This window comes from Arvicola amphibius, chromosome 2 (genome assembly GCF_903992535.2).
Source record: "Arvicola amphibius chromosome 2, mArvAmp1.2, whole genome shotgun sequence".
Classification (NCBI taxonomy): domain Eukaryota; kingdom Metazoa; phylum Chordata; class Mammalia; order Rodentia; family Cricetidae; genus Arvicola; species Arvicola amphibius.
Window position 1 is genome coordinate 26,078,482 of NC_052048.2, and position 70,486 is coordinate 26,148,967.

The 70,486-nt window shown below is 44.5% G+C and overlaps 3 protein-coding genes across 6 annotated transcripts in view; 2 read left to right on the top strand and 1 right to left on the bottom strand.

The window, feature by feature from the left end:
* Positions 1–9,516: 9,516 nt before the first annotated feature.
* On the top strand, positions 9,517–30,770 carry Phc1 (polyhomeotic homolog 1). 4 transcript variants are annotated; one of them, XM_038318619.1, is made up of 15 exons: positions 9,517–9,578; positions 12,056–12,213; positions 13,864–13,974; positions 14,725–14,805; positions 15,406–15,555; positions 16,206–16,361; positions 21,901–22,393; positions 24,368–25,140; positions 25,705–25,849; positions 26,113–26,324; positions 27,100–27,214; positions 27,898–28,006; positions 28,176–28,326; positions 28,723–28,954; positions 29,843–30,770. In XM_038318619.1, exons 2-15 carry the CDS (start codon positions 12,100–12,102, stop codon positions 29,995–29,997), a joined length of 2,997 nt encoding a protein of 998 aa, XP_038174547.1. In that variant the 5' UTR covers positions 9,517–9,578; positions 12,056–12,099; the 3' UTR covers positions 29,998–30,770. The 4 variants fall into 4 exon arrangements, with proteins under 4 accessions (XP_038174547.1, XP_038174546.1, XP_038174549.1 ...); XM_038318618.1 differs by having other exon boundaries at positions 9,555–9,674; XM_038318620.1 differs by lacking the exon at positions 9,517–9,578 and adding an exon at positions 9,897–10,109.
* Positions 30,771–30,836: 66 nt separating this feature from the next.
* On the bottom strand, positions 30,837–39,728 carry M6pr (mannose-6-phosphate receptor, cation dependent). Its single transcript, XM_038318622.1, has 7 exons — positions 39,538–39,728; positions 36,048–36,227; positions 35,357–35,523; positions 33,490–33,599; positions 33,028–33,158; positions 32,381–32,507; positions 30,837–32,242 (listed from the first exon to the last, which is right to left on the bottom strand). The coding sequence occupies exons 2-7, from the start codon at positions 36,224–36,226 to the stop codon at positions 32,120–32,122; spliced, it is 837 nt and encodes a 278-aa protein (XP_038174550.1). The 5' UTR covers position 36,227; positions 39,538–39,728; the 3' UTR covers positions 30,837–32,119.
* A 27,226-nt stretch (positions 39,729–66,954) lies between these two features.
* Positions 66,955–70,486, top strand: part of Klrg1 (killer cell lectin like receptor G1) — a 12,314-nt gene continuing 8,782 nt past the window's right edge. Inside the window, exons 1-2 of the mRNA XM_038320058.1 lie at positions 66,955–67,109; positions 70,169–70,273. Coding sequence (XP_038175986.1) covers positions 67,028–67,109; positions 70,169–70,273 — 187 coding nt within the window. The 5' untranslated portion in view covers positions 66,955–67,027. The remainder of the gene's footprint in view (positions 67,110–70,168; positions 70,274–70,486) is intronic.

Below are 70,486 nucleotides of genomic sequence, written 5' to 3' on the forward strand. Positions count from 1 at the left end.
GTGATGTCTGGATGAAAGACCAAGGGTTCCTACCTAGGCAAGTGGGATTGTCATTTCCTAAGGGGCAGTGTGAGCCGGAAGCAAGAAAACACTGATAACCTGTCACCCCTGAGCTTCGGCAGGTGAGTGCTGCTGCTGCACCTGCTGTAGTTGCTGCACCTGATGAGGTTATCGCTGCTGCCGTTGCTGCTGCTGCGCCTGATGAAGTTATTGCTGCTGCGGTTGCTGCTGCTGTGGTTGCTGCTGCAGCTGCGCCTGATGCAGTTGCTGTGCTGCGGTTGCTGCTCCTGCGCCTGATGCAGTTGTTGCTGCTGTGGCTGCTGTTGCAGCTGTGGTTGCTGCTGTGGCTGCACCTATTTATTTTCTCTGATTCTGGAAACTTTAACAATCACTGGAATTTCTACTTGCTAAAATATTACCTGAAAGTCGAAACCAGAAGGGAGAAGTTGCTCTCCAGAGGCTCTGGGCTTCATCTTCGGCTGGTTTCTTACGGATGCCGTTACTTTATAACAAGGAACGGGGAGAGGCTATTTTATAGATAGCAGTGGTTCTTGTCTTCAGAGTCCTGTCTAGTGTGAAAACATAATCCTGAAGCTTATGGTTCATGTAGGTCGCTAACCAGTTGTGTCTAGACCAGCATTTATCGTCTTACTGACGATAAATGATAAACGCACAAGCTTCGCAAATGTACTTGGGCACACTTTAATATGACTTTGTGCATAACTAACAAACAGTATAAAGTCTTTGATCTTCATTTTAAATTTGCATGACTTAAGAGTCTACCTTCTTGAAAATAATAATTATTTTCACAAAACTGAAAGCTACCAGAGAGATGATTCCTGAGTACTTATTGATCGATACAAACTTAGGGTTCATGGAGCGCCTTTGTGGTTGCAGAACAAACGCAAAATTCGGTTGCCTATTATTTATTTTTTGCAGTCCAGGGGGTTATCAAACCCACCGCCTTGTTAAGCAAGCACTCCACCCCTGAGTGGCACCTAGCCCTAACTGCTGCTTGTAAAAATAAAGCATGGGTCTCTTATCCATAGGAACATGCTCTCTGACATTTCATATTTGTCTGAAACAAACTGCAGATAATATAGAACCCTATTTACACTGTTTTTTTTTCTGGTACATACCTAATATGATAAAGTTTCATGTACTGACACAATAAGAGATTAATCATTATAAAATAGGACAATTATAACCACACAGGGCAAGAAAAGTTATGCAAATACGTTCTGACATGATTACTATGCTCACCTGTTTTGGAAGATGATGGGAGACAATACAATAACATGGGGTGGGGTAAGTCTTAGGCTCTGAGCCGCTGTTAGGTCAGTATGCAGTGACTGCTTGAAGATAGTTACTGGGGCTGGAGAGATGGCTCAGCGGTTAAGAGCATTGCCTACTCTTCCAAAGGTCCTGAGTTCAATTTCCCGCAACCACATGGTGGCTTACAACCATCTGTAATGAGCTCTGGTGCCTTCTTCTGGACTGCAGGCATACACACAGACAGAATATTGTATACATAATAAATAAATATTTTTTTTAAAAAAGTACAATTACTGTAAGTAAGGGTGGGTACAGGGCAATGGTACTGGTCAGGGAGGTTCTGCTCTTAGCCTGGTCCAGAAGCTAAGAATGCCCTTGGCTCCTCATGGCTGGAGACCAAACACCAGAAGGAGCTCTGGCTTCTGTTGTCCCTCTCTTTTCCTAAATGGACATCACAGCTGTCTATAAGCTGTGATGGGGCTGACGAGCCAGTTCAGACAGTGCCACCCCTTTCAGTGAACAGCTTTGAAATGGGAGCTCCGGATTTTCACGGTGAAAATTGGTTATACCTATCCTCCAATTTCAGCTCATCTTTTAAATGACTTTATGCTGTGGGGCAATGGTCTTTTATCCTGTCACTTGTATTCTTTTTAATAAAATGCTGATTGGCCAGTAGCCAGGTAGGAGGTAGAGGCGTGGCAACAAGAATTCTGGGAAGAGGAAGTTTGATTCTGCAGTTGTGACCTAGATGCAGTAGACACAAGATGTGACTGCCCTGCTAAAAAAGGTACCAAGCCACATGGCTAACACATTCAAGAATTATGGGCTAATATAAGTTATAAGAGTTAATAAGAAGCCTAAGATACTAGGCCAATCAATTTATAGTTAATTTAGACCTCTGTGTGATTTCTTGGTACTTAACAACTGTGGGAACCGGGTAGGACAAAAAACTCAGTAGTCAACAACTTTAGGGTCTCAGTTCTTGAAAGCAGAATGCTGGGTATCTAGATAGGGATTAATAACCCTGGAGGTTATTGAAGAGACACTCCCTCATGATCTGCTTTAGATTCCACCTCCCATTTCTCTAGTCATCCTAGAAAGAAAACATCACAAATTATCTTCTTTAGGCCCCATTCTTTGAGAGAGAGAGAGAGAGAGAGAGAGAGAGAGAGAGAGAGAGAGAGAGAGAGAGAGAGAGAGAGAGAGAGAGAGAAAAGAAAGGAATACTTCTGGCCTCTTAAGAGTTAATCAATATGTCCATTCCACCCCCCCCACCACACACACACACACACACACACACACACACACACACACGGTTGTGTTTGCCTTTAATCCCAGTATTTGGAAGGCAGAAGCAGGTGGATCTCCGTGAGTTCCAGGCCAGCTAGGGCTACACAGCAGGTTCTAGGCCAGGGATATATAATAAGACCCTATCTCAAAAAACAAAAAGCAGCAAAAAGGTTAATCCAGCAGGATCTGTCAATCACTTGGCTAGAAGTCTACCTGCCAGGAAAGCTGATTCACTTGTGAAGATGGAATAATTATCCCCTTAATGAGATAATGTGTTTATTATATTTGCCAAAAGCCCTTGCCCAGTGCAATAGATTTTGGATGGATGAGTCCTCACTGCTAATCACTGCTAAACCTGCCTCTCTTGTTTTTGTTCTTTGTCCTTTTGTTTGTTTGCTTGTTCTGAGACAGGGTTTGTCCATGTGGCCCTGGCTATCCTGGAACTCACTCTATAGTCATGGCTGACCTCAGACTCAGAGATTCGTCTGCCTCTGTCTCTGCTTGCCAGACTTTTGAGTTGTAAATTTAAAAGCACATTTTTTTCCTTCTCTGACTTTCCTCAAAAGCCTAAGTATGGTTTCCCTGTTCTGCCTGACTTTTCCTGAAAGTCTGGGCTTCTCACTGAGTCTCTGCAATTCCCTACCTTCCTACTGGGCAGCTGCTTACCAACCTCCACAGCTGGCTTTCTAGAACCCTAAGCCAGCAGACAAGACTGACTCTTCTCCTCTGCCTCCTCCAGCAGCCACAGAGATTTACAGCTTGCCTGCCTTGTTTTTCTTCCAAACTCTAATAAAACGGTCCTTGAGCTTCCTTTTGAGACTGTTTAAAATTCTTTCATTAAAAAGACTAATAAGTCATGAAAGGGAGGCTTGAAGTCTTTGGTAAAAACCATGACCTAGAGACAATTTGCTGAGTGAGGTAACTTAAGTGACTGACAGGTGGGTTGTACACTTTGGTACACCTGACGGATGATTCATGTCCAGGGCGGGATGGAGCAGATCACTAATGGCACGACTGCATCATGCTACTCAGAATGCCACACAATTGAAAGCTTATGATTGATTTGTGGAATACATTTTTGATGACATATTTTTGAGCAATGGGTTACTTTAGTAACTGAAAACATGGAGAGCAAAATCTCGGATAAGGGAGGCTTATCACACCAGAAAAAGAGCATTCTTGAAATATCTTTATGTATTATTGTATTTGTGCGCATAGCACAGTACATGCATAGAAGAGGATAACCTCATGGAATCAGTTCCTGCTTCCTATCTTCACCTAGGTGTGCTCTGCGAATCGAACACAGGCTGGCACACTTTCATGGAAAGCACCTTTGCCTTCTGAATCAACTCACTGGCCCATTTCTTGAGACTTGATACTGTAATGGACATATATAAACTTACTAAGAGAATCCCCACTTCTACTAGTTTTTCTCAATACATTTTCTAGTCACCGCACCATAGAGCAAAAGCCCCGTGGCCTTTCTTATGCCTGTGATTTGTCCTTCTTTGAGTAAGGCGGACCGTTTTTTGGGCCTAACCACCTCTTTGGGTCCTCATTTCCCTGCTAAAGATTCCTGCAAATATGTAAAACGATTACACATATTTATCCTGTTAGTCTGTTTGTTTCATGTTGCTTTCATTCTTAAGGGAGTCAGAAACCCTAAGAGAACAGAAGGGAAATTTTCTTCCCCGCGTTAGCTTGAGTGCTGCGGTAATATTCGGTTACAAGTTTCCTGGCTTAAATCGACACAAATGTGGGGCTGGAGAAATGGCTCAGTGGTTAAGAGCACTGACTGCTCTTCCAGAGGACACTGGTTCAATTCCCAGCACCCACATGGCAGCGCACAACTGTCTGAAAATCCAGTTACAGGGGATCTGACACCTTCACACCAATGCACATAAAATAAAGGTAAATAAATCATAAGAAAATTTTAAAAAATCGACACAAATGTATTCCTGTACAGTTCTGTAGGTTAGAAATTTGACATGCATTTCACTGGGTGAACGTCAACCTGTTAGGAAGCCTGTGTTCTTTTTCGTGAGATCTTGGGGAGTGTTATGCCCAAATCCATGAAGTCCTCCAAAAGCCAACAAGGAGACTGAGTCCTGTACGCAAAACCAAAGAGCCTTTATTTTATGCAAGTTTGCAAACTTGATCCCTCTAGATGTCCAGCATATTGGAATAAACGGAGAGCCTCAAGCTCGGTTAGAGTAGGGTTTTTATAGTAGTAAAGTTGGGGGCGATGGATTTCTAAGGTTCAGGACCCCTGTTTGGCTGACATTTGTCTAGGGGTGTCCTGGTGAGTGTGTGCTGGCAGGTGATCCTATCTACAGTGGTTGGAATGTTAGTCATTTCCTTTGGATGGTCTGTTCTTGGGTGGTGCTCAGGTAATCTCAGTCTGTAGTCCTTCCTGCAACCAGGTATTGCTTCAGGGTAAACTACTGAGACTCAGGCCTTCATTAAATTCACTGATGGTTGAGTCCTACTCTGATGGGTGATAATGGTTGGAAGTAAAGAAACTTCCTTCGGGTGGTCTATTTATATTTAGCTTATCATGGCTGGCTCCTACAGGGAGAATTCATTTAATTATATTTTTTCTAGTTTCCAGAGGAGTGGTTCTCAACCTTCCTAATGCTGAGACCCTTTTATACAGTTCCTCAGGTTGTGGTGACCCCAATCATAAAATGATTCCATTGCTACTTTATAACGGTAATTTTGCTACTGTTATGAATTGTCTATCTGAAACACCACCCCTCTGGGGTTGCAACTCATAGACTGAGAACCGCTGTTCTGGAGACTTCCCATATTGCGTGGCTCCTTGCTGCCTGGCGTCTTCAGAGCCAGCAATGACAGGTTGAGTACCTCTCAGGTAGGTCATGACGATCACTCTGGGTCTTCTGTCCCTCCTTCTGCTTTCAGACATATCCTCGATGACACTGGAGTTGCCCCAATAATGCACGCTAATCTCCTGTTATTTAAAGGACAGTTAACAACATTACTTCCCCTTTGCTATGTAACATCTCACAACCGGAATAAATTTAGGCTCCTTCATTGTAATCCCAGTTTACAAGTATACAATGTAGAACATAAAATTTAGGGAGATTCTGTGCACATTATTTCTCATTCTCATTTGCTAAGACATCCCCCCAGTTCTTACCCACAAAGTGTCTTTTGAACCTATACCTGGTGGTGATATTAGCTAAGTCAGAATGGACCCTTCATTGCAGACTTTTCTTTCTTTCTTTCTTTCTTCTTTCCTTCCTTCCTTCCTTCCTTCCTTCCTTCCTTCCTTCCTTTCTTTCTTTTCTTTTTTTTTTTCGGCAAATGCCAAGCTTCTCTGCAAACATTCAGAGCTAAGCACTTGAATAGGGTTTTCACACTTTCATGCTGGGCCTGAAGATAGCTCTGAGCTGTGGCGTCACACAGACTTGAATTGAAATTCTTACTCCAGAGCTTAAGGCCCATGAACCTTGAACAACTTAACTTGTGCAAGCTTTAGTTCTTCCTCTGAAGACATTACCATCGGCCCAGAACAATTGTCTGGAGGGCGAGAAGCTGCGGTGGAGACTCAGGATCATTTTCAGTTGTTTTCCCTTATACTTCTTCCTGATGCTCAGCTTTCTTGCCCGGGGACATAACCCTACAAGAGTATAAATCTGGTGTTGGATCTCATCCTGAGTGTGTATCCTAACTTCTGAAATAGTGACCAGAGAAGCATATTTGAAGCCGTATAAATAAATCTAGGGCCCATGATAAGTTCATTAATTAAACTCATTGATCCATAAACTTGTTTATGAAATTATGACTAAGTAGGGATGTAAGATAAATAAATCATAAAGAATGGTCGAGATACATTGGAGAATAACAAAGATTTATTGGGTTAGCTCCAGCCCCGAAATGTCTTTTTCTCTGCTGAAAACCAGCTGAGTTGGCTAGTATTTTGCTTTAAATCTCAGAATCTCAAAATGCTCTCAATGTTCATCGTCCTTTCCTCCAGCTAGACCTTAAGAAGCGCGGCCACTGGATGGGATGGGAAGCGGATTGGGTGATGTGATACATTTAGAATATAGGCAGCCACTGACTTGTTTCTTTACACTCTCCCCGTATTTGCATGAGAATGTGGTCCCTCATTTTCACTTGGGTAGTAGCTAAAACCGTTTGCCAAGTAAGAACTTAACTACCTCCTCACAGGTCAGCTTAAAAACACACTCAGTGCTCAGTGGCCAGGAAAGGCCCTTTATCTTACTCTTTGTTTTCGTTGCTGCCAAATCACCTTCCAAATCCCCGCGCTTCTTGAGGCCGCTAAGTTTGCAGGAGGCCTCAGATCTCCACAAAACAGGTAGAATGCATTTCCTTTTCACCTGCTTAGGCTAAAGACCTCCAGTGTTATGTAGAGCAAAGAAATCCAGCCTCCATTGACTTGAACTGTTTGTTTTGAAAGAGAATAGACTAATTCCAGTAGAATCATTAAATGAAAATGAGAATTGTTTAGGGGGAAAAAAGCAGTCAGCTGAAGAGTCTCTAGGGAACAAACTTGTTGACTTGTTTAGGTGGAGATGAACTGTTCTCAAGATAATTCAGGATATAAAAATGCTTTTTTGTGGATGAAGATTTTCCTGTAAATTCGACTTGTTGCTGACACTTCTTTCCCCTAAGTTAAATTTATTTTGGTGGAAATAACTTAGCCCTATGACCTGGAAAAGTGACCTGTCTTGGGGACCTTTACGTGAGAATTGAACTTTTGGCCCATAATCAATGAAGCATGGGCTGCAATAGATTATTCCTAGGCTAAAGTCGAATCAGAAGTTCAACAAAATTATGTCACTTTTTAATCCCCTAGTGTCATTTAGTAAATGAAGAAGGCAATGATCCTGGATTGCAAAAATAAAGAAAAAAATCTCGAGGTGGAATGTATCTCTACGCAGCAGTAGCAATTCTTCACTGTCAAGGGGCGGGGCTGAAACAATGAGAAAGGGCTATGATAATCTATCTACATCCTACAGGTCATCGGGAAAATAAGGATGTAACTTCTGGCATTTGGATTCTCCTAGGAACACAGTATAGGCCATGTCCAGACTCGATAGTGGTGACGGTTTTCCACAGGAGTCGTGTTTCTTGTCCTGAAAGGGCATTTTCTGAAAACCATCTCTAGATTGCTCTCCAGTGGTGTGAAACACAGGCGAAGCTCAATAAGTCATTCCCAAGCCTCTGCGAGGAAGCTTTAGCCTTCTCTGAGGCTCCGAAGATCTAGATGTGAAATAAGGGGTAATGACTTCAGCAGCTTTCAAACCACTCAGTCTTCCTGCCAGAACGTTTCCATTCATCCCTGGCCAACGCCCATCTTTCGCGGCCTGGCAGCAAACCCGCTCACCTCTCCACACCTGTGCTTCTGCCTCTCTAGTCCTTTGGCTGCCCTTTGGGGTTCGCATACTTGTTTAACTGGTTCCTAGACGCCTAGTATGGATCTTACCTTACATAATTCTGGCTATAACAAATTAAGAGTGGGAGTCAATACAAACACAAATGGATTTAATTTATAATGAGAATGCTTCAATTTTTTTTCTCTCTACAAATTACACATGGGCTTTCAAAGGAGAGAATGAAGAGTGGGCTTGAGAAAACAGCTAATTAAGGCTGAGGTTGGCAAAAGACTATGAGAGCAACAGATAAAGCACAAATCGCAGTTATTATCACAGGGCAACACCGTTCGGCAAAGGCTAAGGAGAGCAGTTATCTTTGTTATCTGTGCACCGATAAGATTCAAGCTTCCCAGAGTGACCGGCACACAGTAGGTGTCCCAAGAACACCACCGAAAGACTGGGCTTATGGAAATCCTGATAAATTAGTGTTACAAATAAAACGAGCCTCCCCCACCATATGCTCAGGCGTTGCAAAGGCAGCACCATTGTTCATCTCGTTGCACCCCGCCTTTTCCATTGTTTTGGGCGTTCTAATTCTTTCACACGTGCCTGTGACTTTAGAGATCACAAGCACACAATCAACCCAGAAACCACCGACTTAAATGTTATTCAAAGCAAGGTGCCCCCAGGTTCCTGCTTTTAAATGAATTGCAGCTTCTAACGGGTTCAGTTTCTGGGCAGCGTTCTTTCCCGCCTTCTTGGAGTTGAGGCGAGGGATAAAACAATCAGCATTCTCTCGCCGTTCCCTCAACCTCGAAGTTTCTCTTTCCTCCTCTTCCCTTCCCTCGGCTCCATTTCCTTTCACAGACCGTCGTTTCTCAAGGGTCTTTGCCCCGCTTCCTCCCTCTCTGCCTGCCAGTCCCTTTGATCCTTTCTTTTGAGCCCCTATTCCCAGAAGCTGCAGAAAATACCTTCTTTTCCCCCCCCTTCACGTCACTTCCCTCCCCTCTCCCTTCTCCCTCTCTTCTCGGAGGTGAGTCCCTCTAGAGGCCAGCGCTTTCTTAGCTCCGTCCTTTCCGACGGCGAGCGGAATTCGGAGAGAAAGAAAGGGGGAAGAAAGGAGGAGAAAGAGAACCAGAGCCAGGGGAGGAAAACAACAACAACAACAACAACAACAAAAAACCCAAAAACAAAACCCAAACCCCCAAACCACTCCGGCCTAGAGCGCGGAGGCCCGGGAGCGGCGTCGCCATGGCAACGGGCGCCGGCAGGAAGCGAGGGACGCGCGCGAGGGCGGGCGCGGGGAGGGGGCGGGCCGGGGGAGGGGTCGGCTGCCCCGGAAGCACCTCCCCGCAGCCCCCTCCCCGCCGGCCCGCGGCCCCCCGGCCTAGGCCCCCACCCTCGCGGCGGGGCAGGAAGTGACAGGCCCGCGCGAGCCCCCGGCCTGGCGGAGCCGCGGCGCGGCCGGCACCCGGACGGCGGGAGGGGCGGGGAGCGGCGGCCGCGCCGGGCACCTCCCACCGCGCCTGGGCCCCCGCCCCTCCAGGAAGGGGAGGAGGCGGAGCGCCGCCGAGACCGAGCGACCCCCCCTCCCCCGCCCCTGAGGTGGACGCCCCCCGCGAGGACTCGGGTGCGGAGCCCGGCGCGAAGGTAACCAGGCGGCCGCGGGCCGGGGAGGGGCCGCATCCCGGGGGCTCGGCGGCGCGGGGATGTTTCCTCAGCCACCTCGGCGTGTGCAACGCCCAGGTACCTCCCCCAGCCGCGCTCCTGCCTCCCGCTCTGCTGCGCTCTGCGGTGCTTCGGTGCTGCGCGTCCCGGTCTCCGTGCTTTGCGCTCGCTGTGCTCGGTGCTGTGTGTCCGTCACCTCGTTGCCTCTGGCCGCTCGTCTTCTCATTCATTTCTCCCTGCCCCGACTTCGATCCTTACCTCCGAGCATGCTGTCTGGTTATTTCCCTGCTTCTCGCGCTCCGCCGGGCTCCCCAGGCTCCAGTTCCTTGACTTCTGTGCCCCTCCTGCTTGGCTCCCTACTATTAGAATGTACATTGCCCTGCTTACCGAGTCCGTTCGCTCCGGGCACAGCGCTGTATCCACCCCCTTCTCCCGGTGTGCTTGATTTCTCGTTGGAACTGCGTTTTCATCACGGTTCGGTGTAGAACAAGAACCTCTGGGGGGCTTTCCGAGGTACCCCCAACCCCTGCTTCTTGCCCCATTCTTACTGCAACAGAGTTTTACACTCAGGGACTTGATCCTATAGGCCCAGTACCGTATCCACCTCAATATTACTTTCTAGTCCCCTCCCATCGGTGTGCAGCTACCCGAGTTGAGTCTTTCCACATCCACACCAAATGGAGGTACCTTTTAGGGTGGCCTTTCACTCTTCTTTTTAATTCAGATTGCTTCCTAAATTGCTATCTCCACTTTCTGTAGTTAATCTGGAACTCACAATTGACTTTAAAAAAAAAAATGTGTGCCTGCGAGATTTTGGATGGCAGTTTCCCCAATGGAAAGACTTTAAATTGGCCCTTTTCTGTTTAACGATCTGGGGGAAATGAAGGGGTCGTTGAGTGTATGAACTTGTTTTTGTACAAGCCTCTATTGCAAGTAACAGGGTCTGATGTCTGTGAGTCCAGTGAGCTAAGTCCAGCAATGTCTACATAAAACTGTGCCATGCCGCCTCTAATCCTTGCCCACTTTTTTCCTTCACATGCTGATATTGAGGACTCATGGGTCTGTATCTGTTTAGTGCTTTGATATTTTGGCAAAAAAGATGTGGGGAGAAAGGTAGACTGGAGGTGAAGCTGATGAAATGTCCTCTGTGTGCCCCTTCCATTATATCCATGTGTGGAGTGACATTCGCTCTTCCTGCAGTGGAGAGAGAGTTCTCTGGGGACAGAGGTGTGATGCGGTGACGCTGGGGAAGAATTAGGAGAAATCTCAACTTTAATTGACAAGGCCAAGAGTTTGGCTTTTATTTACGTGTTTGCTTGTTTGGGATGCATTCCTGAGAGAAATCCCTTCACCTAATGAAACTGTGGACAGCCCGTAGCAGAAGTTGTGGGCAGGTTTCTACTCCTAAGCTGCGTAGTGCTTTGGTGACCTGGCCGGTCTAGTAGTCTGGTGTTTCAGAAGTAAAGACTGGACAGTGCAAGTTTAACAAAAGAAAGAAAAAATAAGGAGAAGAATAATGTCATTTTAGTGCTGCTTTAGAAGGATGTTTCTTTTTGCTTCGCATGTTTCTTTTATTTTTGCTAGTTTTGATGTAGCTTCTAGAGGGTAAATTCTTACACTTCGGTAAAGTTGAATCTTATTTTTTTGAGTCAGAATGCTACTTAGGAATGTGCCACATGCTCACTTTGTTACCTTACTTGCTAATAGGGACACTCGAGTTATATAAGGAGGACTGAGAGGCCCGAGGCTTTAATTAGTAGCTTGGCCTGTAGCCAGTCAGCTACTTGGGATATGTGGGTAGTCCCCAGCGTTTATCCCCTTCCATGACCTGTCTGCTCTGACTGCCTCATCAGCATCCAGGGCTCTCCATGAAATGAGGATAGTGAATACTCACGCTGAATGACACTGCTTTAATGGCAGGAGTTTTGTTTGTTTTACTTTTTTTTTTGTTTTGGGAAGAGGCAAAGTAGTGTAAAGCCTTGATACACAGAAAATCCTTGTTTCCGCTATTGTAAAATGGGGACAATAATAAAAAGTAGAACAGGTGAGGAGTCCAGGCCAAGAAAAGGAGGCAACTAAAGGGGTCACAGGAGATGCTGTCCATTGTTAGGACGATAATGGTGTGCTGGAGATAAAAAGGGCAGTGAGTTTTGAATGGGTCAAGTTTAAACTGTTGAGAAGTGCTGGGGTACGTAGGTGGGCTTTTTATTAATGGTGCTCAGAGGAGGTAGGTATGTAGGGTCTCGAGACAGTGACTAGCTTGAAAAGATGATGGCGCGAGGGAAACATGAGGGAAGATGCTGTTGCAGATTTGAGAGTTCTGTGACCTCAGAGGAAGAACCTTAGATACTTTGTGGACTGACTGTGGTTTTGAATAATAATAATAATAATGATAATAATAATATGAAATGACATTTTAGGTTCGAGGTATAACTAATCCTTTGCTGATTCCCATCTAGGGCTTGAGTCAGAGCACCATTCTTGGGGACCCTGGAACACTATCATGGAGACTGAGAGCGAGCAGAACTCTAGCTCCACCAATGGGAGTTCCAGCTCAGGGGGCAGCTCTCGGCCCCAGATAGCGCAGATGTCCCTGTATGAACGGCAAGCCGTGCAGGTGAGACTCAGCTGCGGCCGAGTTCTGTGAGTATTGGCTTGGGTTAGGAAGATCAACATCCTCAGATTCTTTCTGGAGAAGCTAAAGAGTGAGCTTTTTCCCACTTCAGAATCTTAGCAATTTACAAAATTAGAGCAGGCAAACCCAGAAGGAAATTTGGTTGTTTTGTTTTTAACTATGTACCAAGTTCAAGGCAGCTTGGGCAACTTGGTGAGAACCTGTTTTGTAAATGTGATTCGTTGATTCAATATGAAGTACTATAAAGTTCACACATGAATAAATAAGGTTTAGTCTATTTAACTGGGTTTTAATTAACCATTTCTCTTTATTGTTTAAAAAACCTTTATTATTTACTATTTTGTGTGTGTGCATGTTTGTGTGTGTTTATGCTGGATATGTGGAGGTCAGAGGACAACTTATGGGTTTTGTTTCTGCAGTATATATAAGTCCAGTTGGCGTGCGAGCTTCTGGCAAGTTCTGTCTCCATCTGTCATCTCATTTTAAGAGTTCGGTAGCTGGACGGTGGTGGCACACGCCTTTAAGAGCTTGGGAGGCAGAGGCAGGTGAATCTCTGAGTCCGAGGCCAGCCTGGTCCACAGACTGAGTTCCAGGACAGGCAGCGCCGTTACACGGAGAAACCCTATCTTGAAAAAAACAAGAAGAAAACAAAAACAAGCAAACAAAGAGCGCCAGGACTGCAGATATGCACCGCTGCATCTGGCCTTTTGTTTGAAGTTGTTCTGGGTATTGAACTCTGGTCTTTGGGCTTGTGCTGCAAGTGCTCTTCCCCATGAGCCCTCTTTCCTGCTCCAATAGTCAAGTTCTCAGTTTTGGGTTTCATAAGTTACTCTGACTAATAGAAATACCATGGACCTCTTTAGATATTTGCTTTTGGACAAATATCATATTCCATCCTTTACCCTGTTTGGAAATGAAGCATTTTACTTCAAAGATTTTGGTAGAACAGTTGTAATTATTAAGAACATAGTGAAATCCAGTTAACACTAAAGTGATCACTATCATTTTTATAAATAGTCATTGACATGGCACAATAGATATTTGAACTTATCAATTAGTTGACAGTTTTGCCTGGTAGAATTGTTCAGAAGTCACTACTGTCTTTCTGTCATCTATCTCCAAACAATTAAGGATCTGTATATCTATGCTAGATACCTACAACATATAGCTTTTTGCTTTTATTAGTGTGTATTTATTTATTTATTTGAGATGCGGCTTGCTCTGTAACCCTGGTTGGCCTTGAACTCATCACCTTCCTGCCTCATTCTTTTGAGTGCATCTGTTACCATGTCCAACTTTTTTCCTTATACTCACCAGTGTCCCATTTATTTGCAGTTTGTCTAGCTCTTCATATATATTTCTAGGACTCATTTTTGGAAGTAAAAGTTCTTGTCCACTGGTTTCCTTTTCCTGCTATGGAAGGACAGAGCATATAATCAGCTGTCTATCCTGTTTTAGGTGGCTGTATAGACTATTGTACTGGTTCCAGCATAGTCACGACGAGTCAGACATTGATGATGGTTCAGCCTCCATCCCCCTTGGTTTATCTCCTTCCCGACTCCTTTTCTGGCAGTTACGGTGATGTGCATAGGACCAGGAATGATTACTCTTATTTTGTGTCCTGTCTTCTAGGCTCTGCAAGCCTTGCAACGGCAACCCAATGCAGCTCAGTATTTCCACCAGTTCATGCTCCAGCAGCAGCTCAGTAATGCCCAGCTGCACAGCCTGGCAGCCGTTCAGCAGGTGAGAGGTCAGCAGCCGGCTGGGACATGAGGGAAGGGGTCAGGCACTGTACGTTTACAGGAGAGGAGCAGTCTGGGGCAAACTGCATCCTACACCAAAGCCTTCCTTTGCCTCTTGTATTAGTAGGAGAAAGGGTGGTTTTTAGATTCTGGGGTTGCAGTATGAACTGTGGGATACTCTTTGGCGGTGGAATGGCCGTGTTGTAGAACTGCTTTGTCGAATATGTTAGCTTCCAGCATATGTAGCCATAGAGTACTTGAAATGTGACTAGTGCAAACTGAGATGACACTGTAAGATTATGGAAGAGCTCGGCTGATCAAAAGAAGGTAAGCTATCTCAGAAGTTTCTAATTAGTTTAATGTTGAGATGATAATATCTCTCCCCAAATGATGTTTATTTTGTATGTATTGTATAAATAAGTTACTGAAATTTATATCATCCCACTTAATACTTTTAAATATGCATAGGAGGAAATTCCATAATTGATGTTGTATTGGACAGCTCTGCGTTAGGTGTATCAGGTGACTCATGACATGACTAAAGAGAGAGGACCAGTTGCCTCCTACCCTGATGGTACTGGGCAGCTTATATGGTCATTTGAGGTTGCAGGGATAGTGATATATTTTCCTCACTGCAACATAGAGGCCCTCTCTTCTTACCTGAAATCTCTGTTTTGTGCCATGAATTAATACCAGAAGACAGGGAGACACACAACATTTCATTGTTTCTGTTATGCTTCCCCTTTAACAGGCCACGATTGCTGCCAGTCGGCAGGCTAGCTCCCCGAACAGCAGCACCGCACAGCAGCAGACTGCTACTACCCAGGCCTCGGTGAGTGCTGTCTCTCCTCGAGAGCGGTGTCTGTCCAAGTCTGGTCTCTGCAGCTGGGCTGCGGGTTATCGTGTCTCCAGTGGATATTTATTGCTCTTATTGGCAAGAAAAGAACAGGGAACCTATTTGAGTCTGTGCAGTTTTTGTTTTCAGACAGGCTCTCTGGCTGGTCCATGCTGCCTTGTACTTACAGCCACCCTCCTGCCTCTTCCTCCCGAGTGCTGGGATTGCAGGCGTGCGTTGTCTTTAAATGGGAGAATCTAAAGAAGGAAGGAGAAAATCTTGCGTAAGAAGAAATGACAAATGAAAAGTTGCTTTCCAGAGAGAAAAAAAATCTGTTCATTTCTGCCCTTTGCCTGCCCAAGTGTTGGCATTGGTGGTTGTAGGATTGCTTTCTTTTTGATTGTTTGTCTTTTTGCTTTCATAATACTCCAGAGTGTCTAGGACGACAGTTTTGGGTAGGAAGTTATTATTTATTCCCTTGATTAAATGAGGGTGACATCCTGCTCTTGGCTGCGTCACTCTGAAGTTGTCAGTTGTGCATATTTTCTTTGATTTCTCCACACATCCTCAGTCCTGGTTCCTTTCTGTACTGTACAGATCAATCTGGCGACTACATCAGCTGCCCAGCTCCTCAGCCGATCCCAGAGTGTGAGCTCTCCCAGTGCTACCACCTTGACCCAGTCTGTGTTACTGGGGAACACTACCTCCCCACCCCTCAACCAGTCCCAGGCCCAGATGTATCTGCGGGTAAGCCACAGCCATAGCCACCATTGTCCTAGGGTTATAGTTCATAATTTGTCTTCTCTGGCGAAGAGTGGAAGTATTTAATCTGTTTACTTTTGTGGTGTTAGGGAGGGAACCCAGGGCCTCATGCGTACTAGGCAAGTGCTCTGCCTCTGGGCAATACCATTAGCCTGAAAGCTGTTTTATTTGATTCTGGTCATCCACATGTTTTAAGACAAGTTGACCTACTCCCCATGTCTTATGTAAGCTAGAAAAAATGCTTTTAGATAACATTGAGATCGTCTGTTGGAAGATGTGGCCTTGACATTTGATAAATCAGTGATAGATGTAGTCTAGCCTTTGAATGTGCGACTTGGATACACAAATTCTAAGTATCTCTCGGCTTACCTGTTTCTGTATAGAACTATGTGTCTGACATCCTCGTTGTCTAAATGTCTTTGTTATCATTTCGTAGTCTTCTGTACATTCTAGGCTTTCTTCTGGATGAGTCGTCACGTTTGGACAATTAGAGGTTCTTGGGTTGGTGTGGAAAGGGGCAGGCTCACTTGTTTAATATCTGCTGTTTATTTTGTCTTGTGGTCCTTTCCTTCCATTTCTTCTGTCTTCTCTTTCCTCTTTTTTCTTTTTCCTCTTCTACCTCCTCCCCTTGCCAGCCACAGCTGGGGAACCTATTGCAGGTTAACCGGACCTTGGGCCGGAATGTGCCTCTAGCCTCCCAACTCATCCTGATGCCCAATGGGGCAGTGGCTGCAGTCCAGCAGGAGGTGCCACCCGCTCAGTCTCCGGGAGTTCATGCAGATGCAGATCAGGTCAGTGGCAACCACTTACTGTGGAGAAGCCTGGGAGCATGAAGGGGATGACCATAGACCAGGCCCCACACTCTGCCCCTTTATTGATTTTTATAGTTCTTATTTTGTGTATTTTGGCTTCTTTTTCCTCAGCTCCTATAAATCCCTTAAAATTTATGAGTTGATTAGGCTAAAGAAGGAAATAGAATTGCCTAAAAAGATCCCTGTGGATCTGGAAGTCTTATAATACACGATGATTTTTCTGGGCATCCTTTTGTCCTCTGTAACTTAGTTTCATTGACATTGAGTCTTAAGTCCCTCATAGAAAAATCACCAGAAGTTCGGGATGTTGGAGGAGTTCTGTAGAGTTAGGTGTGAACTCGCCCGGCTGAGTTGCTGGTAGGATGTTTGGTTCCTTCTGTTCTTGACTTACTGTGGTTCTCAGCTCCCAGTCTCCTGTCCCTGTCATGTTCTCAGTAGTCTTTCTTCCATTTGCTTTTTGCAACTTTTCTACAAAACACATATATTTTAATTTTTAGCGTATGGATGAGATGTAAACTAGGGCCTTATAATGTTTATCTCATTCTTTAAATCTAGCAGAAAGTAGATAAATAATTTGTGCTTGGATATGTGTTTAGAACTTTGGGGGATTAAAAAGAGATGAGTCAACTCTTCAAAGAGCTCGGGGGACAGCAGTGTCATACAAAATGCAGCTAGCCCTGAGTGATACCTGAGCTTCAAGAACTGGCTGTTACTTTGCAGGATACCTGAGTGGAGAGTTGAAGATAGGCGGATTTGATTTGGAGTGAGGAGAAAATTGACAAAGAAGAGCAAATGCGAGGGCACAGTTCATTTATACACATGGGACCCCTGTGGGAAGGGTGGGTAGTAGCGACAGCAGGGATCTGATGTAGGTCTGTGCTAGACCCTTTGCCTATCATGCACATTGGGTTGGATGGATCTCCAGTTTTGTCAAAAACAATGCAAAGAGACAATGGGCCTAATGGTAGAAGATGCCATTATTTGGAAGGAGACTGAAAGCCAAGGAAAGAGGGTTGTACTTTTCTTCATGTGGATGACTTTGTAATAGCAGAGACCATTATTGGCTATTGAACAGCAGATAAACAGAATAAGAAAAATACTTCAGAAAGAGTCAAGGTGCTGGGGAGGGGAACTGCTAAGAGACTCTTGGGGTCATCAAGTTATAAAATACCTTTGTAGGCTCTTCTGGAAGTGGAAGGCAAAGAGGAGCTGGTTGTGCTTTTATAGCAGTTCTTTAATTTATCCGTCATCCATCCATCTGTCCATCCATCCATCCACACATGCATACATATATGCATGCATCGGCGACAGTGAATATGAGCACAGTGGCTAGAATGCATACATGGTGTCTGGGTCCTGATGCAGCTCTGCATTTAACTGTAGCACCGTGATCAGGTGCACTAACATATTTCTGCTGTGGTCTCTTCATCTTTATAGTAGAGTATACCCCAATGTGCAGCGTGTTGTGGGAACTAATTGAGTTGATTATAAGTGCTTATATCATATCTAGGCTTTACGTTTATGGTTGTTAACTATTGTCATTAGTTAACTATTGTCAGTCACTGTAGTCTTGGATGCTCAGGAAAGTCATGATACCTATGTTTGTGGAGATTATGGACCTTTAAAGTACTAGCTATTAAGCAAACAGTTACCTGAGTGATATAATAATTGCTTCATTAGTAAGAAGAAGATGATCTAAGAATAAAGAAAGGCACTTAGTCTTGCCATGGGCTAGAAATCAAGGAGGTGACATTTAACATGGGCTCTATAGACATTAGCCAGGTATGGGTGTAATGAAATGCTGAGTGCCTGGAAAACATGGTGTCTAAAGATCCCAAGGGAAGAAGAGTCAGTTTGCTTGATGAATTATAGGATGGCCGATTTTCTGGGAGGACTGGACCATTGGGATAAGGCTCATCTCACAAGGATTTTGGGTCTGTGGTTAGGACTTCAGTCCTTATACAAGGGTGATGGAAGCTAGAGAAGGACTCTAAAGCATGAAAGTGCCAGGGAGTGTGTCTTTTTTTCTTTAGTGGAAAGACTGTAAAGGCTGTGTTGAATGTGTTACTAGGGAAAAGAATAGTTAAGGAGAAAGATGGTGTTGGGTGTGTAGCAGTGAAGGTGGATAGGAATGCGTGGATTTGAGGAACAAGACTTAGTGAAGGTGAGCGTTCAGTTTGGAGGATCTGAGACTGTCGAGCTGTAGGTGCCGTGTCTGAGGTGAAGACTGGAGAAATGGGTTAGGCTGAAGTTGTCTGTCTGTCTGTCTGTCTATCTGTCTGTCTGTCTATCTAAGACAGGGTTTCTCTGTGTAGCCCTAGCTGTCCTGGAACTTGCTTTGTAGACCAGGCTGGCTTTGAACTCATAGAGATCCACCTGCCTCTGCCTCGTGAGTACTGGGATTAAAGGCGTGCGCCATCATGCCCTGCTTGAAGTTCAGTCTTGTACATGCCAAATTAAAGATGCTTTTGAGACATGTATGAGATACCGAGACAGCGGCTCTGCATGCTCCTTGAATTTGGGAGAGCTAGCTTAGAGCTAAACATGTGAAAATGGTATGGTAGACATAGATGATACATCTATTGAAGTTAAGGAATGATTAAAATTGTTTACGGAGAGCATATGGTCTATTGAGAAGAATGTCTAGTAGAACTCTGAGAGTTGGGGTGAGCCCTTAGGAAATTTGAAGGTGATGGGCTGACAGGGAAGCAGAAAAGAACAACAGAGAGAAGGGAAAGTCTGTGCTGTGGGTGTCATGAAGACGGGAACAGGACAGTGCAAGACTGCGATGGGTATGGACGTGGCGGTGGGCACCACTCATTTCTCTTCAGTGTAAAGGAGGAAAACAAGGACGGTTGTTAATCTAGAGGGGGCGCTACCAGAGGAGTGGGAGGGATTGAACTTGAAGGACTGTTTGCTGGAGAGTGTGAATGAGGACAGTGGAGTTGGAGAGGACAGAAAGCAGGATGAAGCTGGGGGAGGGGAATAGACTGGGAAAGCGGGGACAGGCAGGGAGAGGGCACAGGCAGCTCAGACAGGCAGAGTAAGAGAGTTGATATGATGATGAGCTTTCTAGAAAGCAGGAGGGCGAGGGTCCAGAGCAGGATTGCCATTGTTAGAGGAAGAGCAGTGAGACAAAGGGGAGTTTTGGAGCCACTTGCTGGGAATGCAGAGATGGTGGAACCCACAGCTGAGGTAGAGAGAGGAGAAAAGAGAAGGTGCTTCTGAGTTAGAAGGAGAGTAGGAAAATGTGGAATGGCCATTTGTGGAAGGGAAGCTGTGTAATCTGTCAGTCCTCACTCCTGACGAGAGTTACCTCTGCAAAGCTGGCCTGCTCTCCCAATGTTCTGGTTTCAAGTTCTTACCTTCACCTGGCTGTCCTCTGCTGGTTTTCTATGTGGTCGTCCTGATCAGTTCTAGTGATGTGGTTTACACCATCTTATCATTGGCCCCTCCATGGCTTACTTTTTAAAAAATTCACTGATTGATATCCATACATATGTGTATGCCTATGTGAGTTTATATGTAGCACGTGTATGTATGCAGGGGTCTGAAAAGTCTGTTGGATCTCTCAGAACTAGAGGAGGGTGTGAGCCACCATATGGGTTCTGGGGATGGAACTTGGGTCCTCTACAAGATCAGTAAGTACCCTTAGTCCCCTGAGCCATCTCTAGCCTCTTACTCAGCTGCTTTCAATAGAAGTAGCAAGCAGACTGGGCATGTAGCTCAGGGGTGGAGTGCTTGCCATGTGTGCGAAAGGTGCCCTGGGTTGAATACCCAGTGCTTCAAACCAAAACCATCATGTATGGAACAGTTTCTCTCTGTGTCCAGGTCTGCCCTTCCCCATGACATCGAGTGTATGTGGTGGTTTCTAGGATCATGTTTCCTTTGGTCTCTTTAATATAGCTTCACAGCCTCTTTACATACTTCCAAAAATTACTTTGAAAATTAGTTTTCATGGGAAACAAATATATCACAAAATTGGATCTGTGTATTTACCATTGAATTTCAACAATTGCCAATATGTGGCCATTCTGTTCAGGCTCTTACCCTCTGGCCATGGATTAATTTAAAGCAGATTCTAGATACCATCTTTTTATATGTATACAATATATAACATGATTATAATAACATGTAAATAGCAATATATAATACAAATATTATATATTTTGTATATGACATGTTTTGTTTGTATTTAAAGAAACTTAGCTTTATGTAATCTTTTTGGGAATATAATTTTTTTGTGTTTTGAGACAGAATCTTGCTATGTTGGCTAGACCAGCCTCGAATACTGGTCTTATTTTCCTCTTACCTCAACAGCATGGATAACAGCAGCATGTCTCTGCACCCTGCCTGAGAATGTTTTCTTCACAGTGTATTATCAAGATACATTTGTCTTATAGTCATTATTTATTAATTTAATATTTGTATAACATTCTGTTGTCTAAATATAGTACCCTTCTTATGTGAATGGCCGTTTGGGTTGTTACCCAGCTTTTGTTACTCTGTATGGTGTTCCATACTGCTGCCTGGCAGTTCCTCCTGTGGAATTCCTGGTGTTTCCTCTGTGTGTGTGTGTGTGTGTGTGTGTGTGTGTGTGTGTGTGTAAACGTGTGAATAGTTATCATTAGGGTATGATGGTAATTTCTTCCTCAAAATATTTACAAAGAAATGACTTCAGTAATAGATTTTTTTCATGTTTATTCTGATTTATTAAGACTAATTATGATAGTATTCTGATTAATAAATACTAGGTAGCTATTTCTCTCCCTCTCTGTTTATGCTCAACTGTTACATTCTAGACTGCTAACAGTGAACAAGACAGATTAAATTTGCTATTTGTAGGTTATAACTCAGACTGTTTAACACTCGAGACCCTAGTAATCCAGTGTAGCCCCACTACCTTTCTTGTTTCTTATTTTTCTGCTCCCTGTAGCTTAATACGATGAAATGTTTATTTTAAAAATGTTAGTTTTTAGTTCTGTGGTCTTGCAGATGCTTTTAGATAGGCCTTTAGGTCCCTCTTTCCACTGTTTCCCCTCTGTTTAGGAATCGTAGGCCTGCCAGTCCTGTACTCCTGTAAACTTGGTTTGTGTTTGTGTATATATTGCTGTGTTATACTTGCTGATTTTCTCATCTGACAGAAACCATGCAGCAGGAGCATGTGACCCTTGCATTTCCACTGTCCACAGCACTGCCTGAAATGTAGTGTAGGTGTTTGGTAGGTGCTAAATGAATATGAAGAAAGAAAAAGTCAGAGACATATTTTGAAGAAATAAAAGTTGAAATTTCATGATAAGGCTTGGTAGTGGATGACATTAACCCTGTCTCGAAAAAAAAAAAAAAACAAAAAAAACAAACAAACAAAGACAAAATTCAGATGTGTGTACAAAGCTCTTTGGAGACTGGAAGGACTTCAGTATATTGGTGGAGAAGTCAGGTGGGCTCTGGAATATAACAGTATAACTAGTTCTCAGCTTGAGTCAATCTACACACACCCATACATTATATCTTCCAGGTGCAGAACTTGGCAGTGAGGAACCAGCAGGCCTCAGCTCAAGGACCCCAAATGCCAGGCTCCACTCAGAAGGCCATCCCTCCTGGTGCTTCTCCTGTTTCTGGCCTCTCCCAGGCTTCTAGCCAGGCCCTAGCTGTGGCACAGGCTTCTTCTGGGGCCTCAGGCCAGTCACTCAACCTTAGCCAAGCTGCTGGAGGCAGCGGGAATAGCCTCCCAGGCTCCCTGGGTCCAGGTGGAGGTGGCCAGGCGCCTGGGGGCTTGGGTCAGTTGTCTTCTTCAGGACTGGGTGGTGGAAGCTGTCCCAGGAAGGGCACAGGAGTGGTGCAGCCCTTACCTCCAGCTCAAACAGTGACTGTGAGCCAGGGCAGCCAAACGGAGGCAGAAAGTGCAGCAGCCAAGAAGGCAGACGCAGATGGGAGTGGCCAGCAGAGTGTGGGCATGAACCTGACCCGGACGGCCACACCTGCCCCCAGCCAGACTCTCATTAGTTCAGGTAAGGTGTCACCTTTTACAGTGAGCCCACCTCCAACTCCACCCTCTCCACATACTTCCTTTTTAAACTCTTGGCCATGGAATGGTAGAAGGAGGAGAATCTTATTGGTCTTGAACATGCTAGCTCTGCGACAGGACAATAACCAGTTTCCTCCACAGCAAGCTGCTTATGAAGCCCTCTGTCTACTTCCCGCTCATATTTTTAAATGTTACGGTTTTTTTCAAGACAGGGTTTCTCTGTAGCTTTGGAGCCTGTCCAAGAACTAACACTTGTAGATGAGGCTGGCCTTGAACTCACAGAAATCCGCCTGCCTCTGCCTTCGGAGTGCTGGGATTAAAGGAGTGCGTCACCGCCGCCCAGCTGCCCTCTGTCTATGTTCATAGGGGTCCTGAGTTTTTCCAGGTTATTCTATTCATTTCACTGAATTCTAATGGAACCGACAAATGTGCTGGAGATATGTCTTTGAATGGCAGAGTCCCTGTTCTCATGTCACTTATAGTATCGCATAAAGTATGAGTTCTCTCCTCTTTTTAGTGGGTAGTTCAAGCAACTATAGGGTCAATACCACAGGGTATGTAAGACCAGCAGGAGGAGCTGTGGCTTACTGTGTGTAGTTGACTTGTGATTATTTGTATCAATGGTAAGGACAAACGGGAATTAGTAATAACAATAACCCTAGTTTGTACTCGCTTTCAAACTGGGTCAAATAGAGCCAGTGTCTATACTTGGTCATGTTAGCTTTTGTTTTCTTTGTTTCTATCACCTTCATCATTGATATATTTGGATAATTTCATCACAAAAATTACCGATATTAGATATACCTTAGCATTTCTGTCCCCAAAGTGCTTTCAGATCACATGCTTTGTGTGTTTTGGACAGTCTAATGATATGCAGGACAGGACTGTCAGCTCCAGTTCGCAGCGGAGGAAACAGTAATCAGAACCCGTGTCTGCTTTCATATAACTTTGTAGATAGTGACTTTAAAAATGGAGACGCTGGTAGAGAATGATGATACTTTAACCTCAGGGTATTTATTCTTTCTGCGGATATTAAATACTTCCTATGTATCAGACAATGGAATGAGGTTAGGGTGTCAAATGAGTAAAACATGGACCCAGCCGTGAGGTGATGACGGAGGGTCAGCCAGTCTTTGCTGAGTACCAGGTGAAAGGAAGAGAACTCACAGAAGATGATTCCTGACTTAAGGGACCTCCCTCCTCTCACCTCTCCCTCCCTCCCTCCCTCCCTCCCTCCCTCCCTCCCTCCCTCCCTCTTCTCACCTCTTCCTCTCTCCCTCCCTCCCTCTCTCCTCTCACCTCTTCCTCTCTCCCTTCCTCCCTCCCTCCCTCCCTCCCTCCCTCCTCTCACCTCTTCCTCTCTCCCTCCCTCCCTCTCTCCTCTCACCTCTTCCTCTCTCCCTTCCTCCCTCCCTCCCTCCCTCTCTCCTCTCACCTCTCCCTCCCTCCCTCCCTCCCTCCCTCCCTCCCTCCCTCCCTCCCTCCCTCCTTCCTTCCTTCCCTGTGCGTGTATGCACGCACGTGTGTGTGTGTGTGTGTGTGTGTGTGTGTGTGTGTGTGTGTGTGTGTTATTTGAGGTCGAGTTCAGGCCATAAGCATCCAAGGCAAGTTTCTATCACAGAACTACACCCTAGTCCTGTCTTTCTTTGAAACTTGTGTTTTCAGAAACAGCTCACTAATTTGCTCAGGCAAAGACTTGGACTTGCCTGAGTCTCCTGAGTACATGAGCGTCTAGGCTGTGCCCTTCAGCTCTCTGTCCTGTCTAACTCAGTAGAAAGTGCAAATGACATGATGCTCAAGTCCAAGGGAGGCCAGATCTCCTTCCACTGCCTGATTCCCAGATGATGAGATCTGCTTTCATTGATTCCAGCATTGGTACACCTTAGATGGATGGCTTTGCTTTTAATTTAGAAGGCTCATTGTTTTCTGCTCTTGTCTTTGTTCTTGTCACACATAGCCACATACACACAGATCCAGCCTCACTCACTGATTCAGCAGCAGCAGCAGATCCACCTCCAGCAGAAGCAAGTAGTGATCCAGCAGCAGATCGCCATCCACCACCAGCAACAGTTCCCGCACCGCCAGTCCCAGCTGCTGCACACAGCTACACACCTCCAGCTGGCGCAGCAGCAGCAGCAGCAACAGCAGCAGCAGCAGCAAGCAACAACCCTCACTGCCCCTCAGCCACCCCAGGTTCCACCTACTCAGCAGGTCCCACCTTCCCAGTCCCAACAGCAAGCTCAGACCCTAGTGGTCCAACCCATGCTCCAGTCTTCACCTCTCTCTCTCCCGCCTGACCCGACCCCCAAACCACCCATCCCCATTCAGTCCAAACCACCTGTAGCACCCATCAAACCTCCTCAACTAGGAGCTGCTAAGATGTCAGCTACCCAGCAACCACCACCACATATCCCCGTGCAGGTTGTTGGTACTCGGCAGCCAGGTACAGCCCAGGCACAGGCTCTGGGATTAGCACAGCTGGCAGCTGCTGTACCTACTTCCCGGGGAATGCCAGGGGCAGTCCAGCCTGGCCAGGCCCATCTGGCCTCCTCGCCACCTTCATCACAGGCTTCTGGTGCTCTTCAGGAGTGTGCTCCCACCTTGGCCCCCGGAATGACCCTTGCTCCTGTGCAGGGAACAGCACATGTGGTAAAGGGTGGGCCTACAGCCTCCTCCCCTGTCGTGGCCCAGGTCCCTGCTGCTTTCTACATGCAGTCTGTGCACCTGCCGGTGAGTGATGCTTGATCATTTTGAAGATATTACCGCCTATCTGCATCCATGTGGGCTTGGGACCGAGTGGAAATAAAACTTGATAGGTGAAGGAAGAGTTGAGAAGGCGAATGGTGGCGTGTAGCGCTCTTTTTAAAAGTGAGATACATACATACATACATACATATATATATATATATATATATGTATTAAATATGTTTGTATAAACGTGTGTGCGTGTATGTGTGTTTGTAATATCTAAACTTCAAATTCCTAAATTTATTCCTTAAATCTTAGGGTTGTGTATGCATATTAGATCAGGGTGCCTTGACCAAGTCCATCTTTGTGAAGTCCACACTTCTTAGTTGGTCTGCAGCGAGTCTTTCAGTCCCAGGTCAGGACAGTGTTGGTTTCTTGTCCTGGTGCAGAAGTGACGCTAATTAGGGATGACCACGAGGTTTAGTGTATCAAAGGAAGTGAACACATCTGAGCATCTGGAACTAAGAGCATTCTCGGGAAGTATACAATTACAGTTTTCCGTTCACGCCTAGATCTTAACTCCTTTCTTGTTTGTCCATCTTATAGGGTAAACCCCAGACCCTGGCTGTGAAACGCAAAGCTGAGTCTGAGGAGGAGAGAGACGACGGCTCCACATTGGGCTCTCTGCTTCCTGCAAAGGCCTCACCAGCATCAGAGAGCCCAAAGGTAATGGAGGAGAACAGTGTTGGAGGTGAGTAGGTAACTGTAAAACTTGGTTGGTGCCAGAGAACAGAGAAATGTTCTCAGTGAACTAAAAGAGAAATCTAGTTCAGTAGAAAACGGGCCTGAACTTGGTGAGCAGTCAATAGATAGAGAAACATGGGCTCCGTGGCGAATGAGCAAAGATGAGCATGTTGTGGAGGGTCAGGCTGCCTCAGTGGTGGGGAGTTAGTGTGGCATATCACAGCTGTTTCTTAATGTCTCTGTGGTTTTTGCTTTTTTTTTTTTTCCCAGAGAAAGCTGAAGCAGTGGCCAGTTTGAGCGCTAATCCTCCAAGCAGTGACTTAGTAGCCTTGGCCCCTCCCCCATCTGCGCCACCTCCGACTCTGGCCTTGGTGTCCAGGCAGATGGGGGACTCAAAACCCCCACAGGCCATTGTGAAACCGCAGATTCTTACGCACATCATTGAAGGCTTTGTGATCCAGGAGGGAGCGGAGCCTTTCCCGGTGAGGGCAGGGCCTGAAAGGAGGCCTGGGAGGGGAGAGATCACCTTTTTATCAATTTATTTTCAGATTCCTCCAGAACAGCAAGTGCAGAACTATTTAGTCACTAGTGCTTCATTATGCTGCTAACTTCGTTACAGAAGAGGGAAGGAATGCAGGGGAGTTTTGGGACCAGAAAGTGGAAATGCTGGGCACAGAAGACAGGAAGGTTGCTCTTAAAGCTCTAGTGTTCAGCTAAGTACACTAGGCAGCTTAGATGGAAAAAGCCAGTCAGAGACCCTTGTTTGCCCTATGGGAAGGAAAGATCCCGGGACTGGAGAGCCGCCCCAGCAGTTAGCAGTGTATGCTGCAGAGGACCCGAGTTGTGTTCCCAACATTCATGTCACAGAGCTGACGACTGCTCATACTAATTCCAGCTCGAAAGTATCCAGTTTTGTTTACCTGGTGTTTACACGCTCTCACACACACACCCCTGGCTGGGTGTGGTGGCTCACACTTTTGAGTCATTAGGTGGCAGAAGAGCAGGAAAATCTCTTGAGTTTAAGGCCAGCCTGGTCTACATAGCAACTTCTAGGAAAGCCAGTCTCACTGTATACAGTGAGACTCACCCCTCAACTCACCTCTCCCCCCAAAAATATCTTAAGAAAAAGATCCCCTGTGAGCCAGATTTGGCCTTCACCTCAGAGCTCATCTGGGCAGGGACATGGGAAATGTCATGGAAGGTTGTTGAAGGGCAAGAAGGAACTAGGCTACCTTAACTGGTCTTTTTCTGGGACAGGTGGGATGTTCTCAGTTACTGAAGGAGTCTGAGAAGCCCCTGCAGGCTGGCCTTCCGACAGGGCTGAGTGAGAGTCAGTCAAGTGGCCCTTTGGGAGGAGACAGCCCTTCTGTAGGTACGTATTGGGTGCATATGGAGATGGTCGATGGGGATTGGGATTGAACCCATTTCTAGCTACATCCTATCACCAGGTAGCCCAGGCTGACCTTTAACTTCAGACCCTCTTGAGTCTGGGGATTGCAGACTTGGGTCACCACACTTACCCAGTCCTTACGTATTTAATAAAGTAGGAATGTAGATAAAGTCTGTCTTGCACAGACGTGTGTGAAGCCATACAGAAAGCACTGAAAAAGATTTTGCCTATGCTTTTGTAAGTCTTTGTGGAAAAGGGTGTTGTGTCATTCTCTATATTGGTCAGTTCCTCCTCCATATTGAGAAGAGTCCTATCTGAAGTCTGAGCTGAACTAGATACAGTGAGTAAGATAGCTAAGATGGGAACTCTCGGCTGAGACCTGAAGATCCGTCTCTCCAGAGTCTGCCCTGCACCTAGGTAGGCTGTCTCTGACTTGCTATAGATGTAGCCCATTCCTGCCTGTTTTTTGTGTGCTGAGATTATAAACCTGTATTCTTACGAGTACATTTTTTGAGGGACAAGCCTTTAAGGGTGTTTGGTTTTAGGGATTCTCAGGTTGTGTAGGTCTTTGCAGAAAACCCTGAGGAAAATTACTATCCAGCTCCGAGCCTAATGATTGTGGAGCAGCAGAGACGACAGTAACTCATGAATGCCTTGTTTTTCAGAGTTAGATAAGAAAGCCAATCTCCTAAAGTGCGAGTACTGTGGGAAGTACGCCCCGGCAGAGCAGTTCCGTGGCTCTAAGAGGTTTTGCTCCATGACGTGCGCAAAGAGGTAGGCTGGGCACCGCTGGCCCTCAGTGGCTTTCCCGTCGACGTCCCGTCCTTTCCCTCCTGCTTTCAGTCTGTTCCCCGGCCAACTCTTAAATACCAGCTCATATTTATGAAGGGCAGTGTGTTGTTTCCACAGCACCGTGACGTCTTACATGTGCCCTGACCTGTAGGTACAATGTGAGCTGTAGCCACCAGTTCCGCTTGAAGAGGAAAAAAATGAAAGAGTTTCAGGAAGCCAGCTATGCCCGTGTTCGGAGACGTGGACCCCGCCGCAGCTCTTCTGACATTGCTCGTGCCAAGATCCAGGGCAAGCGCCATCGGGTGAGCTGTTGTCACAGAGCCAGCTAGTTTGTAAAATGTGCCCGACCCTCCACCCCCAGTTCCTTTGTTTAGTTTAGGTAAAAGCACTGGATACAGAACTCTAGTTTAACACTGACTGTATTGATGTATTGATCCATATTGTAAGAGACTGTCACATCTCCTTTCATCTGACGGCAAGTTCATACATCCATGAAATGAATCCTTCACTGTACTTGAGATAATTCGGGAACAAATTTGGTTAAAGAAATAATATATTTGAATGATGCGTCTGTAAATGAAGTACAGCTTTAGTTCACCTGTTAAGACACAGTTCTGTCTAGCGCAGGGTAATGGGAAGGGAAGGAACTCAATGATGGTGTCCTTACCTGGCCATACATTTTTCTGTCTCTTCTAAAGGGTCAAGAGGACTCTAGCCGGGGCTCAGATAATTCCAGTTATGATGAAGCACTCTCCCCAACATCTCCTGGGCCACTGTCAGTAAGACCTGGACACGGAGAACGTGACCTAGGAAACACCATTACAGCTCCACCCACACCAGAGTTACAAGGCATCAACCCCGTGTTCCTGTCCAGCAATCCCAGCCGATGGAGTGTAGAGGAGGTCTACGAGTTCATCGCTTCTCTGCAAGGTACTGGGAGCCTCTTGAGCAGAACTAGGCTGACACTTCCCCTACGTCATCCCGCAAGGGCACCTGATAGACCTGTCAGGAGCTGGCCTTGTGTCTGTCCGACAGCAGAGGCTCTTTGCTAGTTTGCTAGTTATTCTGGCTGCTTTCCTACAGTGTACTTCACTAATTCTCTTCTGGGCCAATGCCATTAACTATAGTGTCTACATTTTTTTTTTTAACTTTTGAATTAACTATTTCTCGCTTGGGTTTTTTTTTTTTTTTTGATAAAAATCTCGTTGGATGTGAGTGAGCATACATGACTTTTTCAGTGGAGTACATGAGAAAAGGCCTTTGTTTGACTCATTTTCTTCAAGGTAGGACTGCTTCCATTAAACATCATTGCTGTCTTTGGTTATCTGTCTGAATTATAGGTCCTTAAAGGATAATGTTGCAAAAGCTGTTAATCTTTTTGCCATTGGTAAGAAACCATGTATGTAGCTTTTCTTTTCTTCTTCTTTTTTTTTTTTTAAGATAAGCTTTCTCTGTGTAGCCTTCACTGTTTTGTAACTTGCTTGTAGATCAGACTGGCCTCAAACTCAGACACACACCTGTCTCTGTCTTCCCAGTGCTGGGATTAAAGGTGTACGCCACCACCGCCGAGCTAGTGTCTAGTTTTTATCTCTAAAGGGGTTAGGAAATTGTGAACAACTCGTTGCTTTTTTGAAGCTATATGGAGTCGTCAGCAGCTCTTATTTCACCTGCTTTCAAAGCTTGCCTCAGATCTTTCTATTACTGAATCTAGAATGGTACTTTGGGATTAGCCATCACCAGGCCTGTTTATCTTTAGTTTCTTTCCATCTTCTGATGCTACCATGCAGTTTCTCATGTGTTCCCATCTTTTCCTTTTAGGCTGTCAAGAGATCGCAGAAGAGTTTCGTTCCCAGGAGATTGATGGACAGGCCCTTTTATTACTTAAAGAAGAACATCTTATGAGTGCCATGAACATCAAATTAGGTCCTGCCCTCAAAATCTGTGCCAAGATCAATGTTCTCAAGGAGACCTAATGTGGCCCTCTGCACAAATCAGCCTAAAGCAAATGCCCCAAGCATTCAGGCTATAACCTGGGGCCAGCAGACTTTGCAGGGAAGAGCGAGCTGTTCCTCTTACGTGACCCCAGATGGGGTATGGAGACAGAAGCGCAAGCATTGGTTGCTGGTGCTACATGGTGGCAGCTTTGACATTTTTCTCTGGGTTTCACCTTAAAACACACACAACCCATTCTCACTATTCACACCTACCCTAATCCGGTTTTCGAGCAGGCAGACTAGAGACTAGGACTGCTCAACCTTATCCTGGAGAGGAGTGACTAGCCAGGGTCTCACTTCTCAAGAGGAGTGTCTTGAATGGTAAGGCATGGAAATGGGTGAGATGTAGGTTTGCCTCCCCACTGGGAGAGGACAGTAGCAAAACCTGGTACTTTCCTTCTCTGAACTGTCGTGACTGAGCTCAGTCTCTGTTGTCATTTTCTCCCTTAGTACTGACTATTTCCTCCTGCATCCATGGCAGGGTCGCCAGCCAGTGTAGACACTTGGTTGGTTTCTGATTTGCTGCAGGGACTAAAGGTATTCGACTGACACATGTGGCTGTCGTCATTCTTTCTGCATCCCCACTCCCTTCTCATTTGTTATCTTCAACCCTTTTTCTATTCCACCTCTGCTCTTTCCTATAGCTTTACAAAACAGGAGTGTGTGGGGCTAAGGTCAGGATTGTAAGCACCTGCCTTAGGCACTATTCCTTATACAAAATATTAAATATTTTTTTTCCTCAGTAAAAAGCTGAAAATTGATCTCCATTGTCTTTATTCCATTGTTTATTCTCCTTAACACAAATGACAAAGCCAGCATGTTTTGTATGTTTTTTAATTATTATGTTTTTGTACAAAAAGTGGTGTATTATTTTTCATTTAAAACACCAGGGAAGGATGCAAACAACAAATGAGATGCCTTTTTAAAAAATAACATTAATTTTCTTTTATAGAAAGGAAACAAAACGCCCACTACCATTGCAAGAGTATTAAGAAATTAAGAGTATCATTTCATTTCCTTCTCTAAAGGTTAACAGGTAGCCCTGCCTTTCCATCTCTCCTGTGTTCAGATGAGCCTAGGAGTTCACTTTGATGTGATTCTGGGCACATGGCCTAAACAGAAGTGGGAGAGGATTAAGAACCTTTTCTCATAGGTACATGGGTAAGACACTTCCCTGAGCCAGCAGGAGGGACAGGGGCAGCAGTGTTCCCTACCGAGAGCAGAGAACTGCAGAACCCTCCATGTCCACGTCTGCTTCCATTCCCTTTCTTTAAGATTGGGAAAAATATAAAAAGCCAAACTACAGACCTGTGAGAAAAGTGCAACACAAGTTTGGAAGAACTAGTGGAGGGAGGTGAGCAAGAAACGGAAGAAAAGCAAAGCGATCCCACCACAAGGGGACACAGGTTCTAGGGCCTCTAGAGCATAGGTCTATTTCCTTTAGGATAGGACTGACTGATTACGTATTTGGGCTACATATGGATTTATAACCACAACCAGAGCCCAATTCTAGCTATCCAGCCACAGAAAGACCAGAACAATGTGATGGCACCTTAGAAGCCTGTAGCGGGGAAATTTCACATTTTTTTTTCATGTCCTAATCCCACACAAGGGACATTTAAGTGACTCGCTGCAGGCTCAAAGCAAGTGGCAGTATTTAGGCTACAGCCAGGAAGCACTGCAAAGCAGCTCTACACAGTCCATCGTGGAGACTGCTATGGGGACAGCAACAACAGGAAGCAGTCAGAGCTACAAGGAGTCTTTACTTTTTTTTTTTAAATTAAAGAAATCCAGTGTCTCAACTTGTGAAAATGTTTAGACAGACAGGGCTCGTGGCTTCCTGCCCATTTAGCTGTCCTTGCTCTTCCTGGCGGCACAAGACTCAACCCCGAAGACCCCATGTCTACCTTTCATTTCACTGTACTTGTGCAGAGGAGAAACAATAGGAGCAGAGGGAGGCAGTTTAGGGTCAAATCAAAAGCCCACTGGAAAGCAAGAATTTTAATGGCAAGGCGAGAGATGCGAAGAGACGGCTTGAGAAGTCTGGCTGTGTATGCTTTGGTTTGGGGACTGAAGAGGTGGCTGGACATTAAAAGTGCAATCACATTGGTAGCAAATGATCATCCCTTTCTTCTGACTCTTCCCCCAGCTGGTCATCCCCAACTCCACGATAGGCAGCAGGCACGTTGCGGGGTTTGGAGCGGCACACAAAGTCACAACCATCCTGTAGGGAAAAGCAAAGGAAAGAATATCTGTTTTAGAGTGAGAGCACATGGTCTCAGACTGTGACAACTGGTTTTCTCCAGAGACCATAAAGGGAACATCCCAAATGCAAGGCTTAGTCCAAATGACTGCTACTTACAGCTACGAGGTTGCCAAGATCCTGCCAGAAGGCCAAATGGGGAAACTGCTCCATTCCCTTGGCTCCCACCACCAGTCGCTGGTATAAGAAACCCCCCATGATGTAGACGGCAACCAGAGATGCAAATCTGGAGAGGAAAGGACGTCACTTCAAATGTATCAGCTCTGAAGGGACAGCAGCTACGCAGGCCAAGGCTGACCTCAACATTCAACACCAGCCGTTCCCTAACTGAAAGCAAACAAGGGCTGGCGTCCTTAGAACCCTGCTAGGACACTGCCCATCTGGCAGTGTGATTCTAATAGCCAGGAATCACCATTAAACAGGATTCTGTCTCTTCAAAGGTCTACTGATGTAATTAATAGGACAGTACTGAAAACTGTCCAGCCTTCCTGGGAAAAACGTAAGCCAGGAATGGCGATTCTCTTGAGTTTGAGGCCAACCTCAGCAACATAGTGACTGTCTTCAAAAAGTTTTTTTTTCCTGTTTTGCCACTGCCAGGAATTGAACGTAGGACACCTCATGCATACTAACCAAGCACTATGCCACCAAGTTACATCCCCAGCCTAGTTTCTTTCAACTTGTGTGATCAGCCTCTCTGATTTTGTGTATGTAAACACACAGGTACTGAAGGGGTAAAAAGTACTCACATGACCAGTAAGATAGAGCCCACACTGAGGTGGGAGGTCTCTGGTGAACAGGCTACGCTGCTGTCCATCTCAAAGAGGTACAAGCAATCTTGAACTTTGTTCCGTTCCTCTGACACTGGGTTAAAATTGCCCTGATGATGAGCGCACCAAACAGTAACTATGTATGTATATATGCATACAATATTTTCTTTCAACTTGCATCCGACAAACAAGAATACCCTTCAAATAAGCAAACCCCAAACATTTGCTGCTCCTGGCTAAGTAGCCCATGCTCCATGTATGGTGTGAATCTGGCACACCGAAAATTTCAATTAGTTTTCTCCCGTCCACTCCACATGGACTTGTCTTCCTGTTAACCCCCACTCCCACCCCGTCATGGCCACTCCACACAGACTGTCTTCTTGTGAATGCCCCTTCCCCGCTGTCAGATCTTTCGATCTGCTGTACCCCAGGGTACCTCACCGCTAGTGTGTGTCGATTGCAGGAGATCATCACCACTGCACGACGCTGCTCTTTGCCACAGTGGTTGTCATATTCGTCACCCCCTTTATAGATCAGCATGATCCAATTACCTGAGGAAGGACAAGAACAGTGGCACTGTGAGTGCAGGGGACGCAGAGGCAACAGTGGGTCGAATGAGAGGGAATTAGCCACCAAAACTGACTAATTAATGCTAATTGCTATAATCTATACATATGAACGCTAAGCTAAAACTTCTCATTTTGTAAAAGACAAGAGTTTCGCTATGTAGCTTTGGATGGCCTTAATTCACTAATTATATAGGCCTGGCTGGCCTCAAGCTTGTCATCCTCCTGCCTCTGCCTCCCATGTTTTGGGTCACAGGCATGAGCCACCATGCCTGGCCTTAAAATGTGTTTCGACAAAACTTTGTGTTTCCTTGTGTTAGACAGTAAGAACTAGTTATTTAAGATTAATCTTACTTTTTACATTAAAGATAGGCAACATTAAAAACAGTTCTTATCTGTGCTTTTATTGACTAATGACCATTTTCTCAACATGTAGCAAAAGGAGAGGAGGTTCTGTATGATTGCTAGGCATCAGAAGTCCAAGACAACACAGATAAACTCAAAGTGGATGATTACTGAGTTGGGAATACATTTCTCTTCTTAGCATTTACTACTTTTAAAGTCCTTTGCAAAATATTATTCAACCATTAACCATGCGAAGTGAGTAAGGATGCTTTTAACTGAGCATATGAGAAGATTTTAAGATCAGTGAGCTGGTGCCTCAAAATCACTTGCGGTGATCTGAGTAAGAAAGGCCCCCATACAGGCTCACAAGGAGTGGAACTGTTTGAAAGGATTCTAAGGATTAGGAGGTATGGCCTTGCTGGAGGAGATGTGTCACTGGGGGTGGGCTTTGAGATTTTAAAAGCCCATGTCAGGCCCAGAGTCTCTCTCGTTACCTATGGATCAGGATGGAGAATGCTCAGTTACTTCTCCAGCACCATGTCTGCCTGCATGCCGCCATGTTCCTCTTTGGTGACAGTAGACTAGCCTCTGAAACTGTAAGCAAGCCTCCAATCAAATGCTTCCTTTCATGACACTTGCCTTGGTTACAGCATCTCTTCACATGCTAGAACAGTGACCAAGACACCATCATAGTAGGAAAACGATGACTTGGGCAAAGAATGCACTCATATGTGTTTTATTTTGTTCTTTATGTAATGAGTATCTACACTAGATAATTTATCTGCTTATGGGAAGAAACCAGATCACAAGTGCTCCCTTCCAGCGTACACTTTTATGATATTTGAAAAACACAACTATGTTAGTACAAAAAAGTGGTGAATTTTTTTCCCTTAAATACTTACTGGTTTGCACAAAAAAGGTATTCTAAAATTCAACTGGCAAATTTGGTTAATTTGATGAGAAATGGCAATGGCTGGGGTGGAACTCATGACATACTTGGATGCCTAGGAGGACTGCAGGCTGTGTGAAATCCTGGCTAGACTCACACCCATCTTCACTCTTACTCCTTCAGTCTCTCCTTCTACCCCTTCCTTCCACCTCTATTCTTGTGCTACTCAGGATCAAAGCCAGAACTCTGTGCATGAGGGTGAATGTTTTACCTGAACTGTTCCCAATCCTCTATCTAAAAAAAGATTTGTTAAAGTTTTGCACTGTCTTCAGACACAGAGGTGTCCTGAGCTGTGGCTCCAGAGCAGCCGTGGAACTAGGCACCGTGAGGTAAAGTCTCAGGTAGGCCAAACTCCATATAACATGACTTACTCAAAAAAGAAGGGAGGGCTGACACATACAGGATTGTTAGACAACTGTGTGGGATTAGTCAGCAGGAAATAGCTTACTTCCATTGAAGAGGTGAGTCTCGTTGATCCTCCCAACCACCGTCTCCTTCCAGGTATTTTTGCTGATCTGCACCAGGCCTGCCCCAGAGGAGTGGTTGCCAGCTTCCCGGCATATTCTGAATTTGTAGATGTATGTGTCCAAGCCCTGGCCCACAGTGCTCTCAAAACTTCAGAAGACAAATAGGAAGAGAAAGAACAATATCACTAGCTACCAAGCGCAGAAAAAAACCAGACCCCTCCCTTTGATGACAACCAATGTGCTAGATGCACACTTGTTGCTCATGAGTTATTTATCACTTCAGAGACTGTCCTGCTTGTTGATAATAGAAAGCTAGATATATCACCCCAAACAGCTATTCGTTCTAGAACACCTATTCTAGCTATGCAAACGTGTTGGCTGTTTCCCTACAGCAAGGGACAGTCCTATGTTTAAGGATCATTTTTTTAAAGTTATGTATATAGTGTTCTGTCTGCATGTATGCCTGCAGGCCAGAAGAGGGCATCAGATCTTACAGATGGTTCTGAGCTACCATGTGGGAATTGAACTCAGGACTCAGGAAGAACAGCCACTGCTCTTAGGGATCATTTTTATACTTGAAAATGCCCCGACAGTGATGAAGACATGCTCAGACATGCATATTTTAAAACGTGTCTGATGTTTCTGAAGTCTTGTCAGGGTCTTCGCATCTACCTTTTGTTGAACAGTGGCCGTAGCCTCTCCAGGAGAGCCTGCTCTTGCTTCGACTCCTTCTCATTGTCTCCTACCAGGTCACAAGACTTTTCTTCTGTCTGCCAGGATTCCCTCACAGCCAGAGCCAGGACCAGCAACAGTACCAGCTCGGTCCTCCAGCAGCCAGAGAGGGGGAGCATCCTTTTGGAAGAGTGTGTTGAGGGTGAAAAGGCAGGATCAGGAAAGGAAACAGATCAATCACATGACTGCAAAATTTAATGGTATTTTGATTATGCAAGCAAAAAGCATGAGTCTGCTTCCAAACAAACTATGCCCAGTGTAGTGCCAAATGTCTTTAGTCTCAGCCCTTTAGAGGCATGTGGATCTCTGTGAGTTTGAGGTCAGCAAGAGATACTTGGTGAGTGACTCTGTCTCAAAAACCCCCAGAAAACAAAAGCACAATAAAACAAAACAAACTATGGGGGCAAGAAGACGAAAATAATGAATTATGCTAGCTTGGGTGCATCCGTCTTTGCTTTGTTATTGTTTGATGAAATTTACACTGTACTATTCCATCATCCAAAGAGAACTAGTAGTTTACAAATAAAGCTGAAGTCAGCGGCCTGCCTTAAAACACTTCAATCATGACATGAACAGACCCTCCAGTATGTCTAGCTTGAGGTTATTAGGAAGAAATGAAGTAGAGGAAGGAACTTGATATGCTGGATTGAATATGCTAACAGCATTCCGGGAGCATCTAACAGTCTTTCTTCACATTCACCGGAAGCATGTGGGATGGCAGGGAGGTAGCCACAGCACCTCAACTCACCTCAATTACTCATACACCACTTCTCTGGAAAACCACCCAATCATAGCAGAAAACTCACTCTCTCAAAACAAGGGATTAGAAGTTTTCCAAAACCTGCTCCAGCCTCCCCAAGTCACAAATCTCAAGGACTTCTAGACTTTCCATGAGATGGCTGTCTTTCTACACTGCTGTGTTCACTTCCTGTCTGTATGATTCTAACAGGCCTATCTATGGCCCCTATGAGACACCCCCCAGGCTATCTGTGAATGCAGCCCAACATATCTGTGGATGACAACGTCATATTTCAACGTTGAAGAGTTGGATATCCCTGTACCATCTTTGTAGTTAAGCCATGGTGAAAGTTTCACTTGTATCTATTAGGAACCCTTCAGGCCACTGACATTGTTCATTTTTAAGTTTCAATGTTTTTCTCTGAGACATTTAACTCTCCCAGACTTTCCTATGTCAAGAAAATGGCAGCTTCTGCCTTGTGATCTAATTGCATTTCCCTTTCTCCCTGAAACTTAATCTGAGTTTTTATTTCCCACATGTAAGGAAGGCAACAAAAGCTTGGGACCTTATCTACCTGACTTCGCATACCCCAAACGTGAATCCACTACAGCAATACAAACAAGGCATTTCCACACAACAATCACTGGCAGCCAAGAGGTCAAAGGCTCTCCTAAGACGTCTCAAAGGCTAAACAACAGGACTCCTTGATAGAGTGACAGCCTTCAGCCAGGCACTACTTGAAATAGCATGCATTACTCAACCCTCCCCAAACCTTAGGTAGTAAGTTTAATCATTTTTTCAAAAGACAAACAACAACAAAACAAACACCAGCGACACAGCAGGAAGAGCGCCAGCTCCGCGTGCCACTGTATTATAGAGCTTCCATCATAATTTTCTGGGCTGCCAGTAGAAGCCAAAGCAGGGCTGCTTTTTTTCTTTTTAAACAGGGCAGGAAAGGGAAGCAACTGCTCACAGAGTTAACTGGACTGTAACAAAGAACTCAGACTTAAGCCCTGGCCTTCCCTAAGCTCACCTATTGCTCAACACAAAGCTCAGTCAGTCAAATCACTGAGTGGTTCTTTTGTTAACCAACTCTGTGCCATTTTCCTTAAGTTTTCTCAGGACCTAACTGAAACGCTAACATTCTGGGCTCTGATGTGCTCCCTCCCCCCCCCCCCCCCCCGCCTCCCCAGCATATTTTGGAGGGATGCTCTCCCAGCACAAATGCTCTGCACTCTGGCCTAAAAGTTAGTTCCTCATTAGTTAACTGTTGCTCCTTTCTCTTCCCAAATGAAGGCAAAACATTGCACAAAACTGAGAAGGGATAAAGAATGAAAACAAGCTGTGGTAGGCATTAGATGAGCTGAATGACTTGTCGTTTGCTTATTTGTTCAAGATGAAGAATAAGTTTACATTCTTTCTAGTTTAGGATTTGACTGTAAGCAGGGCAGCGATGGCGCACACCTTTAATCCCAGCCCTTGGGAGGCAGAAGCAGGTGGATCTCTGAGTTCAAGTTCAACCTGGTCTGCGGGCAAAAGTCCCAGGATAGCCAGAGCTACACAGAGAAACTCTGTCTTGAAAAACCGAAAGAAAGATCTGGCTGTAAGTTTGAGCTGCTTCTCTTTGGTTCAGTGTGGTGTATACCCAGATGCTCAACCCATTTAGTTAAGCCATAACTTATCAGTTCCGTCTCTTGGAAAAGTAAGATAAGGGGACTGCCGCTGACAGATGCCTGCTGAGTTCTAGGTCGCACAAAGCTTAAAAGAGTGGAATGAAGTTACTAGAGCAACCTGGGTGACTAATGGCATGAAGGCATTTGTTGGCAAACTTCTGATAAACACGGGCACAAGTAGAGAACAGTATGCAATTCAAGCTGGGCAGTCTCTTTTTAATATGGTACAGACAGACCTTCAAAGTGCATGCATTTTTTTTTGGTGTTGTGACACGGGATCTTGTAACCTTGAAAAATCTTCAAGTTCCTTATTCTATAGGGACAGATCTATTGGCGATGCTGGAACGGTCTCCTTTACAGGCCGGCCAGCGACTAAGTTAGGGATTGGGAAACTGCGCTTATCCTCGCTCTTTCCCACTTATGGGCATTTTCCATTTTCTAAAGGAAGCTTTACTTTCTTCCTCCTGGTTCACGGCAGCCAACCTTTTCAAGATCAGTCTGAACTAGCAGAAAAAGCCCCATGCTGAAAGAGCCTCAAGGAAGTGGTTCTATGCTTCAAACTCCCTACAAGAAGAAACACAGGTAACCCCTGTTACTTTTCCACACCAAGCTAACACAGGTTCCTCGAACTTCTTCCAGGATCCTGGAAATCCTCGCCTTCCATTTGCTTTAAGCCCACACCTGACCCAAATCGAAGCCACTTTACTTTCATGATCCAGGTCAAAATTCTTTCAACACGCATCCAGAACACTTTGCACATCTCCACACTTGGCACTTAGTTTTCCCCACCTTTCAAAACATCTTAAATTCCTTTTTGATCTTGGACGTCCTCCCCCTCACTCCTGGTAGTCTGACGCTCTCTGTGCTCACGCCTTTCGCCTCCACTCGTCCCTACGGCTCCCTAGCAGGCTCCTGGGCTGGAACCACCGCCAAGCGAGACTCCAGGACTGCATCTCCTATGGCGCAGGGGCGTGCAAGGACCCCAGCCCGCCTCCTGCTCCACGCCCCCCACACTCACGTGTCACGGAAAACACAGCAGCCGAAGCTAAGGAGCCCCCAAGAATGTGGCCCTGGGGCTGGGAGACACGGCCGGAGAGCCGGAGAGCGGCGGGCCGCAGACCCCGGTCCTCGGTTCCCGTCTGAGACCAGCGCTTCCCAAAGCGCCGCTCTGCGCCCTGCTCCAGAAACCGGAAAAAGGAAGCGGCGAGAGGCTGCTGAGCAACTGCTCCTCCCACTAGACCCCCCACGGCATGTGACCGCAGCACCAGCAAGCCCGGGTCCTGCCCCTGAACGCTGATTGGTCGGCAGCCTAGTTCGCTAAGTCTCCGTTCCATCAACCCCCATTCACTCCGAGATTGTCAAGATCAGCTTCTTCTTTTCGGGTCGCCTTTCTACCAATGAGGCTCGAGCCCCGCCTCCAGGGATTCTGGGCTGGGACTCCCGACTCACGCGGGGGTCACGTGCCAGGCGTCCGGCGAGGTCGGGTTGAAGACAGGACGAGAGGGCGGCCGGCGGAAGCCGGGTGTCGCTCTCTAGGCTCGCTGGGAGTTGTAGTTTCTGCTCCTGAGCCTCCCCGGGAATTGTTCTTAGGGCTCTTCTGCTACCGTGGTGGCCTCTGTGCGGCGCTGCTCAGCCAGCCAGCTGGGATCTCTCCTGGTCTATAGTTGACTAAGCCGCTAGGATGGCTAGGACGGGGGTGGAACTTTAGGATCCTGCTTGCTCTTGTTTTCCTAACACCTTTGTTCATTATTTTCTAACTCACTGGGGTCATGCTATCATTATTGTTACCTCTGCAATGACTTGTCCTCTGGCATCTTTCTAAATCAGCCTACTCTGCTCATCCAAGGTGCCTGCCCTATGTGTGCGGGTCCTCTAGCCTGCTTTGTTTCCCCGGGGACTTTGTGCCTTTGGTAAGGTCCTTTGAAGCCTCCATAGGTTTATTAGCCACTTTCTGAAGTGCTATTTGTTCTTACTCGGTTTGAAACTTAATTGGTATGGCTTCCTGGATTCACTCTCCAGGTTCCTAATTTCTTCCTCTGACGGTTCTTTCGGCTTTAGCTTGTCGTGTCCTTCTGACTTTTACATACTTTTGTGTGCACCTCTCTCTGCTTCAATAGGAATTCTTGTTAGAGGCAGTATTATGTTTGAAACCGCTAGCGTTGAAGTGTCCCACACTATTTTTAAAAGTTAACTTAAAATTTTTAATACGTTTTAATTAAAATACAATTACTTCCCTTTCCTTCTTTTCCTTCCTCCAGTTCCCCTTCAACTCCTCCACCTAGCTCTTTCCATGCTCCCTCAATTTGATAGCGTCTTAAAAAATTATTATCGTTACATATTTATGCATAACTATATTACAGCCTGGGGAGTCTTACCTGTGAGTAAGACTTACTGTACCTTTATGGATTTCTGGCTATGCTGTTTATTGTTCTGATTTATAGGTGTCACAATTGGGTAGGATTATAATTGCCCCCTTCTCGTGGCTGCCTGTATAGTATTTTCTGGTACCATGGAAGCTAGACTGCAAGAAGGAGGCTTAGATCCAGCTCAAATAGCAAGAGTCCCAGATCCAGATCCTAAGCGTGCAGTGTCTTCAGCAATAGGGCCTATCTTCAACATTTGAAAGGCAACCAAGGACAACAGACACAGTTTGTATTGTTTTGGGAGTCACGTGGACGACTCTGACTAACTGTTCAAGAGATTTCTCATGACTTGTACTGGGGGTTTTGTTAGTCTATGGTTCTTTATGATTATTATAAAGCAGTATGCCTTTTTTTACTTTATTTTTTAAAAAAGAAAAACTTCTTTTTCATACCAATCCCAGTTCCCACTCCCTTCCCTCCTCCCAGTCCCTTTACCTTCTCCCCCATGCATCTCCCAGAGACAGCAAGGCACATTGATTGCTCCAAGGAAGAACCAAGGCCCTTTGCACTATATCCAGGATAAGCAAGGTATCCATCCAAAGAGAATGGGTTCCAAAACACCAGTTCAAGCAGCAGGGACAAATCCTGGTGCCACTGCCTGTGGCCCTGTAGTCTGCCCCAGCCATACAACTGTCATCCACATTCAGAGGATCTAGCTTGGTCCAATGCTGGTTCCTTCCCTATCTGGCTGGAATTGGTGAGCTCCCATTAGCTCAGGTAAGCTGTTTCAGTGGGTGTCCTCATCATGGTCTTGACCTCTTTGCTTATATTCTCACTCCTTCCATTCTTCAGCTGGACTTTGGGAGCTCAGCCCAGTGTTCCACTGTGGGTCTCTGCCTCTGTTTCCATCAGTTGCTGGATGAAGGTTCTATGATGACATTTAAAATATTCAAGATATTCATCAGTCTGACTACAGAGCAAGGCCAGTTTGGGCACCCTCTCCACTATTGCTTAGGGTCTTAGCTGGGGTCATCCTTGTGGATTGCTGAGAATTTCTCTAGTGCCAGGTTTCTTGCTAGCCCCATAATGGCTCCCTCAATCAAAATATCTCTTTCCTTGTTCTCCGTCTCTGTCCTTCTCCCATCTCGACTATTCTGTTCTCCTCCCTTCCCCTTCTGATCTCCTTTCTCCCCCCCACCGCTGCCATGCTCCCAATTTTCCCAGGAGATTTTGTTTATTTCCCTTTCCTAGAGTGATTTATATATGTTTTTCTTAGGGTTCATCTTGTTTCTTAGCTTCTGTAGGATAATGAACTATAGGCTCCTTATCCTTTGCTTTACAGCTTGTATCCATTTATGAGTGAGTACATACCATGTTCATCTTTCTGGGTCTGGGTTACCTCACTCAGGATTTTTTTTCTAGTTTTATCCATCTGCATGCAAATTTCAAGATGTCATTTTTTTTAACCTCTGAGTAGTACTCCAATGTATAAATGTACCACATTTTCTTTATCCACTCTTTACTTGAGGGGCATCTAGGTTGTTTCCAGGTTCTTACTATTACAAATAATGTTGCTATGAACATAGTTAAATAAATGTCCTTGTAGTATGATTGAACATTCTTTGGGTATATGCCCAAGAGTGGTATTGCTGGGTCCTGAGGTAGGTTGATTCCCAATTTTCTGAGATACTGCCATACTGATTTCCAGAGTGATTGTACAAGTTTGCATTCCCACCAGCAATGGAAAAGTGTTCCCCTTACTCCACATCCTCTCCAACATAAGCTATCATTGGTGTTTTTGATCTTATCCATTCTGACTGGTATAAAATGATATCTCAGAATTGTTTTGATTTGCATTTCCATGATGGCTAAGGATATTGAACATTTCCGTAAGTGTCATTTGGCCATTTGAAATTCTTCTGTTGAGAATTCTCTGTTTAGATCTGTAATTAAATTATTTGGAATTTTGATGTCTAATTTCTTGAGTTCTTTATATGTTTTGAAGATCTGTCCTCTGTCTGATGTAGGGTTGGTGAAGATCTTTTCCCATTCAGTAAGCTGCCTTTTTGTCTTATTGACTGTGTCCTTTGCTTTACAGAAGCTTCTCAGTTTCAGGAGGTCCCATTTATTTATTGTTGCTCTTAGTGTCTGTACTACTGGGGTTATATTTAGGAAGTGGTCTCCTGTGCCCGTGCATTGAAGGCTACTTCCCACTTTCTCTTCTATCAGGTTCAGTGTGGCTATATTTATATTGAGTTCTTTAATCCATCTGGACTTGAGTTTTGTGCATGGGGATAGATATGGATCTATTTTCATTCTTCTACATGCTGACATCCAGTTATGCCAGCACCATTTGTTGAAGATGCTTTCTTTTTTCCATTGTATAATTTTAGCTTTCTTTGTTGTCAAAAACCAGGTGTTCATAGGTTTGTGGATTAATATCTTGGTCTTCGATTTGATTCCATTGGTCAACCTGTCTGTTTTTATGCCAATACCAAGCTGTTTTCATTACCATAGCTCTATAATAGAGCTTGATGCCAGGGATGGAGATGCCTCTGGAAGTTCCTTTATTGCACAGGATTCTTTTGACTATCCTGAGCTTTTTGCTTTTCCATATGAAGATGAGTGTTGTTCTTTCAAGGTCTGTGAAGAATTGTGTTGGGATTTTGATGGGGATTGCATTGAATCTATAGATTTCTTTTGGTAGAAGTGCCATTTTTATTATGTTGATCCTAGCTATCCAAGAGCATGGGACGTCTTTCTATTTTCTGATGTTTTCTTCAATTTCTTTCTTCAAAGACTCACAGTTCTTGTCGAACAGGCCTTGCACTTTTTTGGTGAATGTTACCTCAAGATATTTTATGTTTTTGTGGCTATTGTGAAGGGTGTTGTATCTCTGATTTGTTTCTCAGCTTCTTTATCATTTGTATATAGGAAAGCTACTGATTTTTTGAGTTGATCTTGTATCCTACCACATTACTGAAGGAATTTATCAGCTGTAGGAGTTTCCTGGTAGAAATTTTGGGGTCATTTATGTGTACTATCATATCATCTGAAAATAACAAAAGTTTTACTTCTTCTTTTCCTATTTGTATCCCCTTGATTTCCTTTTGTTGTCTTATTGCTCTAGCTAGAACCTCAAGAATTATGTTGAAGAGATATGGAGAGAGCAGACAGTCTTGCCTTGTTCCTGATTTTAGTGGAATTGCTTTGTGTTTCTCTCCATTTAGTTTGGTGTTGGCTGTTGGCTTGCTGTATATTGTCTTTATTATGTTTAGGTATGTTCCTTGAATCCCTGCTCTCTTCAAGACCTTTATCATAAAGGGGTGCTGGATTTTTCGAATGCTTTTTCAGCATCTAATGAGATGTTCATATATTTTTTTTTCAGTTTATTTATATGGTGGATTACATTGATAGATTTTCATATGTTGAACCATACCTGCATCTCTGGGATGATTATTTTGATGTGTTCTCAGATTTTGGTTTGCCAGTATTTTATTGAGTATTTTTGCTGCATCAATCAATGTTCAGAAGGGAGATTGGTCTGTAATTCTCTTTTTTGGTTGAGTCTTTGTGTGGTTTAGATATCAGGATAACTGTAGCCTCATAAAAAGAGTTTGGTATGTTTTTTTCTGTTTCTATTATGTGGAACAGTTTGAGGAGTATAGGTATTAACTCTTCTTTGAAATTCTGGTAGAATTCTGCACTGAAACTATCTGGCCCTGGGCTTTTTTTTTTCTTGAGGCTTTTGATGACTGCTTCTATTTTCTTGCAGGTTATAGGTCTATTTAAATTGTTCATCTGGTCTTGATTTAATTTTTGTATGTGGTACCTATCTAGAAAATTGTTCATTTCTTTTACATTTTCCAATTTTGTGGAGTACAGGTTTCTGTAGTATGATGTAATGATTCTCTGGATTTCCTTGGTGTCTCTTGTTATATCCCCTTTTTCATTTCTGATTTTGTTAATTTTGATATTTTCTCTCTGCCTTTTGATTAGTTTGGATAAGGGTTTTCTATCTTGTTGATTTTCTCAAAGAACCAGCTCTTTGTTTCGTTGATTCTTTGTATTGTTTTTGTTGTTGTTGTTTCTCTTTTATTGATTTCAGTCCTCAATTTGATTATTTCCTGTCTTCTACACCACCTGGGTGAATCTGCTTCTTTTTGTTCTAGAGCTCTCAGGTGTGCTGTTGAGTTGCTGGTGTGAGATCTCTCCACTTCTCTTAGCACTGCTTTCATAGTGTCCCCTAGGTTTGGGTATATTGTGCCTTTATTTTCATTGAATTCTAGGAAGTCTTTAATTTCTTTTTTGATTCTTCCTTGACCCAGAGGTGATTCAACTGAGCACTGTTTAATTTCTATCATTTTGTATCACTCTGCAATGAGTGATGTTAAATTCTATCTTTAAACCATTGTGATCCAATAAGATACAGGAGGTTATTCCATTTTTTTTTTGTAATATATGGTACTTGTAGGGAGCAATAGTCAGTCCAAATGATATGATGCACCTGTGTGTGCATGCATGCGTGTTATGTATAATTTTAGGCAAATATAAAATAAGTTTCCACAAGGGTTTATCAAAAAAACCTTGGTGTTATCCGTCTGTTTTCCTTCCCTCTCCTTCTGTATGAACCGCCTTTCCCCTCCCCCACTCAATTGAAACCCCTTCCCCATTTTTCCATTTTCCACTTCATATCACCTGTGTCCTGCTATTCCCTTCTCAAGCCCCCCCCCCATCATGCAGCCCCTTCATAGTTTCCTGGTTTCTGCTGTTACTCCGTGTATATCCACACAGCTGGAGATTTGGAGCTAGGAACCACAGATAAACGAGAAATGCAGCATTTATCTTCTGAGTCTCGGTTACCAAACTCAGTATCATCTTTTCTAGGCCCATCCATCTACCTTCAGGCATTCTGCTTTCCCTTTTCTTTACAGCTGAACGCTATTCCACAGCATGCAGGTACCACATTTTCACCATCCACTTCTCACCTGGAGGACACTTAGGTTGTTTCCAGTTCCTAGCTGTTATGCAGAGAGATGCAGTGAACACAGCTGAGCAAGTGTCTATGGAGTAGGATGCTGAGTCATTTTGCTGTGTGCCGAGTCGTGTCATAGCTGGGTCATATAGTTTGGTTGTTGGTTTGTTCATTTACTTATTGAGATGTGTAGATCTGGAGTCACTGTGTAGTCGCGGTCGGCCTGGACCTCAGTGTCTTGACCAGGCTGGCCTTGAAATCATACAGATCCGTCTGCCTCTGCCTACTGATCTGTAGTGTGAAACGGCGGGCTGTGTCCCGCCACCCGCCGCTGGCTAGCTTTACCCAAAATAATTACACGGAAACTGTATTCTTTTTAAACACTGCCTGGCCCATTATCTGTAGCCTCTTATTGGCTAATTCTCACATCTTTCTTTAACCCATATTTAGTAATCTGGGTAGCACCACGAGGTGTGGCTTACCAGGAGAGATCTTAACCTGCGTCCATCTCGGAGAGGAGCAGCATGGAGACTCACTATGGCGAATGCCTGAAGCGTCTCTCCAACTCTACTTCCTTGTTCCCACAATTCTGTTCTGTCTACTCCACCTACCTAATTTTCTGTTCTCTTAAAGGGCCAAGGCAGTTTTCTTTATTAATTAACCAATGAAAGAAACATAGACAGATAACTCTCCTCCATCACTGATCTCACTTTTTTTTTTTTAAAAAAATATTTATTTATGTATTATGTACACAATATTCTGTTTTGCATGTATGCCTGCAGGCCAGAAGAGGGCACCAGACCTCATTACAGATGGTTGTGAGCCACCATGTGGTTGCTGGGAATTGAACTCAGGACCTTTGGAAGAGCAAGCAATGCTCTTAACCACTGAGCCATCTCTCCAGCCCCCTGATCTCACTTTTTAAAAGTGTTTACAGTATTCTTCACTGAAATCCTCACACCACCATACTTATGAGGATGAACCTTACCCTAGGTGAATAGGCTAAAGCAGACAGAGGTGAGTGTATTTGTATATGTGTATTTGTATGTATCAGTGTTTATTATTATTGTTGTTAATTTTTTTGTTCATTTATATTTTCAGGCAGGATGTTGCTCTGTAGTCAAGGGAGAGTGGGAGTTTGAGGTCTTCCGTTCTTCCTCTTCTGAGTGCTGGGATTATAGGCACGCATCTCAGAGTTGATTAACATTATTAACTGATACATTTATTTTAGGCTTGGTAGGTATGTGGGCTGGGTATTGGATATTTTCTGTGAGGAGGGAGAATAAATGAAAAAAAACCCTGAATTTTGTAATAATAGAAGCTGTTTGATACTGGAAAATAGAGCTAAAAAGCAATCATATAAAGCTGCTGAGCAACATCCCCAGGCCTGGGCTGGAGAGATGGCTCAGCGGTTAAGAACACTGGGTGCTCTTCCAGAGGTCCTGAGTTCATTTCCAGCAACCACATGGAGGTTCACAACCATATGTAATGAGAGCTGGTGCCCTCTTCTGGCCTGCAGGGATATATGCAGGCAGAACATTGTATACTTAATAAATAAACAAATGTTTAAACAAACAAACAAACATCCCCAGGCCTACAAATAAACTTTTGAATAGTTGTATATTATTTAGCTTCATACATTACAGTCTAACCGATGTTACTAAATGGTGAGTGTTTGACTTATTTCTACTAACTTGCTTTAATCACTTACCCAGCAAATGTTTAATAAGCAATTACTGTGTGCCACATTTTGATAATAAAGTGTAGAATAATCCTAGTTACAATGAACTTCCACTTGAGAGCTGATATTCCCTTTTTTTAAGTCTTTGAAAATTTCATATATGTATACAATGTATCTTAATATCTACCCCATTCCATCCTTCCAAGTTCCATTAGGAACCCCCTCAACACATCTACTTCCCAACCTCATGTCCCTTCCCCTCCCCACAATAACCCACTGAGTCTATTTAGGGATACCCACGTGGCTATGGAATCATTCACAGAGTTACTGGAAACCTAGCAGCAGCCAACTACTCTGAGGGAGAAATGACTGTCCCTTTTCTACAGCCATTAACTGCCATAGTCTCAAGAAACAAAAACAAAAGAGAGAGGAAGGAAGGAAAGGAAGGAAGCATGCATGCAAGTACACACACTTGCATGGAAGGAAGCTTATTGTTCTTGAAAGAGAACTGGGGTTCAATTCCCAAAACCCATGTGGAGCTACAACTGTCTGTCTCCAGCTCCAGGAGATCCAATGCCCTCATCTGACCTCTACAGGCATGCCTGTGGTGTATATACATGCAGGTAAAACACTCATAGACATAAAAATAGGTAAATCTTTTTAAAAACAACAACAACAACAACAAAAACAATCAAAAACCCAACAAGCCGGGCAGTGTTGGTACATGCCTTTAATCCCAGCACTTGGGAGGCAGAGACAGGCAGATCTCTGTGAGTTCGAGGCCAGCCTGGTCTACAGAGCTAGTTCCAGGACAGCTGGGTTTATTACACAGAGAAACCCTGTCTTGGGGGGAAAAAAAAAAACAAAACAAAGACCAAAAACAAAGGAAACTAAAGCATGCACACAGTAAAGTACACAGAGAGGTAACCCTCTGCAAAGCAGGGTACCCAGGAAGCCATGTCTTTCCTGAAAGGGGGGGGGGATTTTAAAGGTGGTGGGCTAGAAGGGGGTGGGGTTTTCTTCCCCTAATTCAGGATTGGTTAGTTTAGCCCAGGCAAGCTGATGGTAGGCTCACAACAACCTTGGGTGAAGAGTTCCAGGCCAGACCTTGAGCTTAGCCAGGTAGTCTTTGCTTATTAGCTGGCAGGGACTCTGGGTAGCAGAGGGAGAAACCAGGTCTGCCGGGCTGTTACCTCAGGTCAGAAGGCCAAGAAAGAAGCTAGAAGTTTGCCATCTTCATTGTCTTTCTGCGGCCTCTTTCCCTGTCTGTGCCTGTCAAGGAAACTTTGAATTTTCATCCTTACCCCTCCTCCAGATGTTTCTCTATTGATTTACTTTGTTTTTAAATTCCTGAAAACACCTTTTTGTCAACCAAACAATTGTATTTTAAATGGATACTCAGGAAATTGCATGTAGAATTTAATTATTACCTCGAAATATAAATATATTCATAACATAATGAAACATGTCAGAACTTGCTTTAAATTCCAAGATCCTTAAACAAAAACGTCATTTTAAAATGTTTATGGGGACGTGACAGCCAGCCCTAACCTAATGGCACTGTGTTTTTTCCGACTGTCCAGAAATGAATTGCTCTCTCCCAGTCATTGGAGAGCTCAGACCAGAGTAATAACTTACGCAGGACCCTGCGATGGCTAAAGAACCTTAACACGGAGCCTGGAATCCCTTAAGGGCCATTGACTTTTTCTCTGGAATGCCTGGGCGATCCTAGTGGCCTGCAGGTGAGATAAGAATAGGTTGTGAGGTATTGACAGCCGTCTTGGCCACCGTAAAACCTGCTATGTCTATGGGAAAGGAATGGCATGGTCTTTTTATTACTATACACCGGGGAAGTCAGAAATAACTGAGGGAAGCAAATAAATTCTCCCGCCCAGCTGTGAATTCTATGGATAGCTGTAATGAAAGATTTGGCAGCTGAGAAATGAGGGCGGGAAACAGAATATGCCATGCAGAGAGAGCTTGGGTATGGAGAGCTTATTTAGAGGTTATTGGGAGGGTATGGGGGGGAGAGAGAGAAAGAGAAAGAAAGGGAGAGAGACAGAGAGAGGAAAGAGGAGAGAGAGGATAGAGAGAGAGAAAAAAAGAGGGAGAAGGTGAGAGACAAAGAGCTGCCTCTTCAGAAGAACAAGGTGGGGGGAAGAAGAGGGGTTGAGACTAGCTTGCCTCAGTGGGCAGAGAGAGACTGGGAGTGGGCAAAGCTTGCCTCTTAAATGGACTGGGTACTGCTTGGCTTCACCCTGCCAGGTGACAGGCAGGCCAGCATAATCCTAACACGTAATACACACTTTAACCCCCCTTTAAACTTTTAACTTAAAGCCTCACTTTAACCCCCCTTTGGCACAGCATGCTGTTTGACAGCCATCCTTCCACTAACAGTAAGAATACATTCACCTGGGCTGGAGAGATGGCTCAGCGGTTAAGAGCATTGCCTGCTCTTCCAAAGGTCCTGAGTTCAATTCCCAAAAACCACATGGTGGCTCACAACCATCTGTAATGAGGTCTGGTGCCCTCTTCTGGCCTGCAGGCATACAAGCAGACATAATAAATGAATAAATAATAAATATTTCTTAAAAAAGAATACATTCACTTAATCTAAATTTGAATTGAATCTTAGTGAAAGGACTCGCACGGCAAACAGGGTTCTGGCAGCCCTCCCCTTCGCTGATTCCCTCTGCCTTGCTCAATTAGTATTTAACATTTCTAAAGCCGGCCATCAAGGTCTATTCCCTAATTTGGCCACTTCCTCCTCCCTAGGCTGACTACCAAGGTCCAGCTATCAAAGTATTGAAGTCCAGTAATCAAAAGTCCCCTTTGGCTACCCTAATTATCCTGTCCAATCAAAATTAAACATCTCATCCTAACATGGGGTTTCCCCTTTACCTTCACAAACTGCAGTTTGCCTATGGGCCACACCTGTTTCCTCTCTATCCAGAGGCAGTTCTCTCTGGGACAGATACCTCTGCCCCCTTTCCCTTGTTCCTTTCCCCTCTGCCCTTGTCCTCTATCTCTTTGTCTCATATTCCCTGCCGTTTGTCTCCTTTGTGCTGAGAACTTGGTCTTGGGGTGTCTTGTGCTGATACTGGTGCTTTCACTAAGTCTCTGCTTCTCCCAGTGGATTTGAATGACATAACAGTTTACAGATGCATACATACTAATACATATATATGCACACCTTAAAAATCAGGTGTATAATAAGTGATAACCTTAAAAGTGGCCTTATTATTTAGATTGCGTTTGAGACATAAGATGACATCCACAGGTCACATAAGACCCTTACAAAACACAGCCACAGTCAATAAGCAAACCAAATAACACACAAAGGACACTGGGACTGGGAGAGCGTTGCATGAGGTTTTGGAAGCCTCTACTGGACTTTGAAAATAAGTGTGTGTGTGTGTGTGTGTGTGTGTATGTGGGGGGTGGGGAGGTTAGGCAGGGCAGGGGAATTTTTTGGCATTTGGAAGGTCTTAAGCCCTTTTTGGTTTATAGCTCATAACTGAGAGCTGTGGTATAGGTGTGAGTGTGTGTGGTGCGTGTGCGTGTGCATGTGTATGTGTGTGTGTGCGTGTACGTGTGTGTGTGTGTGTGTGTATCGGGGCTGCAGCTCTGAGGTTGGAGGAGGAGAGAAAAGAAACTGATTGCAGAGCGTGGAGGAGGAAAAAGAAGCAGCATGGTAGAGGAAGAAAGAAACCGGTTGAGGATGGTGGACTGTGTTACTGAAAGAAGGCATTTTGCAGACTAAACAAAGTAGCTTGGGACTCGGTAAATTGGACACATTTTAAACTGAACGTTTTCCAAACGCAATCCAGGCTTGAGTGCAAGGAAGTGAGGGTCATAATCTGATTCTTGGGGGCGAGGTGGTGGAGCAGAGTCCCACTTGAGAGCTACGGCTGGTCAGATCAAGGCGCATTGACCTGGAGGGGGATTTCATTGGCTGAGATTAGACTCAAACCAGCTGTGAGGGGGATGGGGAGGAACTCATCATTCTAGAGAAGGCAAGAAGGTAGCTATTGACTTTTCTTCCTTCTGGACAGGAGGCAAACTTAAAGGGGAGGCGAGGTGAATTTTCCGGTTGAGAGAAGCAGCGCTGGAGTGAGATTCTGGAGGCAGGACCAGAGAGAGCGGGATGGCTGGCCAGCTAGGACGGTTGGGGTGGGGGTGGGGGGACTGACAAGGAAGAGGAGGGAGGGGCTTAGCAGTGCTGGGCTAGGAAAAAGGAGGCTACAGAAATGGGGATGCTTTTACAGAGAACCTCCCAGAAAGAAAGAAGTGGCAACGATGAGCCAGCTTGTGCATTACAGCTGGCACTTTCCGTATCTGATCCGCGCCCGGAGGAGCCTGGCTCCCGAGGAAGACTGTCCTCAGCGGCAGCCCTGAGAACTCTCACAGAGAAAAACTGCAGTTAGGTGTCCTCCAGCTGCCCGGTTTCTCCTGCTGAGGGACAAGGACTGAGCACTGGCAAGAAAGAGGGGGTGAGAGGAGAGAGAAGAATTAGCCCCCCCAGGGCTTCAGTGAAAGGAAGAGACTCTGTAGGTGGACAGAGCCAGCTAGAGGAGCAGAGGATGCTGGGAAGGTGATCTGCAGAATGAAGCTGTCTGGGTCTGTTGTTGTTTTGAGATAGCATTATGAAGTCCGCTGATCAAGCGGGCAGATAGGTGCCAGGTCCAAAAAGAAACGGGAAACAAATGACTAGCCAAGTTGTCTATTAACACACCAAAGAACATTCTGGCTTCCAGGATGCACCCCTGGATCCTCTCAGCCCTCTTACCCCACCCCCTGCTGTGGAGGCTCCCTGCAGGCTTTACAGCGGGCTGGGAAAGAATCCCTGAAGAGACAAGAAGGAAACTGGATCAGCCCAACTCTGGTACTGGTGCTGGACCAAGACTTTGAGAGTCTGACCACCAGATCCTTTATTTTAGCCAAGATTAAGCCCAGCACAATTTTGAAAATAAGTTTTCTGATAACAATTAACTCAGTCCCACGAATGCAACAAAGTTTAAGGCACGTTTACTTTGAAGCTCTTTACAAAGTGCATATGGCTTTGTTCCTAAGATGGATTCTTGTTGACTTAGAAACAATGCTCAAGATAAGGGTCTAGGGGGAGAGAGACTGAGGAAAACATAGTCCTTGTGGGAGTCAGGAGGCCTGGCCCAAAGATAACAAACAGAGAAGTCACTTAGGCTGTTGTAAAGAACAAAAGCCGTCTCTTAGTCTCTCACAAGAATGAGTTTTATAGTTTAGAAACGATGCTCAAAATTTAGAGGGAGAGGGACTGGGACAAATAAAATGTAAATTCTGGGAGACGTGGCAGAGCCTGGCTCATCAGACAGCAAAAGATCACCAGCCTGTGAGCTACATCCATGGCCAGCATTCCAGAAGGAGGGCAGGTTAAACACCTCCTTCCCTTGACGGATGCCTGCACAGTTAGCTTTCCCCGGCTTTTCTGGTGCTTATCTGTGCACATGTACTTTTTACCCTAAACTCCAGCTCATGGGTTTCCCTCCCCCCAGCTAATCATTCCTATATAACCCTGCCATTTTGGCCTTGTACCTTCTTGGCCCTCTCTTGGTCCTCTTGCCTCCCTCTCTCTTGCTGTTCTTTCTTGACTCTCTTTGACCCCATCTCTCTTGGCTCTCTCTCCTCTTTGCTCTCTTTCTCTTTTTTTCTCTTCCTCTCTTGTTCTCCCCCCCCCCCCCATCCTCTCATGGCCCAGTTTAGTCTCCTGGCCGTGTTGAAAAGTCTACTACTTTCTCTCTTGCTCTCGACTCTTCTAGATGCCTCTGGTTGTACTCTTTATCACACACACACACACACACACACACACACACACACACACACACACATCTATAATAAAAACCTTCCCCTCAGTCATACCTTGGAGCAGTCATGTCTATCCTCACTTCATACAAAGGGGAGAGTGGAGCAGGCTCAGGAGCAGTTGGGTCTGTTGGCATGGGGGCAGAGCAGCTGTCAGCATGTGAATGGAGAAGGGACCTCAGGAGGGAGAGGTAGGGTGGTACCCAGCTAGTGGAGGTGTTTGGGCTGGGAAGAACTGGCTGAGGAGAAAGGGCCTTCCATAAAGGAGTTCAAAAGGGCTGTAGGGCGGGCGGTGGTGGCGCACGCCTTTAATCCCAGCACTTGGGAGGCAGAGGCAGGTGGATCTCTGTGAGTTCGAGACCAGCCTGGTCTACAAGAGCTAGTTCCAGGACAGGCTCCAAAGCCACAGAGAAACCCTGTCTCGAAAAACCAAAAAAAAAAAAAAAAAAAAAAAAAAAAAAAACAAAAGGGCTGTAGGAGATTGTGGGGTGGCCTGGAGTGGGTAAGGGCAATGGGGAAAAGGGATGGCCGAGATAACCTGAGTTCAAGGGGAAAGTTGATGAGTGATGTGGGAGTCCTTTCTGTGTGCTGCTGGTATTGGCTAATGGATAAAGAAACTGCCTTGGCCTGATAGGGCAGAACTTAGGTAGGTGGAGAAGACAGAACTGAATTCTGGGAGGAAGAAAGCAGAGCCAGAGAGACGCGATGGATCCACTAGAGACAGATGCTGGGAATTTTACCTGGTAAGCCACCGCCACATGGAGATACACAGATAAATAGAAATGGGTTAAATTAATATAAAAATTAGCCAATAAAAAACTAAAGCTAATGAGCCAAGCAGTGATTTAATTAATACAGTTTCTGTGTGGTTATTTTGGGGCTAAGTTGGCTGGGTGGCTGGGACGAACAAGAGGGCCCTTGTCCTACAGGTGAGCTGTCGTTTGATGAGCCTGTTGGCCTGCTCATCCTTTCCCGAGGATGGTGGACAGTAGGGCTTGTGGTTCTTCCAGGAAATGTTGAAAGCTTCTGACACAAGCTCCATGACCCTAGCAGCGACGACTGGCCTGTTGTCTGTTTGGATGGTCTGTGGCACCTAAATCAAGGGATAATGTGTTCAAGTGGTACCTAAGCCATCAATCAGACCTTCAGCTGGCTGCGAAGTCTCAGCGAAGGCTGCCTCTGAGCAATAAGCAAACGTGTCTGCCAGGAGGAGTGGGCCTGTAAAATACAGGCTTGAAGAAAGGTGGGGTCAAAGAGGGATCTAAGAAGTGGAACGAAGCTTTGGGGCCTATGTGTAAGGTCTGGGGGGTGTCTGAAGTGATGGAGAGAGAACCTGGTTCTGGGGAAGGATGAGGAGGTTCTTTAAATAGACCCATCCATCCTTCACATGGCCCCCTTTTTAAGTAGTTCATCCCTCTCCTCTGGTTGATAATGGCTGATAGGAGCGTGCCAAAACCAAAATATATTCTTTTGATCCAGTGGAGTTGGAGGCCAGTGTCCAGGATACTGAGTCAGCCTTGCCTGACATTGCCTAAGGCCACTGGGGTCCTTGGAGGACTGGTGTCCCCTGCAGTGGACTATGGCTACTTCTGCAGGTTGCTGGAGGGCCTCCTAGACTTGGCTATAAGGGGTTCTTTAACTATGGGAGTGCCCTTGGTAGTGAGGAAGACCCTTCCTTCGACAGGACAGATGGGTATGGGCTATTAGAAAGGCTTAGAGTCAGCATAGATATTACCCTGTTGATCCTTTGCTATTTAGAGTGCTCTAGTCAAGGTGATTAATTTGGCCTTTTGTGAGGAGGTTCCCATTGGCAGGCGGGCCACTTCAACTGTTTTAGTGGAAGTGACCTCTGCATATGCTGCCTGGTGGTTTCCTGGTCTGTCTAAGAGCTTCCGTCAACAGAGACGGTGAGTTGGGGGTTTGTGAGGGGTTGGTCTAGGAGGCCAGGCTGAAGTGAGTATAAGGCCTCCACAAATCTGGGCAGGAGTGAGAGGGGGTACCAGAGGAGGAAGGGATAGGAAGGAGGGTTTCAGGGTTCAGGGCAGGGCTGGAGGCCAAGGTAATTTGTGAGTTTTCTAGAAACAATAAATGAAAGATGTGGATTCATGAGGGCCCAAGGGGGAGGGGAGAGAGGGAGAGAGAGAGAGAGAGAGAGAGAGAGAGAGAGAGAGAGAGAGAGGAAGAAGGAGGAGGAGGAGGAAGAGGAGGAGGAGGAGGAAGAAGAAGAAGAAGAAGAAGAAGAAGAAGAAGAAGAAGAAGAAGAAGAAGAAGAAGAAGAAGAAGAAGAAGAAGAAAAGGAAGAGGAAGAGGAAGAGGAAGAAGAAGAGAAGAATGGCTCAGGAGGTCTGGGAGGTGGTGGGTGGAGTTTACTGTGATTGTGTGAAACTTGAGAGGATCCTAGGTGAGTTCATCCCCTGCTGCTAGAGCTCTCTCAAGCATGGCTGCCATCCACAGATGGTGGTGTCTAGTTGTTTAGACAGAAAAGCAACGGCCTAATTCAAAGACCCTGGACTAGAATTCCGATGGCCACTCCCAATCTTTTATCTGTATAGAGTTGATAAGGTCTAGTGGGGCCTGGAAGATCACGTGGAGGGGCAGTTAGGAGGGCATCCCGCAATAAAAGGAAGTGGCAGCCTATGGTGGCCAGGTAGGTGAGGGGCACCGTGGGGGTCTCCCTGGATACTGGGTACAGAGGCGTGGCTGTGATGGCAAAGTTAGGGATCCAGTGGTAGAAGAATCCTATCAGGCTCAAAAATGAGAAAATCTGATCTGCTGTGCTCAGGGACTGTAGATCCCGCAGGGCTTGGACTCTGTCAGAGGTGAGGGTCTTAGACCTCGGGCTGAGTCGAATGCCCACATACACCACAGTGGGAGATCATCACTGAGCCTTAGATGGGGAGCTGAGGAAGTTTAGAAGTGAAGAGGTGGCCTGTTTGGGACAGAGGCAGGAAGGGACTGCAGAGAAGGAGGTCATCTACATATTAGATGCGTGTGCTAGGACCGGGGTCAAAGGTGGAAAGATCCTGAGCTAGGGCTTGACCTAAGAAATGAAGGCTGTCCTGGAAACCCTGAGGAAGTAAGTCCATGTAAGCTGCCTGGAGGACTGGGTGTCGGGGTCCTTCCAGGTGAAGGCAAAGAGGAAGTATGAGTCAGGGTGTAAGGGGACAGCAAGGGCATCTTTCAGGTCCAGGGCGGTAAAGTGGGAGGCTGTAGGAGGATGATAGAAAGCCGGTTGTACGGGCTGTTGACCTGTGGGTGTGTTGGAATAACCGCCTCATTAATGAGGCGGAGGTCTTGGACTAATGGTAAGCACCAGAGGGCTTACACACAGGAAGAATGGGGATGTTGCAGGGCGAGTCCACAGGAATTAGAGGTCCCTGAGATAAAAGGCGGGTAATAATGGGCTTGACTGAGGCCTCTGCGTTGGGTTTCAGAAACAGGAAACTGTGCTCTGGAAGGGAAGGAGCAGGGGTCTTTAAGGCAAGCTAGGACTGGCTGGTGGTGAGTAACAACCGCTGGGGTGGAGATATTCCACACTTGGGGATCTACTGGATTCGGGAGGGCAGTACCTGTGAGGCTATTAAAGGGAGAAGAAGGTGGGAATCAGGAAAGAGTGTGGGGGCCAAGGTGAGTGTGGCCCCAAAGGATATCACACCATGGGCAGGAATTAAGCATCTTTAAGCTTAGTTTGTTTAGGGCAACCTGTCTGACCCCAAACTATGCGAAGCATCTTGCTCAGTGGTAAGTCTTACTCAGTACAGAGATGACAGATGTTCCGACAGTCCGAGCGGCCAGTGTGGGTTGGTTCTCGCTTTCCATCAGGTAGGCCTGGGACTTGAACTCAGGTTGCCTTGGTAGTGATTGCCTTTACTTACTGAGCCATCTTGCTGGAGCTTATTAGGGAAATTCTTGGCCCCCTGGGTAGATAGACAGGTGGGATCTCTGAGGAGAATTCCGTCACTGAGGAGACTTCAGCCATTAGGCAAAGGGAGGGTTCCCCTCTTGCAAGCTTGAGGGGAGAGGGTCCCATGCCGGATAGATGATGTTATAGTAGGTGCTGGTAGTCACATTGTCAGATTTTAGGTAGCAGGGGGAGGGGGAAGTTCAGCCCCGTAGTTACTGTGCGGCTGTTGCGGAGATCTGCCCCTCCCGCATCTGCTGACTGTTAGCCCGCTTTGTAAACTTCTCTGGAAGAGAGATGACATAATAATCCTGAGCTAGTGGAAGCCCAACTAGGATTTGTGGCCTTGCCATCTTTGAGTGTGCCTTCCATGCTTTTCTTCTCATGGTTTTTTTTTTAGCTGAGGTTAATGTCTTTGATCCATTTTGAGGTGTTATTTATTTATTTATTTATTTATTTATTTTGTATGAGCAGGACTTCTCTTTCATTTCTAACTTAAAAATTGGTAGATTTTGATATATTCTGAAAATAAACTATTTGAATAAAAGAAGTCAAGGGGAAAATCTCACTCACAATAAAGAATAAAATAAAAAACAAAGAAAGAAACAAAAACCCTAGGCATAGATTTAACCAAGATGTTGAAGACTTTTATAATGGAAGCTACACAGCACCAAAGAAAGAAATTCTAGAATACTCTCAGTGACAGGAGGCTCTCCTATATCTATATTCTAGAAGACTCTCAGGGACAGAGGGCTCTCTTATATCTATATTCTAGAAGACTCTCAGCATCAGGAGGCTCTCCTATATCTATATTCTGGAAGACTCTCAGTGACGGAGGGCTCTCCTATATCTATGGATTTGTTAATTTGTTAATTTGTGACAATGGCCACATTGTCAAAAGCTGATTTTAGTGGTGGAGCCTTTCTCTTGTGCTTAAACCAGCCCAAGGGTTGTTGATTTTGCTTAGCCTTTCAAAACTGCTAATTTTCATTTTTGAAAATTCTGTATTTATTTCTGCTCTGATCTCAATCATTTCCTATCTTCTAACATTGGACTTAGTTTGTTCTTTTCCTTTTTCCTTAAGGTAGACTTAGTGCTTCCAATCTTCCCTCTTTGGGGAGTGGTGGTAGAGGCCATCTTGCTTTGTGACCCAGACTGACCTTGAGTTTACCATGGTCCCCTCCTTCTGCCTCTTGAATGCTGAGATTACAGGCATTACAGCAATGCTTTGTTCTTTCCTTTAAAAAGAAATCATTGTGGCATGGAGAGATGGCTCTGAGGTTTAGAGAACTGCATGTTCATCCAGAGGACCTGGGTTGATCCCCAGCACCGACACAGCAGCTCACAGCCGTCTGCAACTCCAGTCCCAGGGGACCCAGGGCACCAGGTGCACACATGCACACATACTATTAGATTTCACCCTGACCTGTGACCAGTGTCCTCTTTCTCTCGCTAATGGGAGCTTTATCAATCTCAATCTCATATAAGAACCAAATTTGAGTTTTTGCTAAATTCCTATTACTACATTTTGATTTGGGGTTCTTTTGATTCTAAGCACTTTTCTGTTTATTCTGGTTTTAATTTGCTATTATCAAGTTTCAAACCCCAATTATTTTTTATCTGTCTCCTATTCATTGGAAGTTGCAATAGTTCTAAGCATCATTTAGCTAATGTTCACACTTATGGTGATATTTTATTAATTAATTATGCTATATATACATTTCACCGCACACAGTTTGAAGTATTTCTTTTTTTTCTTTGATTTATGACTTATTTAGAAGTGGGTTTCAATCTCCAAGTTTTTAAAAAAAGCTTGTGGAGATTCTTTTTCTTGTTTCCGGTTCCTTTGCAGCTATAGGACGTACGTCTAATATCTCAACATGTGAGGTGTCTCTGGTGGACGTACATCTAAAATCCTAACATGTGAGGTGGCTCTGGGTGACATATGTCTAATATCCCAACATATGAGGTGGCTCTGGTGGATGTATGTTAATATCCTAACATGTGAGGTGGCTCTGGTGTATGTATATCTAATATCCTAACATGTGAGGTGGCTCTGGTGTATGTATGTCTAATATCCTAACATGTGAGGTGCCTCTGGGTGACATATGTCTAATATCCTAACATGTGAGGTGGCTCTGGGTGACATATGTCTAATATCCTAACATGTGAGGTGGCTCTGGTGGACGTATGTTAATATCCTAACATGTGAGGTGGCTCTGGGTGACATATGTCTAATATCCCAACATGTGAGGTGGCTCTGGTGTATGTATATCTAATATCCTAACATGTGAGGTGGCTCTGGTGTATGTATGTCTAATATCCTAACATGTGAGGTGCCTCTGGGTGACATATGTCTAATATCCTAACATGTGAGGTGGCTCTGGTGGACGTATGTTAATATCCTAACATGTGAGGTGGCTCTGGGTGACATATGTCTAATATCCCAACATTTAAGGTGGCTCTGGTGGATGTATGTTAATATCCTAACATGTGAGGTGACTCTGGGTGACATATGTCTAATATCCCAACATGTAAGGTGGCTCTGGTGGATGTATGTTAATATCCTAACATGTAAGGTGGCTCTGGTGGATGTATGTTAATATCCTAACATGTAAGGTGGCTCTGGTGGATGTACATCTAAAATCTTAACATGTGAGCTGGCTCTGGTGTATGTATGTCTAATATCCCAACATCGGGATGTGAGATGGCTCTGGTGGCAAAGGGCTTTCTGCACAAGCCTAGTGACCTGCATTAAATCCCAGAATATATACTGGAAAGTGGAAGAAGAGAGCCACCTTTGCAAAATTGTTCTCTGACCTACACATGCACAGCGTGACATGTGTGTGATCCCAATCCCTCTGTGTGTGTGTCTGTCTCTCTCTGTCTCTCTCTTACACACACAAACTAACGAATAAATAATAAATAAAGATGAAAATGTCCTTGTATCTCAAATTCATTGAGATGTATATTATAGCTCAATATACCATCTGTTTTTATTAACTTTTTTTTTCAAACATAAAAAAGCATATATTCTCTGCATGTTCAATGTAATTTTGGGGCAAATTTTAATTAGATCAATGTGGCTGATGATGTGGTTGAAATGCTTTCTATTACTACTTGTAACATGAGGGGGCCTGCTTGTTGGGGTTTCTGTCCTGCCCAGTTCCCCACAGCCAGCAAGCCCCAAAGAAAATCACAGACAGATCTACATAGGTTATAAACTGATTGGCCCATTAGCTCAGGCTGCTTATTAGCTCTTATCACTTATATTAACCCATTGTTCTTATCTACGTTAGCCACTTGGTTGGGTACCTTTCTCAGCAGGGCAGATCACATGTTGCTTCTTGGTGGTCTGGGCTGGAATGAGAGGAATGGACTTCCTCCTTCCCAGCATTCTCCTGTTCTACTTCCTGTCTGGTTTACCCACCTATACTTCCTGCCTGGCCAATCAGTGTTTTATTAAAATACATGATTGACAGAATACAGACAATTCTCCCTCACCACTTCCCTGTTTTTGGGAATGTGGGCATAGTATTCCAGGCTACTTCCTGCTGTTTGGGGGTGCTGATAATCTTATGGGGACCTAAAGAAAATTTAGAGTTATAATCAAGTCCTGATTGGAGTATCCTGTGAGTCTTGATCATCTCAGGCAGCAGTCTTGAATCTGTTCTGGATGTAGAACTCAGACATCCGGGCCATCTGTTCCTATTGGAGATTTCTCAAATGGTCTTCCTTGATCAAACTGGATTTTCCTTAATTCAGAATGAATCTACAGCCTCTCATTTCCTGTGAAAACAAAAGCAAAATCTCTTCTCCAAAGTAACATACCTTTTGACTTCAATTTTGAAGTCAAGGTATTTTTAAAATATCTATCTTGGGTTAGTTCAGCAGCATTGATAAGCAAATATCTTTTAGCAGCTGTTGCTCCTTCTTCATCATTCGAACAATTCAAAGAGAGCATAATAGCATACAGTATCAAGATTCTCTGTGTGTTTTTCATCTATAAGTGGCTTTATTTTAACCTGTATTTCTTTCTTTCTTTTTTCTTTTTTTTCTTTTCTTTTACTGTTTGAGACAGGTTCTCTGTATATCTTTGTCCTGGAATAACTCTGTAGACCAGGCTGTCCTTGAACTCACAGAGGTCCGGCTGTCTCTGCCTCCTCAGTGCTGGGATTAAAGGTGTGTGCTACCATACCTTGAAGTCTCAGAGGTCAATCTACCTCTGCCTCCCAAGTGTTGGGATTAAACCACACCCAACTACTCTCTTTCTTTTTTATTTTTAAGGACTTTAACCTTTAGCCTACATATATTTTTAACACTGTTGGACCCTAGTGTCCAAACACCAAGGAGGAGTCGCCCCCAGAGACCACCTCTCACACCACAGCCGATGCAAAAGCATGAGGATTTTTATTAATTCTGTCATGACAGGGTCCCTCAGCATTTGGGAAGCTGAGAGACCTCGAATAGCTGGTACAGGCTACTTTTAAAGGAGAAGGCCACAGAAGCAAGGGGGGTTATGATTGGCTTATTTGAAAGGGCTATTACCAATAATTGGCTGGAGAGCTATTGCCAGATCAAATGAGGTAAGAGGTCATTTTGACCCTGTTTCCCAGGGGACTGAATCAAAACATATGTATATGGGTAATTGTTCAGAAACTGAGTATGTGCATGTGTTAGCTGTTCCAAGGGGTGGAGGGGAAGCACTATGGCACAGAGGCTGAGAGGGTTCAGAATTGTCAGAAATGGCTTCAGAATTGTCTTAAAGTCTTACAACACATAGTAAACCATTTAGAGGTTTTTTTCACTTTGAATCTATCTTTACTGTATCTCTCTGTTTTTCTGACCACATTGAGTCTTTAATTTACCAAGCAATATGGGTAGGATTAAAGCCATGGCTTTGACGGCTGGATCCAGCCCATTTCTTAGCTTCCTGAGATTGCAGCCTCGTGGGGAAGGTACCTGCCGGAGCCACGTTTATTGCCACAACTCTATGGCATTTCAAGGTCCTTGCCAGCAAGCAAGCTGCAGCATTCTGCTCACAGACCACACTCATTCGGACTGCCTGCCTGAAAGGGTCAGAGTTTGCCCTGGCAGGACAGCCCAGAAAACTGGCATTTTAAAACGGTGCAGCTTTTTTCCTGCTATGGCTGAAAACTGAAAAGCATGCGTTCAGCTTTTCATCAACACCATTTAAGTGTTTATTCTCTGCATGTTCAATGTAATTTTGGGGCAAATTTTAATTAGATCAATGTGACTGATGATATGGTTGGAATGCTTTCTATTACTACTGATTGTTTTGAAGCTCAAGGACAATTTTATTAGTGTCTAAAGGAAAACCCTCCAGGGCAGGCAAACTGTAAATCTCGGCAGCTGCTGGTAGAAAGAGAATGGAAAAGAGAAAGGAAAAAGCTACGCTGTTTAAACTGGCAGTGGAGTTTAGACAGTAAGTCACCACAGGGCGAGGAGCAGAGTTCTGGAGAGTGGGGAAGCCCAGAAAGCTAAGTGTTAGGGAAAGCATGCACACAGAAAAGAGAAAAAAGTTACCCCCATTCTAAGTAATTTAGAGAAGTGCTTGAGCCTGGAAAGAGAAATGAGAGAAAGGAGAAAGCAGGACTTTTTCATTACAAGCCCTGGGCAGAGACTCAGCAAAACCCAACACTGGTATTTTGAAAATGTCCAAACCAAAGTTCATTAGCCCAGTGGACTAATGAGAGCTCCCATCGACTGGGCTTCTCCTGACTTTTCTTTTGACATCCAAGGCTGGACTCAAGAGTGGTGACCCCAGGATACTTTCAGGGTCTTGGATAGTTTTTGGAGTGCCTAAAAATCACAGTGTGAGGTCCCTCTTAGATGACTTTGAGAGAGAGAGAGAGAGAGAGAGAGAGAGAGAGAGAGAGAGAGAGAGAGAAGAAAAAAATAAAGCCGTCATTAATTTCTTAGGTTAAGCCATGGTGAGCATGTCTCTCTTGGCTCCAGAGTGGTGCTGTTGTATAGAATTGAGCCAACATCTGATGTCTTTTATCTGGGTAGCATTTTCCTCATCATGAAGAAAATCATTAAATAAAGTTAATGTTAGCATGAAGGAGAAGGAGAAGGAGAAAAGGAGAAGGAGAAGGAGAAGGAGACAAGGAGAAGGAGAAGGAGAAGGGGAAGGGGAAGGGGAAGGGGAAGGGGAAGGGGAAGGGGAAGGGGAAGGGGAAGGGGAAGAAGAAGAAGAAGAAGAAGAAGAAGAAGAAGAAGAAGAAGAAGAAGAAGAAGAAGAAGAAGAAGAAGAAGAAGAAGAAGAAGAAGAAGATCATCACTGGGCCAGGCATAGTGGTGCATGCCTTTAGTCCAGCACTCAGGGGTCTACAAAGCAGGGGTCTGGACAGCCAAGGCTGTTAGACAGAGAAACCCTGTCTCAGAAAACCACAAAAAGAAAAGACAGATCATTAGTGAGAAATAGTTTTCTAAAATTACTACTGATTTTTTTGCCTAGTAGTTTTACCAGTTACTTAAGAAAGAAATTAAAATTTCTACATGGCTATGTATTTGTTGATTTCGCTTTAATTCAATAAGCTTTCATTTTTAGTGTTCTGAAATTTTGAATTGGATGCACGTATTCACTTGTAGTTGTTAGATAGGCTCAGAGTTGTGACTATTATCATGAAAGATATCATTGATTAGGTCTATTTTATGTTAATCTGACTGTGACAGACTTAGTAATGGCTCCCAGTACCTTATAAGGCAAAAGGTGCTCTGTAGTTGTGATTGACTTATGTATATAGAAAACATATACACATATACACATATACATCGCGCGCACACACACACACACACACACACACACACACACACACACACACACACGTCATCACTATACCCTCAGGCTGTGATTCTCTGACCTCAGTTTCACAAGTGCTGGGTTTATAGTCATGATTTATGTGTGATTATGCTGGATCTAACGCCCTGTGCTTCCGATATACTCACGGGGGAGCCAGTGAGTCAGAAAAAGGAGATGCTACAGAGGAAGCAGAAGTAGAAATGATACTTGGAAGGTGGTGGACTAACGGTAGGTCCAGGAAAGCAGGCAGCCTCGAGGCACTAGAGTAGTGAAGGAAGCTGCTTGTTCCCATAGGGGAACAGTCTGCAAGCTCAGTGATTGTAGACGTCTGACCCCTGGAACATCAAGAAAATACGTTTATGTCACTGTGGCTCTTAAGTGTGTCATACGTGGTGTGTTACAGCGATGATATGAAACTAATACTCTGTTTCAGGCTTCTTTTGTTTACCATTCATTGACTTGTATATTTCTTTTTCTTTTTTTTTCTTTTTCCTTTGCTTGTATGTGTGAGTCTTTGTAGTGTGTGTGTGTGTGTGTGTGTGTGTGTGTGTGCGCAAGGGGGCATGCACATGGAGGCCAGAGGAGGATGCTGAGTGTCCCACCATGTCATTCTCTCCTTTATCCCTTGGAAAGGCTCTCTCTGAATCTGGAGCTTGGCTGGCAACCAGCAAGCTCCAGCAATTCTCTTGTCTTGACTCAGCGCAATACCGGGCTGTAGGTGCATGCCGCTTTTGCACACAATTTTACACGAATGCTTAGGATTTGAACTCATGTCCTCATGCATGTGTGACTACGAGTACTCTCACCATTGAGCAACCTCCCCGGTCCTGCACAGTAAATTTGTTATAATCTATTTTTTCATGGTGACATTCATCATACATTACCCACCCCCATGCATATGTGTGTGTGTGTGTGTGTGTGTGTGTGCGTGTGTGTGTATGTGTGAATGTAAAGGCCAGAGGTTGATGTTGGGTGTCTTCTGAAATTGGTCAAATAATAATAATAATAATAATAATATTAATAATAATTATTTATTTCTCCTGCTGAACCTGTAGCTCAACAATTTGGCTAGGCTGGTTGGCCAGCGAGCCCTGGGGATCTTCCTGGCTCTACTGTCCCAGCGCAGGATTGCAGATGCATGCCTCCATGACTGGTTTTTATGTGGGTGCCGGGGATCTGAACTCAGGTCCTTCCGCTTGCATGCAAGCACTTTACGACCTAAGCCAACTCCCTAACTTTGGTATTATCCTACAAGTTCTTCATGTTCATTGATCTTCCTTCTGAATGTTCCAATTTGCTATTAATTATATTCAATTAAAGATTATGAATGTTTGATCCTTTTTTGTAGTTTCCAGTTATTTGATGAGATTCTTAGCCTTTTATTCACGCTGACCCCCCCTTTTTTTAAGTGTTTGAATATATTTTTATACTTATTACAGCTCTTGTTCGCAGACTCCCGTCAATTTTATTATCTCTACTTAATGTATTTTACTCAGACTGTGGTTTAAAAGCGCTATGTCTGAGTGTCAACTTGACAAGGGGTGGACTTGTGATGGTTAATATCGGTTGTCAACTTGACAGGATCTAGAACAGCGGTTCTTAACTTGTGGGTCGTGACACCACAGGGTTCACACATCAGCTATCCTGCGATCAGACATTGACATTACATTTCATAATAGTAGCAAAACTGCAGTTATGAAATAGCAATCTTGCAGATTCAGTGAGCCCAGCTGTTTCCACCATGAGGGACTGCATTCCCTCATCTGTGAGCCAAAATGAGCTCTCCTCCATCAAAATGCTTCAACTGTTGGGTATTTGGTCTTAACAATAAGAAAACCACCTAACAGAACTCACTGTGTAGCCGGACTGGCTTTGAACTCTTAACAGTCCGTCAATGATGGAAACTGGCAGGAACTCAAACAGGGCAGAGCCCTGGAGGCAGCAGCTGATGCAGAGAAGCGTTGCTTCCTCTACCTTGCTCAGCCTGTGTTCTCGCACACCCCAGGACCCCAGTTCCTGGGATGGCACCACTCACAGTGGGCTGGACCCTCCCTTATCATCACTAATTAAGAAAATGCCTATGGAATCATCTATAGGCCAATCTTATGGAGGCATTTCTCAGCTGAGAATCCCCTTTCCCAAACGACTCTGACCTATGTCAAGTTGACAATAAACTAGCCAGAACAATGATCTTATCTGTTTTTCAATTCCCATGTTTTTCTTATGTGAGTTTTTATTAGTTTTTAATATTTTTATTTTCTCCTACTAGAAACCCATTGCTGGTAGTTCATTGGCTTTTGTTTCTCTTTGGAATTGTCTTTGCACGGAAGGATAAAACAAGGTGAAAAGGTCGTGGTGTATTTGCCACTGTGAGGACTAAAGGTGTGTACACACCTGGAAGAATGTTCTGGACTAGATAGTGTTGTGCTGCACTCCCCAAATACACGGGAGTCTATTTCTTCTGTACCAAGTCTTTTTCTTCCATGCAGCCAGCAGCCCATCACACAAGCGTTCATCACGACTCAGCAGGTCCACGGGATGATGAAATCAGTTCTAGTTGGTGTCAGTCTCTTCAGAAGGGAAGGAGACTCTGATGAGGTCCAGGAACTCCTCACTTTCAGTGCCGAATCGGTACAGAAACGTGGGCGTGAGCACCGCTGTCCCAGCAGAACAAGACGAGACTGGGAGTCGGGGTGTGTCCACTGGGCATCTAAGGAGTGTGCTGCAGCCGCCTTTAAAGGGCAATTTGAATATTAAGCTCTATAGCAGCCCTGGAACTTGAATCATTTCCTGAATAAATCGCTTCTGTTTCTGTCAAGTTTCCTGCTGCTGTTTTACAGGATGGGCCGTTTCCTCACGGGCGCTTTCTCTCACCCTGCTCTCATTCAGCACCCTCGACTGAGTGTGAAAGGCATTCGGCGGAGATGACGGACAGCGATATTTACTGCACGTTAGAGCTGCCTGCTGCGCCTCAAGTCCCAGATGGCTCCAGATCCAAGCTCAAGGGTGAGTGAGCCACATTGGCCCTGAAGACTGGGCCGCGGGTGAGTGGAGAGGAGGACACAGCCCAGCTAATCGAGGATTTGAAGAAACACTTTCGGGTTTAGTTTGTAGTGTTGGTGTGGAATATGGACCTTAGGCGTGGAGTGCAGCTGTGACCTGGGTGTCAGAAAATTCTTTTCTAAGCCGGGTGGTGGAGGTGCATGCCTTTAACCCCGTCACTCAGGAGGCAGAGGCAGGCAGATCTCTTGAGTTCGAGGCCAGCCTGGCCTACAAGAGCTAGTTCCAGTTCCAGGACAGGCACCAAAGTTACGAGAAACCCTGTCTCAAGGAAAAAAAAAAAAAAGAAAAAATTCTTTTCTAGATACTCCTGCCATTCCAGCTAATGCCAAACAATCTTTTTTTTTGGTTAATTTTTTTTTTATTCCTAAGAATTTTATACATGTAGACAAGCTATTTTTTATTGATCCGGTTTGAAAGTAAGAGTTTTGTCTGCAGTCAGGCTTGGAGCAGTTTACTGTAACTGTTGAAATCCTACCATTTCTTCTTCCCTAACCATCCATGGTGTGATGAAAACAACAGCTTTATTGAGGGTACCGGTAAGGTTTCTTGAGACAAGAAATGGACCCACGAGTATAGATTTGTTTCCTGTCCCTCATTCCCTTCTCATATTGCAACTGGATGGTGATAGTATAAAAAGGTGCTGACCGCTGGCCCCATGACCTGGGGGCCAGGGAACACCAACAGTTACCCCACAAAAGCCATTTTCTATGCATATTCACATCTGAGACAGGGAACAATGGAAATGCCAAAATGAATGCTTGATTTTCTATCTCAAGCAGGTGACTCCAGAAGATATGTTCTCTTTTGTAGTTTTGCAGGCTTTCTCTGTTTGCTTCATAAATTTCTCATCATGGTCTCCTTTTTTTTTTTTTTTTGGTTACAGTTTTTAATGTTGCTGTTTGAAACATTGCCGTATTTTCTAAATCATGGGCATTTCTGTTTCTATAAACTGTATGGAACTACACATCATCATATGTGTGATTTTTCTCCTTTATTATATCTGTTCTAATTTGTAAGGATTAGAAATATTAAGTCAAAAGAAATGTATATTTAAAGTACGGATCTTAATAATATTGTATGTTATATATATTATATGTTAAGTAAAGAACCTAATAATTAATAATTAAAACTAATACATACATAAAATAAATTAAGATTTCTGTTTTACTTGTTTTTTTAAGTTGGATGGTGTCTACTCAAATACAATTATAATTGGATACCTTTTTTTTATTTAGCAAACAACTACATATGAGGGTTTTTTATTTCATTAATAAGTTGTCTATGCAGGTGGACTTGGTAGAGCACACCTTTAATCCCAGCATCAGGAGGCAGAGGCTAGCAGATCTCTGTGAGTTCAAGGCCAGCTTGGTCTACAGAGCTAGTTCCGGTTCGGCCAGGACTAAACAGCAAATTCCTGTCTCAGGGGGTGGAGAAACCATAAATTTTTTTAAAAAGGCATCTATGCCACAAATCTGGTGTATTTGTTATTTACTTTATTTGAGACAGGGTCTCTCTAGGAAACCCTGGCTGTCCTAGAATTCACTACGTAAATCTACGTAGATCAGGCTGGCCTTGAACTCACAGAGATCCACCTGCTCCTGCCTCTTGAGTGCTGGGATTAAAGGTGAAATCTGTTTGTTTGTTGTAGTTTGTTTCATATAATGATAGTTATTTGGGATTCATGAGTCAAACTATTTATCATGCTGAACTCTTTTTTTTTAATTGATTTTATTGAGTTATACATTTTTCTCTGCTCCCCTTCCTTCCTCTCTCCTCCCCTTCAGCCCTCTCCCATGGTCCCCATGCTCCCAATTTATTCAGGAGACCTTGTCTTTTTCTACTTTCCATGTAGATTAGATCCATGTATGTCTCTCTTAGGGTCCTCATTGCTGTCTAGGTTCTCTGGGATTGTGGTTTGTAGGCTGGTTTTCTTTGCTTTACGTTTAAAAACCACTTAAGTGAGTACATGTGATAATTGTTTTTCTGGGCCTGGGTTTCCCTCACTCGGGATGATGTTTTCTAGATCCATTCATTTGCCCACAAATTTCAAGATGTCATTATTTTTTTCTGCTGTGTAGTACTCCATTGGGTAAATGTATAACATTTTCCTTATCTATTATTAGGTCCATCTTTAAACAGAAGGCCAACCTATACTTATTGTACTTCCAATAGTTACGTGCAAAACAAGGTGGATTTTATCATCTACTTCTGAGATGAGGATTATTTTGTTTCAGTTTAAATTTTATTTATTTAAAATTTGAAGGACACAAAAGAAAACAAGTGAAAGTATCTCGCTTCTCTTTCTTCTCTTAACCACCCATTTCCTTTTTAAAAGGGAACACTATGGAATGCCTGCATGGATTTCCATGTTTGACCATTGCTGAAAGGCAGAGAAGTGATCTTAGCCTTCAGCTATAGCAAGTGTCCTCTGTTCTAAGGAATATGTCTTTCTTTTAGCTATATATCGGAAAATCACTTTGTATTTGTCTTTTAAAAAAAATTCCTCTTCAGAAGCTATGTATTTCATGGATATAAATATATTTGACTGGTCTTTTGCTGATAAAAATTTAGATTTTTAGTTGATAGATTTAGACATTTGGCCTTTTCTTCCTATAGATATTACTGTCTTCTGAGAATGATATTTTACACATGTGTGAGTACTTGTAGAAAAATGTTTCTTGAGGAGAAATTGATGGGCCAAAAGGCAAATACTTTGCAATTCTTGTAAATAATGGCAAATTGTCCTTCAGTTCCCTAAAGGCAGAGACTGTCTACATACTAGCTCCCAAGTGTCACACACTTGGGTGTGCGAGCATATAAGCCCCAATGGCAAAGGCAAGAGTTTCCTTTAACTTGAGAGCAAGTGCTAGACCCAATCAGGAAAGGAACCTGTGTGGCCTGGGTCTCTGTCTCTCTAGGCAGAATTGCTTTCAGATACTGGAGGTTCTTGCCTGAGCCTCTATGTCTGACTCAGGATCTTGCTTTGGATTGTATCTCTGCAGCTGTCTTACAGAGGCCCCATCTTTCCTGCCTCGTGACAGTGGCTTTGGGGCTTTTAACTGTGATTCTCCTGAGTTTAGTGATGTACCAACGGATCCTGTATTGTGGTAAGTACCAACTTTACCTCAGATTAACCTTTCATTTTATATTATAAATCAAGGTGACAGTTGATGACAGGGTTTTACAGAATTTACTAGAGAGTTCTAAAGCTTCAGCACTGCTCTCCACTTCCATAGAGAAAATACCAGGAACTTGGGACTTTTTGATCCAGGCTGATTGTGCCACAGTGGTCTAGAAAAGATGCAAGTCCCCAAAATGCA

Excerpts from the sequence above, each read along its gene's own strand:
- M6pr (XM_038318622.1), bottom strand. The coding sequence starts at position 36,226 with ATGCTCCCCCTCTCTGGCTGCTGGAGGACCGAGCTGGTACTGTTGCTG. Across the intron at positions 33,600-35,356 it reads GACTCACCTCTTCAATGGAA|GTAATTGGATCATGCTGATC; the intron begins GTAAGCTATTTC and ends GTCCTTCCTCAG. Across the intron at positions 32,243-32,380 it reads ATCTTGGCAACCTCGTAGCT|GATGGTTGTGACTTTGTGTG; the intron begins GTAAGTAGCAGT and ends TTTTCCCTACAG.
- Phc1 (XM_038318618.1), top strand. The coding sequence starts at position 9,638 with ATGTTTCCTCAGCCACCTCGGCGTGTGCAACGCCCAG. Across the intron at positions 22,394-24,367 it reads CCAGACTCTCATTAGTTCAG|CCACATACACACAGATCCAG; the intron begins GTAAGGTGTCAC and ends TGTCACACATAG. Across the intron at positions 27,215-27,897 it reads AGGAGACAGCCCTTCTGTAG|AGTTAGATAAGAAAGCCAAT; the intron begins GTACGTATTGGG and ends CTTGTTTTTCAG.